Genomic DNA, 72,089 nt, shown 5'->3' with positions numbered 1-72,089 from the left:
TGCTGCGCAAATTGAGTAAGAGCATTCCTGATTGCAGCTGTCTTCGCCATAGGGAAGAATTTAGTAAGAAACTTCTGAGCAAGATCCTCCCAAGTAGTGATAGAACCTGCTGGTAGAGAATGCAACCAACACTTAGCTTTATCCCTCAGAGAGAATGGGAAAAGCCTCAGCTTCACAACATCTTCGGAAACATTGTTGAACTTGAAGGTGTCACAAATCTCGATGAAATTTCTAATGTGCATGTTGGGATCTTCCATTGGAGAACCCCCAAACTGGATTGAATTCTGCACCATTTAAATTGTGCTAAACTTGATTTCAAAAGTATTAGGTGCAATGGCTGGTCTGACAATGCTAGACTGAATGTCATTGATCTTTGGTTGAGAATAATCCATCAAAGCTGAATTTAGTAAGAAACTTCTGAGCAAGATCCTCCCAAGTAGTGATAGAACCTGCTGGTAGAGAATACAACCAGCAATTAGCTTTATCCCTTAAAAAGAATGGGAAAAGCCTTAGCTTCACAACATCTTCAGAAACATTTTTGAACTTGAAGGTGTCGCAGATCTCGATGAAATCTCTAATGTGCATGTTGGGATCTTCCATTGGAGAACCCCCAAACTGGACTGAATTCTTCACCATTTGAATTGTGCTAGACTTGATTTCAAAAGTATTAGGCGCAACGGCTGGTCTGACAATGCTAGACTGAATGTTATTGATCTTTGGTTAAGAATAATCCATCAAAGCTTTCGGATTTGCTGCTGGTTCTCCCATTGCAATAAAAACTTATTCTTCAACTTTTTCCTCTTCTTCAAAAACTTCATTTTCCACTTCTTCAACTTCTCCTAGTATTTTCTTATGAGATTGAGAACGCGTTCGCATACACGCTCTCTAGAGTACCTGAAACACAAACAAAGTAAACAAGTAAAATATCCGAGTCAGTGAACTTTAACGACCACAGATGTCAAGCACATAAACTAAATTTAACACCGATGTCCCCGGCAGCGGCGCCAAAAACTTGTTCGCTGTAATTCAAACACGAAAATACACGCAAGCGTACGTAATCACAATTAGTATAAGATATAAGTCAAGTTCGTTCCCACAGGGACTAGTTTAGGTTAAGTTCAGATTATGCACTTATGCAACAATGTATGGTTATCATTCAATGCTAAGATAAATAACAAATTGAGTTTTTATTTAACTAAAAGATTATACTAAATAACATTGACTAAGAGAATAAATATTGAATTACTTATATGAGAATAAACATGGGATTCTAACTTTATTAAATACTTCATTCAAAGTTTATGACTTTTACCCTAGCATTTTATGGAGATGAAAACTAATCAGATTACACGAAATTAGTATACGCTAACTTTCGTTATACATATACCCTACTATCAAACATCCATAATTAAGATAGAAGTTGAATAGACACCAATTATGCCTAGTCCCTATATGTCTATAAAGATTGAAAACATAATGGTTTAAGAGCAAGTTATCTATCGTGATTACATAGGGTGAATATGATGGTTAAAATTACCCACGAATTATGCATGTCAATTCATACATAAACCTATGCTAGCATAACAAGTTTTAAACCACTATATTCACTGTCGCTTTAATAGAGATTAACAAACAATCTTAGATGTTAGCTACAGATCAAAGATGAATAAGCACAACCAAACTAGGAAATCATAATTCACCACACACTAAAGAATTAGAACAATTAACTATTGAAATCCATAGATAAATCCATTAGAAACCCGTGACAACGATTAGTTCATAACTCAATGTCACCATGGGTTCCAATAAAAACATAATAATAAACAATATAAGGGTACTAGGGTTCAAAGACAAATCGAAAACAAGCATCCAAAGTATCAACTATATTGAAGAATACAAAAGTTTTCTTCTCCGTAGTCGTCTTGTGCTCTAGGTCTTCGTATTGCTCTCTCTTGGCTCCTTGTTATTAAAAATGTCTTTTTATTGATTTATATAAGCTTCTGGATGACCTGGGCTTTCCCGCGTGGGCGCACGCACTCTCTTCCCACCTGGCGCGGCCGCCCCGCCTCTCCGCACGGGCGCGCCGTGCCTCTGCACTTTTCTTCAATTTCTTCTTTTTACTGTAGGTTGAGTTCCGTTCGTCATAATTCGATGATTTAACCATCCACGCGAAGCTATCGAAATTCTGTTCAACTTGAGAATGGTCCTGACTTCAGAATCTGACCTCTTTTCAGCATATTTCCTTGAAAAGCTTCTTTCTTCATCCAACTAATGCATGTAACACAAAAACACATCAAAAATACCACATACTTGAGTACAAAACACCAACTGAAACCTGTAATGAAGTGTTCCAAGTAGATATAAAATCCACTTATCACTGGACAGACCCAATGTGAGATTCTATATGTATGTTGTGTCATAAGTAATTCTCACTGTGATAATGATGTAATGGTCCTTAGACTTGAAAACATTAATTTTTATACGAGAATTAATGTACTTTGATTATATTAAAACTTACCTTTGACCGGGTAATGATAAAAGTATATATCTGGTATATTATGAATCATATGAGAAATATGAATGATCTAGAAAGGATTTAACCCTCCTAATTTTAGGAGTGATATTATTGGCCTCTTGTGTGAGCTATACTATGAAATGCGTGGCCATGCTCAAATGTTGATTTGATATGATAGTCTATGATCAAGGAAACCTGGATTTAAACACTGATGAGGATGACACATTACATGCCTCTAGTTTAATCTATAATATGAGGTTAAAGGGATTATATTACATTGTACATTATTCATGAAAGGTTTAATCGATCACCAATTCAATTATTATTACTTGGGTAGTAATAATGTATTACTAGATGTCGCTCATTGTTTATGATTTTATATTAGATTTAAAATTTGTTGCCAACGTAATAATAATATATAGGATCACACACAAAGAATTCTTGAAGGATTATTTAATATAAATTGGATTTAAATTAAATTAAAGTAGTTCGAATTATTTATAATATTAATTAAGTATGACTTAATTAATTAGATAAATAATAATACGAATTTATTAATATCTATTATGAAATTCAGTTGTTAAATAATTAAGTGTGACTTAATTATTATACAAATAGGAATTTTGAATTAATAATAACCCATAATTAGTTAAGAGTTACAATTCTTTTTCTCTCTATATAATATCTCTTATGTGGCTGATTTTATGTGCAAGACTTTTACTAAAACCCTAGCCATCAAGAGAGAAGATGAAGAGAGCAAGGAGAAACGAGTTTGTGCTAGTACACATCCAATCCTTGAGTTCAAGCATTCGTGTGGATACCGATTGGGTGTAGATTGCGAGAGCGAGATACGTGGTGATTGAACAATCTTTGGGTCTCCACTATTCAACCAATTTGTAAAGCTTATTAACGTAAACAATCTGATCTACAAATTAAATATCTTTTTTTCGCATGGATCTTATGGTGGGTTTCAAAAATTCTGGTTTTTCACGATTTTAATTACTGTTTTCGTTGCGTTTTTGTGCTCGAAACCCTTCAACATTGACCTCACCCTCTTTGTTCTTGGGGATTCTTTAATTTTCACCTCTTCCCTCACCTTTCTTACCACCCTGAACACTCCCCTCAGGGGCTTTAGAGGTTTTTATAACTGGTGTCTTTTGAGAGACACTAGAGGTGTGTTTCTTTGATTTGGATTTGGAAACTTTTGGTTTAGTGGCTTGGGTTGGAATCTGTTTGGTCACTGTCACATGATTCCATAACCACTGTTGAAGGCAAATAAATTTGCGTTTGGGAAGAGATGGAGATAGAGGTGTTTACCTAACTTACTTGAGGTGCCTCAAAGATTGGAAGATAAATGAGAGGCACCTCACTGTTGAGGTTGTTCCTGATAAGGTCTGTAAGCACCCTTTTTCTCTTAAACCCAAAAATCTAATTTGTTGTTTGATTTCTTAATATTCAAATCCTTAGAAATATGGTTAGCCAATATCATGAAAAATCTAGCATAGTACATATTTCTAGGCCTCTTTTAAATATCCCATATTTATACCCTATCTCTAGCATGACATAGTTGCTAAAATCATAGTACTTATCAGACAAAAGCATATAGATCATGTTGATCTTTGCAGAAGTAATAGCATCAAAATTGCTAATTTTACCATAAAATACTTTAATAAAAGCATAACACAAGTAAATCCATTCTTTCCTAAGTGTTAAATATTGAATGTAATACCGGGGGGGGGGGGGTGAATGTGTTTCTTGGGTTTCTAGCCTTTTTAAACTTGTTTGGATTATAGATGAACAAAGCAGTTACGATATTCTGTTTATAGAAATAATCAACAAGTTACAGTATTTTTAAAACTCATTTAATTTATATTAATTAAGTTGGTCTTGATACAAATTCTTCATTCTTAAGAAAATAAGAACTCAGCTTCCATCTTGAGAGAATACAAGAAAATCTAGATCTGTTTGTTACTTGTGAACTAAGGACCCGTGCATGCTTTATAGACTAACAACACAGGTTTACAAGACTTGCACTAAAATGTACTAAACTACTTTCTAAAGCAACCTTTTTTATTTCCATTTCTTGTTTAGCAAATCCTTGCAGAATCTAGCAGGTATGTGACAACCCTTTGTCTAATTAATCTTGGCCCTTGTTCTTGTATTCTTTTAGCTACTTTGTAGACTTTTCAATCTAATAAATAGATCATTTGCTGAATGATAATCTTGAATCTTGAACTTGTTTGCATTCTAAATTTGAGAAGTATGTCGAGATCTCCAATTTGTTCTATAGAGAAGTGACATCTCGATAAGTATAATGACTTATCGAGATCTCTGAGTTCTCTATAGGTATACTTGACCAGTCGAGGTCTGTAGATCCTTGCATGTGAAATGAGTTGTTGATATGTCTGAGATCTCAACATGTAGAAATGACTTGTCGATATCTCTGAGATCTCTATATACGTATTTTGACTTGTCCATATCTCTGAGATCTCTATATGAGGAATTGATTTATCGATATCTCTAATTCTTCACATCTTCATTTGACTTGTCGATATCTCTGAGTTCTTTACATGCATAAATGACTTTTCGATATCTCCAGTTCTCTACGTCTTCATTTGACTTGTCGATATCTCTGAGACTTCTCTATAAGCCATTTTGGACTTCTCGATAAGTCAGTCTGGAATTCTCAAATGACTTCTCGATATAACTTGATCTGTTACTTGTCCATATCATGACTTAGAACATTTTTCATAGAACATTTTTATTCAACTCCAAAATTCTACACTTTTCTTTGAGGCATGATCATGGCTTGATCTTCTTCCAGAGTTTATTTCTTATCTTGAGTGTGTTCACAGAAAAAACCCCCAGTCCAATCTTCTGATCATTTTTACAAACTCAAGAAATACAATACATAATACAAAATAGATTATCAAACAACTTAATCTTAGGGTTGTCAATGTGACTTAGTCTTGTTATTGTAGAGGAATGTCTTACGCAATAATCTTCCCTAATTTATGAGAAGATTGCTTATCATAAATTCATACCTAATAAGAAGACTAACCCCAAAATAAAATCAAATACATAAAAATTGATAGATTGACAAATACAAATTTTTATACATTGAATAGCTACATCAGTTCAAACATTACAGACACTATGTGAAGTTTTCATATTCTGGTTCTTTCCTAATGAGGTCATTTAGATTCACTAGCACTTGGAGATTTTCAATTATTTATGTCCCTCTTAAGGCTTCTACCCGTTTGAGCAATTCATCCAATGAGTAATTGTTGAGGTAACCAATTATGAACCTTGAAAATATGCCAACTTGAATGTTTAGAAAATGTCCATCTTTTGAGATTCTGCTCAACCCCCTTTCCTTGAGTTCATTTGATCTTTGTTCAAACATCTCTATTTCCCTGGCATACTGCCTTTCTCTTTCCTCCTTCTCAGCCTTTATTCTTGCATGTCTTTCATTCCTTTCTCTCAGACTCTCAGACATCACAACCTTCCACATTCGTGTACTTGTATCCTTGTCCTTTATCAAGCTAATCACCCTCTTCAATTCTGTGGTTGAAAATGTTTCCATTACTTCCCTTCTAAGAAAAATAAAGGAGCCATCCACATAGTAGATTCTGACTTCTACCAAAGAGACAACCCAAACTTTGACAATTTCTTCAGATAGTTGTTGGAAATAGTCATTATCTATTATGCTCATGTTTAGAGGTAGAAATTTATCTTAATTAAAGCAGTTCCAGATGACAGCAGCATTAGCTTGCATTTTCTTTCGTTTTCTCCAACAGTCTTGAAGTAAGTCTTGATTGGAGGCTTAAATGAATGTAGGTTTGTGATTTTCTTTAAAATGACATGGCTGGATCTGATTGGTATTTTGAGTATGGAGTTTTCAGTTTATTTAAGTAGGAATTTAGGCTTTTGAGGTTGGATTGGTTGAGAATTTGTTTGGCTTGGCTTGGAGGTTTGAGTAGGTTGAAATTTTGAAAATTTTAATTCCTGGAAATCTTTCTTCTTTATATCCCCTTATCCATCTTTCTTCTTCCTCTTTCCATCATCCTTCTTATCTTCCTTACTCTTTCTCTTCTCATACACCTTGATGCTTGTTGCTTGTTGCTTTAGAAGATTGACTTAGATTTGAGCCATAAGATTTGTGTTCATCCTTCTTCTGCTCATCATCATCCAAATCATCTTTGGTGTTGAATTGAGTTCTAGGCAATAATTTATCACCATTCCTAAAATATCTCCCCAATATCTTTATCATTTCTTCATCTTCTACAGTCTTGAACTTTTTGTGCTTCAAATGACTTTCTATGGTCATTATCAGCCTCAAGTTCCCCATGACACAGTGCTTTGGAATCATGAAATGTTTGCACCTTTTGGTTGATGAACAGATGTAGGTCATACCCTTGCTAGGTTGGAGATATGCTTCTGGAAAAACAGCTATTTGAGCATTTTTGAGTTCATTTAGCAAGAGAGTGTCCTCTAGAATCACCCTGTTGACTTTGTTGATTAGGATGTCCAACTTAGATGCTCTTTTAGATATGCGATAGTTGAGAGATACCTGCATACATCTATCCACACCAGAGTCTTTAATATTTGCAACAATCCCCCTTTCTTGAAAGTTGTCTACTATCACCATTATCACCCTTAGAAAGTTGATATTTCTGTCCAAATCCTTTTTGTAAGTAAAGAAATTGTTGGTTAGAGAAACTCTGAGAGCCATGAGAAATTCATCAAACTTTTTGTCAAAACAGGGTCCCTCAGCTTCTTTTTGTAGTCTTTCTTTCCCAACATGTTAGGAGCAATTGATGATATCAAACAGAAACTATCAGAAGTTCATATCAGAACTTACATCAATGGATGATGATGACATCGACAGATGTTGATAATCGACGGATAAGGATATCAACGGATGATGATGTCAACGGATGATGAAATCAGTATTTATCACATCAGTTGATCTTCGATAAGGAAAAAGAAACAGGAACTCAAGGTGGTGAAGGACTTTATCTCAGAAGCATTTTATAGGTTCCTTGTTGTTAATAGAATATGATTCCTTAAACATTGTGTAGATGTGCTCTATATAAAGCACAAATTAGGTTCATGTTATAAGCATTGCGACATTGTTATATCTTTCGCATAACCTAACAGCTCTCAAGGATATTTGTTCATCCTTTCGAAAGAGTATGTTTGTAATTAGTTTTTATCAGTTAATATAAAAACTGTTGATTTTGTTGAAGCTTTTTCAAATTGATTGTATCAACTGTATTCACCCCCCTCTACAGTTGATTAAGGGCCTAACAATTGGTATCAGAGCTTGTTGTTAACGTACAAACAGTTTAAGATCTGAAAATTAATCAATAATGTTAGAAAAAGAGGAAGAAACACAGGATCCAAAGCCACAACCCCCAGCCACATCACAATTAGCAGAAACATGAGTAGGTATGAAGCAATCAAGGTGCTTATCCTGAAGATACATGAATATCCAATATGGAAAGTCAGGATGACCATGTGCTTGGAAGCATCTATGATTATCCTCATAGACCATGAAGGTAGCTATTTCGCTTGCAGGATAACCAGAGAAGATGATAGACAAAGATAGGAAGGACTAATCTCCTAAATATATCTCATCTATCATGAAGGATGCTAAGGTTAGACACATCTTGCACAACAGTCTTGATAGTGTTATGTCCAATAGAGTCATTGGATGTAAGAAAACAAAAGAGATATGAGATGCTTTAAAAGTAAAGTGTCAAGGTACAACTTCTATCAAGAAGAACAGGAGGACAGTAATTACTCAAAAATATGAGCACTTTGACTCAAGGGACAATGAGTCCTTAACTGAGATCTATGACATATTCCAGAAGTTGTTGAATGACTTATCCCTTGTCAACAAAGAATATGATTTGGAGGACTCAAACCTGAAGTTCCTACTTGCTCTCCCTGAAAAGTGGGACTTTAAAGTCACATCAATAAGGGATAACTATCAACTTGACAACAAACCTTCAGATGAGATCTATGGAGTTCTGAAAACTCAAGAACTAGAGATGGTACAAAGAAGCAAGAGGAAAGGATCAAAAGCTAGAACAGTTACACTCAAGGTTGAAGAGAAGCCAAAGGAGAAAGTTAGGAGGAAAAGCTACTCCAAAAGGATAGCCATTATTGCAAAGTCAGACACTGAATCATTAAATTCTGATGATAACTCAAATACTGATACGGAATTAGATACTGACTGTGATCATAACAACAACGAAGATATGGATCAAATGGCTGCCCTACTGGTTAAAAGCTTCAAGAAGATGGTATACAAGAACTTCGGGAAAGGGAGAAGATTTTCCAGAAAAGGTTCCAGTTCCTCAAACTCTGTTAAGAGGAACAACAGGAGAAATACTGATGGGAAGGAATCCAGATCTGGAAAACTTGACAGGTCAAAAGAGAGATGTTACAACTGTGATGGTATTGGACACTTTGCATCTGACTGTAGAAAACCCAGAGCTGAGAAGAAACAAGCCTTGATCTCAAGGATGAGAAAGTGGGATGATTCATCAGATTCAGATGATGGAGTCAATTATGTCTCATGGAAAAATCTGATGCTGAGGATGACAATGCTGAATTAAAGGTATCTCAGACTACTCTTACTTTTGATACTGATGGTATCTATGATTAAGATTATTTATTAAGTCTCTGCATGTTAGTTTTAGGGATCAAACCTTAGAGAATAATAAAATCAAGAGTGAAAGCTCTGTATGAAAGAAAAGGAATGATCACCTAAAAATTGAGTTGCTTTCCACGCTAGAAATTAAAAAGAAAGAGATAATGTTGTTTATGTTGAGGAAAAATTGTTAGAAAAACATGCTTATCTAGAGAAGGAGCTAGCAAAAGAAAGAGAAGTCATTAAACTTTGGACTAACTCAGGAAAATCAACTCAGGAAATTCTAGAAAATGGTTTTTGGGGATCAGGAATAGGATATTCAGCTAGATCTAATTCTGATAAGAAAAGTGGAAAAGAAACTGGAGAATAGAACCAATAACTGATAGCAAGGTCAAACTGAACAAGGTTCAAATAAAGACCATTAAGTTTAATCCCAGTGCTAATACTGTTAAGTCAATCCATGAGGAAGGTACAATCTCAGCACCCAGATCAAACTTAATTACTGATAAGAGTGAACAAGTTCACATAAATTGAGTAAATATTGGTTTAATGACTCAAAAACAGCTTAAGAAAAAACTGAAGGATCTACACATGAAAGACAAGAGGAAAAGGTCTAGGAAAAATAGGAATGGCAAGGTAAGTGTTAATAAGAATGGAAATTATGTAACTCCACCTAATGCACCTAGAAAGACCTGTTCAAACCGTCGTAGCACTAATCATATTGCTAACTCTTGCAAGAAGAATAAAAAGATAAATGTTGTTTCTTCCAAATTAGAGTTAAGGAATAAAACAGTTAGATATAAACCACAAAGTCCTTGTTTTCATTGTGGAAGTGTTTTGCATTTTATTTATACATGTAAAGAGTATCACAATTTGTATTATGATTATTATAAACTGAAAACCTCTTTAATTAAAGCAAAATCCATTTCTGCATGTATAAATACTGATAGTAAGGATGTTAACATAAACTCTGATAAAAAGTGTAATATCCCATATTTTCAGGTATTATTATTATAATTATTTGGAACTGTTTATGTGATTTTATGTGAATCTTGGTGAATTATATGATAATTGAAATTGATGTTTGGATGTTTATATATGATAAATTTTGAGTATTTTAATTTTATAGGTCCAGAGTAAAGTATAGATAATTATGGTATTTTTCTGCTAATTTTTGGATCGTTATATTATTTTATAATGATTTACAAATTTAATAATTATTTTTCATATAATTATAAAACTATTTCATAAAACCGGGAATCGTCCAACTTCAACTGTTTTTGCGTTTTTACAACCCGAAACTCTTCCTAAAATTCCTTCATAACCTAATCTGGTCATTCCGGACATTTTCCGTGTTTTAACTTTTTCGATCTGGATTACGGTTTGACCCGTACACGTCCCGACGTATAATTTTCGATACGACAATCGTTTTGATAAATCAACAAAACCCGTATTCTCGAGAGACAAGATATTTTATATTATTTTCTCATAAGGTGTTTTATAAGAAGTTCAGTTTTGATAATTATCCAAATTTGGTATTAAATTGTATCGTTTCATAGTTACTTAGCGGCTAAGTAATCTATTTTCGGATCCGATATGATTTGATGGGATACTGGTTATGTGTTTTAAATGAATCGATCCGCAATCTGGATGCGTGTTTATTAGCGTCTTTATCTAGGTACTCGATTTATCTCGTTTTATGTGTTTGAATGTATTTTATGTTTCTGTTAATTTAAGTCTAGTTTCTATTAATTTCGGGAAATTTCGATATAAATTTTATATTTTATCGCTTTTAAAATTATTCCCCCGTAATTAGTATTTTTGGGGCCTAATTATTTTAATTAGGGGATAAAAAATCCTTAATTTATTTTAGGGTATTTATTTTTCAAAAAGTATAAATAGCCTCATTAATTAGTTTATTTCATTTTATTTTTATTAAAAACAAAATCCAAGAAGATTTTTGGGGGTATGATTTTGTTCTTCACAAAGATTTGATGATTGTAAGAAATGCAGGAAACCAAATCAAACGCTATACATACCAAATTGATCCTTATTTCAAGCTCTTTCTAACCATACCAATTTCAGCATCTGAGGTTAGATATTGAAGAAAATCGATTTTTAATCTTTGTGGCTTGAATTTGTTTTTGATTTTTGGGCAATTGTTTGTTGTTTTTGATTATTGATTAATGTTCCTGAGGTCGTAAGGAATGATTTAATGTTTTATTTTGTTGATTTTGGTTAAGAAATGATTAAATTCGAAGTTATTCGTTTAGTAGAATTTTTGAATCGAATTTGGGGATTATTTTTATGTTCTTGATGCGTAGAAGTCACATAAATAGATTACTGGTAGTATAAGCTTTGATTTGGTAGTAATAACGTCGATTTTGGTGTTGAAACGGGCAGAAACGGGGTATGGCCGGAATGGGTTGAGCTCGCCAAAAAAAATGATGAGTTGGTCGGGGAAGAGGTTCGGGAGGTTCTAGGGAGCAGTTATGGTAGGGATTAGTTTCAGGGAGGACAGTAGAGTGATTACATGCCAAAAATGAGTGAGAGTGGCTCTGTTTTGAGCCCGGGATAGCTTCCGAAAGTCGGACGACGGCGGCCAGACGTTTTTCCGGCTGCCTTCCTCGATTTTTCAATGGAGTTCTTGTTTACCCAGTTAATTCCCAAGACCCGACCCGTTTTCTAATATAAAAACCCGACTTTGATTCCCTAAAACTCTAACTCCCAATTACTATTGTGTTTCCAACAATTTTGATTTTAAAATAATTGAAAACTCTTTTTCTTATTTTCAAAAGTCATTTATTTTAATTTTAAAAATCATTTGCTTATTATTTTAAATTCTAAAAAATTATTTATTTAATTATTTTAAATTCCAAAAATTATTTTCTTTTATTATTTTTAAAAATTTGAAAATTTTATTCATTTGAATTGATTAATTATTTTGATAATTAATTAGTTTATTTAGATAATTTTTATTAATTTTATTTTAATACCAAAAATTATGGAAAATTCATTTTTAATTCTGATTTTTCCTAAATATTGATTTAAAAATTATTTTGAGCTTTTAAAATTATATAAAGGTATTAAATATTCAATTAAAATTATTATTAATTTATTTGTTCTTATTTTATTTGTAGAAAATAGACTGTTTGTCCGTTTAATACGAAACAAACGCGTCTAGACTCAGAAAAATATTCTGATTTCATTAAAAATACTTTTGAGTCCCAATTTCTTTTGTATAGAAATGTCATGTGATTTATGAGTCATTCTGAGTCGGTATCTGATCGATAAATACTGTTATTGACCTAATTTCAATTCTAAAAATACCGAGTCGAATGTTTTGATGAGACGAGTCCCGTGTTATATGAATTATGTGATATGTGGATTATGTGTTTATATGTTATGTGAAATACGTGCATACATGGGTCAAGAGTCTTGTTTTTGACTGTCTTCTTTATCTGTAGGCTATCGTATGGGTAGATCATAGGATTTTGATGCGCAGTTCGTTGAGTAATTATCGTTTAGACAATTAAAATTGTATCTTTTAAATATAGATGTGGATCACTCGAGTTGATCATGACAAGATATTGGAAATAATGAGATGGAATGGTATTGGATAACTGGATTCTCGCAATCGCAGGAGCAGCATATCAGTAAAGTGTTGAAATGAAAGACGATGATGCCTTGAGATGCCAGACTAAGATAATTGTGTTATTGCGAGTGTGACTAACTGCTAAGAAAACTCAAAAGCAAGTATCCCTATCATTACTTATTGTTCATGTGATATATATTTTAAATCCTATTATGCAAGTATTGCTTTTCCTATTCTCAGTTCTGAATATATAAATGTTTTACATGTCGCTGAAATAAATGATTCCATTTATGCAAGTACTTATCTGCTATTCTATGTTCAGAATAGCTAACTGATTCTACTCATCAAATTATTGGATTTATAAATATTTTGGATTTTTGAGAAAGATGATGTTGTTTTGGGTTTTCTGCCCAAGTAAATTGGTGAATAAAATTTATAAGGGTGTCGAGTATTATGACCCCTCTCAATAAAATGTTTTAAGATCGGATGATCCCAAATTGCGTAAGAGGCCGTGGCGGCGGTCCCGCGGAGATTTAGGTATTATACAGAATATAATACCTTTTTGCCGATATGTGCCTTGGGTGCCCCATTTGTTTAGTTGGATATGCTTCGGCATACCGGTGTTGCTCCGCGGCTGAACACCGGCAGCAACACACCGTCGTTCGAGAATTCCAATCTAAATTATTATATTACTTTTGATAATCTTATAAGGAATGATTTATTAAGTATTTTGTTTTCGGATAAAAGATGAAATACAGTTTTGATTCAGTTTCTGATTTTGTGGATACTTAGTTTGTTGTTAAATATCAAAGGTGGTATTAGTATAGATGATTGGTGTTGACTTCAGTATGGGATGTTGTGAGCATCAAAGTTCGTAGTGATATCTAATTTGATATGATAACAAATGAGTATTAATATCAAGAGTTCGGTTATGAATAAGTTTGTGATTCATTCCATAATCATTGTTTCATGTTATTATTGTTTACGATAGTTCCGTAAATACTGTTTTACGAGTTTTATTCTCGTCTAGATTCAAAGTATTGTTGAAGCATTTCGCTCGAAAATATCAAAAAGAGTTTTAAATACAGTGAGAGACAATTATCCGATTCTTTAATAAATTTTCTACTTCAGCAATTATGATTTTACAATGTTCTGCGCTATTGCAGATGTCAGTATTATATCAAAACGACCTTATATATACTATAATGAACTTGCTAGGCATTTCTTTCGCTCATACTTGTCTGTTTTTAAATTTAACCTCCAGTGAGGATTAGCTTGCGCTGTTTAGCCGCGTAATTCGAGGAAGCAAATAAGAAGCTATGGGAAGGTGGTTTATGATGCCCTCCAAACCTGGGGTCTAGATTTGGGGGTCACCAGCCAATAAACCATAATAAAATAATCACAGTAGAATAATATAATAAATATGACCCCTTGCATGTAACTGGATCGATCACAAGTTATAGTATGAAACAGACACTAAAATAAACCAACTGTTATCAAACCATAAGTCTAATTAGTTTTATAACTTATTCAAATTTTATTACAAACCTCTAGATTAGCTCAGCGTCCCAACTGTCTACCTGGAAAACACACTAAACTATCTACAAGAACACAACCTCTGGTCAGACCTGGAACTCAAGCTTGCCCTAACTTAGCTGAAAGAATCAGGATATGAAACAAGTATGAGCGAAAGAAATGCTCAGCAAGCAGTATATAGCTTATAATTTAGAAAAACAATATGATGACCAAAACCAAACCACAATACTTGAACAGTATCAAAAACTGATATATATTTGATAATAAACAACATTTGCATATAATTTTATTTTGGGATTGGAATCCTCGAACGACGGTGTGTTGTCGCCGATGATCAACCGCGAAGCAACACAGGTATGCCGAAGAATATCCAACTAAACAAAAGGTACCCAAGGCACATATCGGCCTAACAAGGTGTTATATCCTGTATAAAACATAGCTCACGCTGGACCACCGCCACGACCTCTTACGCAACAATCCAACCCATAAAAAAACAATTTTCCGTCAAAGGAGTCGAATCAAATGACATCCTTAACCACATAACTCCCCATTTCTCATGGTCCTGAGTTATCTCAAAAACCAATGGTGAAATAACCAGAACAATTAGTTATTCGCTAATCTCAATTCAAAGCTTCACTATATAGAGTAAGTTGTAGCAAAATGTAAAAGAGAAATTGAAAGTATAAAATTTGGAGTCAATATCACTTGAATGATAAGTGAAGATATAAATACTTGCATATTATGATTCGAAATAAACGTCACTTGAACGATAAGTGAAGTTAGGGCACTTGCCTGGTATGATCAATAACCTCTCACTATAACTTTGCTTATAGCTGCTGGCTACTATCTCCATCTAAAACTTGATTGTAATCCTTGCTACTTGATTCTATAAACAAAAGAACTATCTTAACTGACAGAACCAAATTCAACCGATGTATCTCTACGTCTTGACATCTACCCGATCGTTTATAACTTAGCATGGCATTTTAAAATAGTAAACTGATAGCATGCATATCACGTAACACGTAATTATGGTATTTATATAACACGGAATCACACATAGGTCAGATCGTTAAAAGATATGTCTCAGTGCATTCATAATTAAAATCAGGTCAATATTAGCGTTTACCGATCAAATACCGACTCAAAAGACTAACAAATCAAATGACATTGCAATACAAAGGAAATTAGGTCTCAAAAGTATTTTTACTGAAAGCGTAATGTTTTTCTGAGTCCGTATGCGGTTGTTTCGTACTAAATAGACGAACGGTTTAATTATAATGAATAAAATAAGAAATAATTTAAAATAAATCAATTAATAATATTATTAATTGATTTTTAAATACCAAAATATAATTTGTAAAAGCTTAAAAATAATTTTTAGGAATTATTTGAATTAATTATAAATAATTTACATTTATTTAACTATTTATAAATAAAATTAATTGATTAAATGAATTAATCAATTAATTAAACTTATAAATAATTAACTAAAATAAATTATACATGATTAAGTCAAATTAAATTTTTCAAAATAATAAAAGAAAATGATTTTAGGAATTTAAAATAAATAAGAAAATAATTTTTAGAATTACAAATAAAAAGTAAATGATTTTTGAAAAGAAAATAAATGATTTTTAGAATTTACAAAATGAATTAAAAATATAAAAGTAAAAAGAAGTTAGTAAAACAGGCTTAAAGAACAGATAAAGAATATTTAAGATTGAACCCGGGTCGGGGACGGAACCCTGCCGGGTCAATAAGAACCCTAATCGGGTCTATATGCAGGTGGACGGAAATTCCCGCCGGTTTCTGGGAATTCCCAGATTCCGGTCGCCGGGGAAATTTCCGGTGAAGCTCCGGTGTTGGCTAAAAACAATCCAAAACATTGCGTTTTTGATGCCAATCGATTCTATATTGCTCCAAAAGTCCAGAAATTAGAACAAAAATAAACGACTAATCTCAGGGACCATTCACCAGCAACAATCGAGCCTAACTCCGGCGAGGTCGACGGAAAGATACGAACTCCAACAATCATTAACCAAACTCAATGATTATAGTACCAAATCGAAGTTAACATCATCCCTAAGCTATTAAGATCATTAACAACGAGCAAGAATATCAATTCAAACTGACAAATCAATTTAAAAAAACGTAAACATCAAGAACTCGGTTTCACCTTTTCCAGACTAAAACATATCAACCAAATACATAAATAGACTCCAAAGATCATCCTAAAGCTACTGGTAACATCAAAATCAATCAAAAATCATCACAAATCAAAAACAATTTCAAGAAGAAAAGCAAAAAAATCAATTTTAATCCTCAGCTCACCTCAAATTGTGATTTTGGTACCAAAAGATTCGTCTCTTAGAGAGGTTTGTATTGATTACAAGAGCGTTGACAGAGTTTTAGTAAATCTCTCAAAATCACAGAATTTGTGTCAAAAACGAAATTGCACCCCCAAAGTTTGTTCTTAGAAATTCTGAATTTTCTGGAATTTTAATAAATAAACTGAATAAAAAAAATCAGTTTCCACTATTTATATTATCTGAAAAATCAATACTTTAAAATCATTTAAGGGTGTTTTTATTCCCTAATTATTATAATTAGGTCCAAAAATAATAATTAAGTGGAATAATTTTAAAAATAATAAAATACAATATTAATGTCAAAATTCCCCAAAAATTGCGAATAATTCAAAAATGCAGAAATACTGGGTATTTGAAATACGAAATTTTTTATAAAAATAAAAACACAGATTTTGTGGGGTTTGACATCCCGGTGGGGTCCCGGTCCATTGATATTTGAAGCACAGAAACGATCCCTAACTTACCAGAAAATCCCTAAACACATAAAATACATTCAAACGCGCATATAATGAAATAAAACAAATATCTCGATAGAGACACAATTAAATACGAGTCCAAATTATAGATCCATTCATATAATGGCAGTTTTAACACATATTAATCAATCGGAAATTTTTTTTGGCTTGCACGGAAACACACATAACAGCTATAACATCTAATATCATGGCAATAATCACTTTGAATTTATAAAACACATAATATTTATTCATTTAACATATAATATTCACAGAATTTTCCCGGATATACATTCTTCCCCCATTAACAGGATTCTGTCCTCAGAATCAGCCTAAGAAAACAAGCGAGGATACTTGGATCACATTTCACTTTCCAACTCCCAAGTCGATTCCTCAACCTTGGGATTCCTCCACAAGACTCGTACTAAAGACACAGACTTATTCCTAAGCACTCTTTCTTTCTTATCTAAAATCTGCACTGGTCGCTCTACAAATGATAAATCTGGCTGAATCTTGATTGGATCGTATTCTATCACATGATTCGAATTAGGCAAATAACGCTTCAACATTAACACATGGAATATGTTGTGAATATGCTGCATGTGAGGTGGTAACGCTAGCTCGTAAGCAACCTTTCCCACACGCTTCAAAATCTCAAAAGGGACAACATAACGTGAACTTAGCTTTCCTTTCTTCCCAAATCTTGATAAACCTTTCCAAGATTAAACCTTCAATAACACTGCTTCACCAACTTTAAATTCCATATCTTTTCTAGAAGGATCAACATATTTGCGTTGACGATCTTGAGCTGCCACTAATCGTTTCCGAATAAGTTCTACTTTCTCTTTCGTCTACTGGATCAATTCTGGACCCAAAATCTTTCTCTCACCAACTTCTTCCCAACATATTGGAGATTTGCATCTTCTCCCGTACAAAGCTTCGTAAGGCGGTATTCCAATACTAGCATGATAGCTGTTGTTGTAGGAGAATTCAACCAATGGCAAATGTTCGTCCCAACTTCCTTCAAAATCTAAAGCACATACCCTTAGCATATCTTCAATAGTCTGAATTGTCCTTTCCTTTTGAGCGTCTGTCTGCGGATAATACGCGGTACTCATGTTCATCTTCGTTCCGAGACAATCTTGAAAACTTCTCCAAAATCTTGAGTTAAATTGAGGATCTCTGTCTGAAACTATGGATACTGGAACTCCATGTCGTGTCATAATTTCCTTCATATATAACCGAACCAATTTATCCATTGAAAATCTCTCGTTGATAGGAAAAAAATGCGCTGACTTCGTCAACCTGTTGATAATAACCTAAATTTCATCATGATTTGCCATGTTCCTCGGTAATCCAACTACAAAATCCATCGTGATATGTTCCCACTTCCATTCTGGAATGTCCAATGGTTATATCAGTCCACTAGGTCTTTGATGTTCCACTTTGACTTGCTGGCAAGTGTAACACTTACTTACCCATTCCGCCATTTCCTTCTTCATATTTGGCCACCAAAAGTTTTCTCTTAAATCTTTGTACATCTTCGTACTTCCGGGATGAATTGAATATCTGGAGTTGTGAGCGTCTCGAAAAATTTCATCTTTCAGCTCAGCTACGTTGGGTATCCATATTCTGGAAGAAAATCTTAATATCCCTTTATCATCCTTTTGACTTCCTATCTCTTCTCCTGTCAAACTGTCTCGTTCATGGCTCATGACTTCTTCTTGACATCTTCTTATCTTCTCTAATAGTTCTGGTTGAAAAGACATTTCACACAACACATCTGTAGACATACTTGGGGTACTGACCTCTATTTCAAGCTTCTCAAATTCCTTGATCAACTCCTCGGATGAAGTGATCAATGTTAACCTTCCTTTTCTGCTCAGCGCGTCAGCCACCATATTCGCTTTACCTGGATGGTAGTTGATAGTACAGTCGTAGTCCTTGATCAATTCTAGCCATCTTTTGTGCCTCATGTTCAATTCCTTCTGGGTGAAGATATACTTCAAACTCTTGTGGTCCGTGTAGATCTCGCACTTTTCCCCATAAAGATAGTGCCTCCATATCTTCAATGCAAATACTATAACTGCCAATTCCAGATCATGAGTTGGATACTTCTCTTCATGTGGTTTCAACTGTCTTGAAGCGTAGGCTATCACCTTGTCGTGTTGCATAAAAACATAATTCAATCCTTAGTACGACGCGTCACTATAGATCACAAAGTTTCCTTGATCATCTGGTAAGACTAGCACTGGTGAAGATACTAATCTATTCTTTAATTCTTGGAAACTCTCCTCACACTTCTCGTTCCATTCAAATTTCAGGTTCTTCTTGGTGAGCTTTATCAATGGCGTAGCTATCTTCACAAAATCTTGCACGAATCTTCTGTAGTAACCTGCCAATCCCATGAAACTTTGTACTTCCGTTGGTGTCTTTGGCCTCTCCCAATTGACTATAGCTTCAATCTTTGACGAATCCACTTCCACGCCTTTATTGCTAATCATGTGCCCTAGAAATCGTACTTCTTTTAACCAAAATTCACACTTGGAAAATTTTGCGTACAATTTCTCCTATCACAGTGTTTCCAACACTATCCTCAAGTGCTCTACATGCTCTTCTTCGGTCTTGAAATAGATTAGAATGTCATCTATGAACACAATCACAAATTTATCCAAGTACTTCTTGAATACTCGATTCATCAGATCCATGAAAGTTGTTGGTGCGTTGGTTAATCCAAATTTCATTAATGGAAACTCATAATGCCCATATCTGGTTCTAAATGCGGTCTTCAGAATGTTTTCTGGCTTGATCTTTAATTGATGATATCCGGATCTTAAATCGATCTTAGAAAAACATACAGCGCCTCTCAGTTGATCAAATAAATCATCGATCCTTGGTAACGGATACTTGTTCTTAAAAGTCAGCTTACTCAATTCTCGATAGCCAATACACAGCCGCATACTTTCGTCTTTCTTCTTGATGAATAGAACTGGTGCGCCCCATGGGGATACACTGGGTCTTATAACTCCTTTTTCCAAAAGATCTTGTAACTGAGTTGCCAACTCCTTCATCTCCACTGGTGCCATCCGGTACGGAGCTTTAGAAACTGCTTCTGTTCCAGGAGCTAAGTCAATTGAAAATTCAATTTCTCTGTCGAGAGGTAATCCTAGTAGATCGTCTGAAAAGATATCTGGAAACTCATTGACGACTGGAATTACTTCTAGTGCTGGAACTTCTTTGCCGGTGTCTATCACATGGGCCAAATACGCCTCGCAATTCTGACGCAATAACTTCTTCGCTTGAGCTATCGTTAAGAACTTCTTTTCTTGCTTACTCCCCCAAAATATTATCTTCTTCTTGCTATTCAAGGTCTGAAGTCTCACTTTCCAATTATTACAATCAATCTGAGCGTTATTCTCTGACAACCAATCCATTCCTAAGATAACATCAAATTCTCCCAACTTAAAAGGTATCAAGTTGGCAAAGAAATGATGTCCTCCTATCTCAATATCACACCTCGGGCACACTCAGTCGACGGAAACCTGATTCTTACTAGCTAATTCTATCATTAATGCTTGTTCTAAAAACTTAACTTTGCAATGCAGCTTATCGACAAAATTTTGAGAAATAAATGACCTTGTAGCTCCAGAATTAATAAAAAATTTAGCATGTACGGAGTTGACTGAAAGCGTACCTGCAACCATGTCAGAACTCTGAACAGTATCCTTCATAGTCATGTTGAATGTCCTAGCCTTTGGCTGATCCTTTGCTGGTGGTCCTTCAATCCTTGCCACATTAGCTGCTGGTTCAGTTATCTGGAAGTCCCTGGCAATATGCCCCATCTTTCCATATTTAAAACACAATGTTCCTAATTTCTGAGCTGTAGTCTGACTTCGACACTCATTAGCATAGTGTCCCTTCTGATTGCACTTGTAATACAACACATTAGCCTTACAAATCCCAAAGTGCCTTCTACCACAAAACTTGCAATCTGACACTGATGGATGATTGGGCCTCTGTTGATTTGAATTCTGGAAACGGTTCCCATTCCCTGGTTGTGGTTTCTTGAATCCCACACTCTTATTATCCTGAAACTCTAGCCTTTTATTGAAACAGCCCTGGAAGTTACCTTGCTGTTGGTCTCCCCCTGAGGTTTCTATCTTCCTTTTCTTCCCATCCTTTCCTTTCTGAGACATGTCACTCTTACTTTCAATCGACATTGCTTTCTGAACCACTTCCACATATGAAGTCAATTCAAACATGGCCACCCTATACTGAATCCAGAATCTCAGTCCCTGTTCAAACCTTCTTGCTTTTTTTATCTGTATCAACCTGATCTGGCACAAACCTTGCCAATTCAGTAAACTCAGCTTCATACTCAGCGACAGTAAGATCTCCCTGAGTTAAGTTCAAGAATTTGATCTCTATTTGATTCTTCATATACCTCAGGAAATACTTCTCCAAAAACAGCTCGATAAACCTTTCCCAAGTTATAAATCACCTCCTTTCAATGCTAGCATGGATTCCACCAATAGTTCGCCTCACCCTTCAAAAAGTAACTTGCAAACTTGGTCTTCTGTTCAGCTCCCACTCCGACTAAGTCAAAAGCCTTTTCAATTTCTTTAAGCCATGCATTAGCTTCCACGGGGTCAACACTTCCCTTAAATTCTGGTGGTTTCACAGCTTGAAACTGCTTAAAAGTCACTGTAGTTGGTGTCGTTGCTTGCTACTGCTGTTGTTGCTACTGCGTAAGATGTAACATCTGTTGCTGCATTAGTCCCAACATCTGGACAATCGCTGGATCCGTACAACTCTCGGTACGATCCTCTCCTGAATTATTCCTTCTCTTTGGTGCCATTATTCTGGTAAGAAACAAGCAACATATATAATAATCTGTCAAGCATTGTGTCAAATATGTAGCAATTCTTTAGCATATCAAAATTCTCAAGCATTATCTCTTCTCAAAATATCATAAACTTTCTACCATATTAACACAAGCGACATGATTATCACATAATCCTTCTTATTATCTCGAGAATAATAACACAAAGAAAATTGATGAAAAATTATCCAAACCTTTTAAACCCTTGATCAAAATCTTAAATAAACCAACAAACAATGGATAGGGTTGCAACACAACCTTCCAACCTCTTTTTCAACACTTCTTACCATCCTCAAAACCAACAAAATAGCAAAGCAATGGCATAAAAGCCAAGAGCTAACCACAAAACAGGGAATCTAAACAACTTTACTATAACCCAGCCCAATAACCTAAATTTAACCCTATAAGAGCTAAACTACACGCGCCTAACTTATGTGATCTTCCTATGACTCACTGATGACACTCCTAAGCCTGTTTCAGTAACCATAACATGTAGCTCTGATACCAACCTGTGACGCCCTCCAAACCCGGGGTCTAGATTTGGGGGTCACTAGCCAATAAACCATAATAAAATAATCACAGCGGAATAATATAATAAATATGACCCCTTGCATGCAACTGGATCGATCACAAATTATAGTATAAAATATACACTAATACAAACCAACTGTTATCAAACCATAAGTCTAATTAGTTTTACAACTTATTCAAATTTTATTACAAACCTCTAGACTAGCTCAACGTCCCAACTGTCTACCTGGAAAACACACTAAACTATCTACAAGCACACAACCTCTGGTCAGACCTAGAACTCAAGCTTTCCCTGGCCTAGCTAAAAGAATCAGGATATGAAACAAGTATGAGCGAAAGAAATGCTCAGCAAGCATTATATAGCTTATAATTTAGAACAACAACAATATATCTAATGACCAAAACCAAACCAAACCACAATACCTGAGCAGTATCAAAAACTGATATATATTTGATAATAAATAACATTTCAATATATATTTTGTTTTGGGATTGGAATCCTCGAACGACAGTGTGTTGTCGCCGATGATCAGCCGCGAAGCAACACCGGTATGCTCAAGCATATCCACCTAAACAAAAGGTACCCAAGGCATATATCGGCCTAGCAAGGTGTTATATCCTGTATAACACATAGCTTACGCTGGACCGCCGCCACGACCTCTTACACAACCATCCAACCCATAAAAAAACAATTTTCCGTCAAAAGAGTCGAATTAAATGACATTCTTAACCACATAACTCCCTATTTCTCATGATCCAGAGTTATCTCAACAACCAATGGCAAAATAACCAGAACAATTAGTTATTCGCTAATCTCAATTCAAAGCTTCACTGTATAGAGTAAGTTGTAGCGAAATGTAAAAACATTTAACTATTCTGAACTTAGAATAGTAGAGAAATTGAAAGAATAAAATTCGGAGTCAATATCACTTGAATGATAAGTGAATATATAAATACTTGCATAATATGATTCAAAATAAATGTCACTTGAACGATAAGTGAAGTTAGGGTACTTGCCTAGTATGCTCAATAACCTCTCACTATAACTCTGCTTATAGCTGCTGGCTATTATCTCCGTCTAACACTTGACTTCAATCCTTGCTACTTGTACCTATAAACAAAAGGACTATCTTAACTGACAGAACCAAACTCAACCGATGTAACTATACGTCTTGACATCTACCCGATCGCTTATAACTAAGCATGGCATTTTAAAACTATAAACAGATAACATGCATATCACGTAACACGTAATCATGGTATTCGTATAACACGTATGAAAGAGATATGTCCTAAGTCCAATCATGTATGAGGATTTAGGAATAACTTTTATGTAATCTGTTTTGATTTCATTGATATTAATAAAAGACTTGTTTTGTTTTTATTGCGGGCTCTATCTATTTAAATGTTTAAATAAGATATACCACAGTTTAGAGTAAAGCTTTTTATGGATTGTGATGAGATAATAATAATGAGACCTAAAAGATGATAACTCTAAACTTAAATAGTTCCTGGTCGTAGGATTATTAACTGGTAATTAATAATCCGCAAAGATCGGTACATACTATGCTTGCTTCATTATGAAGGATGTCTGTTCTCATAGACATTTGTGTGGTGACACTATAGCTAGTATATAGGTGCTTATTATAGAATAAGTTCACTGAACATGACTCACATAGCTGAACAACTGATGGAGTTCACTCACGTGTCAGCAATTGTTCACATAGTGATAGTTGTACAAGTATCCTTAGACTTGAGGTCATCATAGTCATCTTGTGTACACTGAACTATGCTTTGGTTTAGTTCTTAGTCTCCAGGGACAATTATTAGGGCTCTACTGGGTATAGGAATTTGTACACGAAGATAGTGTATGATCAATAAAGGATCTACCCCTTCCAGTGTAGGAAGAGAATGTTCAATGCTGATCCACTTATGTTAGTTCAGGAATCTCTGGCCAGAGTGAATGAAATTATAAAGGAGTTTCTAATTTATATTAAATAGAACTAAGCATAGTGAATGGGAAATCAAGTGATTAAATAAGATAGGCTTGACACAAGTTCCATACCATGTATTTAATCGTGACATTGCAGGGTAGAAGGAATTAATTGTACGGTAACTACTCACTGAATATGTTCTTGGTATTCTTAGCAGTGAATTCGTATTATCCGGATAGTCGCGATATGCTGAGAAGTATCCCTCACGATGTATCCTGGACATTAAGTGTACCTGCCACGACATCAGTATCCTGGATAGCATCCTTCACAGACATATCAAAAACTCTAGCCCTTGGAGTCTCGTTCACTACTGAGGTAGATCCCATAATCTTCAATGCATTACTGACTGGGGTTGGTGTCTTGCAATCCCTTGCTATATATCCTGGCTTCCCACATTTGAAGCATGTAAATCCAATAGCTGGAACCTTAACTGCTGGATTTCGAGTAGGCTGGTCCTTATATGCTGGCTCTTTTGTTGGCTGATTTCGGCACTCCCTTGAATAGTGCCCTTTCTGATTGCACTTGAAACAAACCACATTCAACTTGTTACAAACTCCTCCATGTTTCTTCCCATATACTTGACAATCTGAAAAAGTTAATCTCAACTGATTCGGCTGATTCACATTGGCTGGACGGTTGCCCTGGCTTCCGTCGCCTGCATTTTGTCTTTTGAAATTAAAATTTCTCCCTGGCTGAAACTTGCCCTTCTTAAAGTTTGGAAACTTCCTTGGTTGTGACTGACCTTCATTTCCTTCAAATTTCCTTTTCTTTCTTTCTTTCTCCTTCTGTGACATCTCGCTCTCTGTCTCTGCGATCATTGCCTTCTGTACAACTCCTGCATAGGTATCCAATTCAAAAATGGCTACCTTCCCTCTGATCCATGGCTTCAAACCTTGCTGGAATCTCTTAGCTTTCTTCCTGTCGGTATCCACATATGACGGCACATACCTTGACAATTCTTCAAACATGTTTTCATAATCTGCCACCGACATATTGCCTTGCTTTAACTCTAAAAACTTCAACTCCATCTGGTCTTGAACAAATTGGGGAAATTACTTTCTAAAAACAATTCCTTAAACCTTTCCCAAGTAATAACATCTGTACCTTCCAATGTCTTCACCATCTCCCACCAATAGGTGGCCTCATTCTTCAAATAATAACTTGCAAACTCAACCTTCTATTCTTCCTTTACTTTCACTAAGGCAAATGCCTTCTCTATCTCCTTTAACCAAACATTTTCTTCAATCGACTCTAAGGAACCCTTGAATTCTGGTGGGTTTACTGCCTAAAAAGTTTTGAAAGTTACCTGGGGGTTGGTCTGTCTTTGTTGTTGTTGTGCCATGTGAACTGTTTGTTAGGCCAAGATTTGGAGAATCTGGGCTATTGCTGGATCTATGGGTCCTGGGTTCACATTTTGGTTTGTATCATCTTGGTTGTTATTGTTTTTGTTGTTATTGTTGGTTTCTTCATTCTGGGTGTTGGTGCGGGTATTTCTTCTAAGAGGCATTTTATGTAAAAAATCAAACAACTTATTTAGCTTTTAAATCAAATCTTTGCATAAAAGAAAAGTTTTGTAAAACAGAAATATCTCTTTTTGAAAACAGTTGTAACAGTTGAACTAAGTAAATTGTATGCTTCTTTACAGAATATAAACAGTTAAGGGAATATGGTACATGGTATCACAGGGGTATAACTGATGCAATAAATAAGGTAGAATAAAACAGGTGTAGTAAAGTAAATGACAATGCTGGAAAGGAAAAGGTACTGATATATATAGATCAAAAGTTTTGGGTAGTACAAGCATAAAAACGCTTCGGAAGTAAAAGCAAAAGGGTACTACAACCTACTCACTAGTCAACATATCTAGTCTATAAATACAACTCAAAAGTCTCTGGCTCAACTCCAAGGAAACTCTGGTCCTCCCAGCCTCTCAAAGTCCTCCATCATCTCAATAGCCCATCCCATAAGTGCATCAGGGCCTCGGCCAGGTAGTGTAGCTCCATGTAGCCTAGCCTCAAGAATCCTGTGTGTCACATGGATCTCCTCTCGAAGCTCCCTCACACCACGATCAACATCTGTAGTCCTGATGATATGCTGTAGCTCTCGGATCTGGACCAACAAGGAATCACGTTCCAATAGAAGAGCTTCATACCCGTAATAAGGAACTGGAGGCAATGTCGACTGGAATGGGGCACCTACAACTGAATGACCAGTGGAATCTGAATCAGCTGGTGGGGGTCCTCTGGTAAGTGGCCTCATGCCCGGGGATGGAATAGCCTGCAGTGGTACGGGCTGCAATACAGGTGGAGGTAAAATAGCCAACACTGGGGGAATAACAGGATGTGGATCTGAAGATGGTACTCCAACTGAAGGCTCTGAGTGATCAGCTGGTACGAGGATGAAAGAGTCGGCCATACCTGCTATCTGAAATCATATCGCAGTATAAGAATCTCGAACCACAACGTGAATCATACTAATACCTGTTATACCGTAGCACTCAACCTCTCGATGTTTTATCTTTCTATTCCTTACTTCTAATCCTAACCCTACCCATTCCCGTCAACCTAGGCTTGTGTCAGTGATTTATAACCTGTAGCTTTGATACCAAACCTATGGCACCCTCCAAACTCGGGTCAAAAGTTTGGGGTCCACACACACACACACACACACCTTATTTATATCCTGCTTATAACAATAAAAAAGATAATAGTAATATGCAGTGACCCTACTTACCAACTACCACGGAACGCAATAGGTTAATGTATGCACACAAGCCAAACACACACTTATATTACAAACCATTCAAATCCCAACTATCTAAACTCAGAACTGAGTATTAAACTTTATTACAAACTTTTACAAACTTAAATTACTCCAAAAGGTGCCTACTAGCTTAACTCGATCAACCTGAACCCCTAGCTCTCACGCTGGACTGGGGATCCTCGGTACCAACAGGTTCCTTCTTCACTGGAAAAGAACATAAACAATATCGCACAAATGAGCTAACTAGCTCAGCAAGTCACAATGACAAAACTGAGAATAATGATCATCAAGTGAAAAAGGTTTATGATATTGAGTGAATAATGAATTATGATTTAGAATTGGATATTTTATTTTCATATTAAAAACCAAGGTTAGGCTGCTGATCAGTCACACACTAACCCCGGGCAAAGCACACAGCACTGCTCTAACTACTGGATCCCAGGAAAATATTGGCCTAACTTGACCATATATGGTCTGACCACGAATCTGGTCCACAATTTTATAAAAATAATCCAATTCTAACATAGTAACAGGATAAACAATAATAAGGAATTAACAGAATTATTAACAACATTGGACATTCAATAATGAAATGGTCTCAATCTTTATAAGGATCAATATGGCATTTTCAAAGCTTGGCTGTTAGGTAATGAAAGAATTGGGTAACAAAGGAATCAGTGTTTCAGGGTTACCAGGAATTTGTCTTTCAAATCATAAGCTACAATGGTTTGAGTATATAAGTAATTCGGTTCAGTGTTTGGTATTTAGGTTGTATGTAGTTGTGGAGTAGTATCGTATATTTGTGGTTCGTATTTGGGTCTACAATAATCAATGGTTTAGAAAGAATAAGGTTTACGGCTCAAGATCAATAACTGGAATCAGGGTTTTGGGTTCAGTGCTTCAAAGCACTTACAATATAGAACAGGACTATCAATCCACTACATTATTGCTCGAGAAAGTTCAGAACACTTGCCTGGTTTTAGCTTGCTATATTGCGCTCACTTTCAATCACAACTGTCTTACTCTTCAACTATTTGTTTTCCTTTCCTACGCCTTGCCTCTTATTCTCACATATTATAAGCATCGATCAATATTCAACTCATATGATTCTATGTGACATGTACTTATATCTACCCTTCGTTTTACCCAAATCCGATTAACGGATTGAAAGTTATGCTATAAACAAGTAGATACCGAACATAAAGACCGACAGTTAATCAACTGGTCACATATAGCACATAACATGTCAAATAATCAAGGATATATCATTATAAAGAAGTCTCGGGTCATAAACAGGCTTTCGAGTATTTAAAATGATTTTTAAAACATTTTTCGGAATTAAAACGGGTCGTTCGATCAATTTCGGAGTAATAAACAGGGTTCGGTTGGCCAAATCTGGCTTCAAAACAATTTTATAATCATTATCGAGCCTTGAAAACAATTTAAAATAATATTTTAAAGCTCGAAACTATTTTTCGGAATTTTTAAATCATTTTTAAATTATTAAATCTAATTAAATAATTAATTAAAATCAATTAATAATTAATTAAATCAATTAATCAATTAATTTTCAAATTAATTAACCAATTAATCAATTAATTATTAACTAAAATTTATTAATTAATTAATTCAGATTTATTTTTGAATTAAAAATAATTTTTGGAATTAAAATAATAATTTTTGGAATTTTCAGAAATTTAAAACGAATTTTTATAATTAAAATAAATAGGAAATATGATTTTTAAATGATTTATAAATAGGAATCCTATTTCTACAAGTTTTGGAAAACTGGGGGACTAAACTTCACCATCTTTAGCAGTTTAGTCACCGGGAAAGCGACGGGCTCGCCGGAGAACTCGTCTTCGGCACCGTCACCCGTCCATCTCCTCCAGATCACTTCTACTCATCACCAGGAATCTATTTATACAATCAAAACATTTCAATAACCCCAGACTTGGCCGGAAATCGGCCAAGAACATCGCCGGTTTCCGGCGAAACATCGAAAATTTAAAAACACAACTCCCTTCGATTCACTAATCCTCTGTTAACGAGCTATATACCAATCGATTGCAAATTTCATAAGGAACAAAACTCACTATAAATCAACAGCTAATAACCCCTTAATCAAAAAGCACCAAATTTCAATTGAAAACATTCATACGGGTTATAAACCGTAATTTTAAAATTCGAAGATTAAACTCAATTTTGAACATGTTATTGAACTCCAAATCAGACGTATGACATATGAAAATCATCAGGAAAACAAGCTCTACAACATGCAATCATCAGATCATTCAAACAATCATCCGAACAGAAATTCATAATTTTAATAAAAATAATTTGAAAATAATTAAAAATATAGAAAATAAACCTTGAATTCAGCAGGTATATGGTTCACTGAATCTGAAAGTACTCCTCGAGACCTTCGATTTGGTTGCTCTAACTTTCCCAACCGATTTCAATAACACCTTGAAATTATAGTTTGATTCTCAGAAGGTTTTATGAATTTAGGGTTTTTCTCTGGAAAATTATATATTTAGCTGACTGCAAATGATTTTGATACGGAATAAAATACGGTAAAGGCTATTTATAATTACGGAAAATTAGTATCCCGTTGGATCATTCCGGATATAAAATGGTACGTTTATTTGTAAAACCTAATCCAAATGGTACCGATTTTCGGGATAATTATCCAAATCAGTACAATTTGTACTGCGGTTTTGGTCTCAGCGTCTGGTTACACGTATTACGAGGTGATAATTGTGATAGTTTAATAAAATGATCACGTTTATCGAAAATACGAGTTTTAATGATTTATCGAAACAAATAATATATCAAAAAGGTTGCGCCGGGACCCGCACAGGACAAACCGTACGCCGGATCGAAAAAGTCGAAACATGGAAAATGCTCAGAATATTGCAATTAGGTTAGGAAGGAGTTCTCGGAAGAGTTTCGAGTTATAAGAACGTAAAAACGGGTGACGTCGGTTGGTTCCCAATTATATAAAATAGTTTTTAAATACTCGGAAAAAGATTTTATAAAATCCATATAATTCCTATAAAATCATAAATCAACATAAAAATAATTAGGAAGATATGACAATTATCTATATTTTATTTTGGACATATAAAAATTAAAATACTCAATTAATATTATTTTTAAACATCCAAACACATTTAACACTTAACAAATAATTCACAGAATAGATACTGAACACATATAAAATTATTTATTAGCAAAATAATTACACGGTATATCCCAGATATTACATCCTCCCCCCTTAAAAGGATTCTGTCCTCAGAATCTCCTAAGAAAACAAATGAGGGTACTTTTCTTTCATATCACTTTCTAACTCCCAGGTTGACTCTTCAACCTTAGGGTTTCTCCACAATACTCTTACTAACTTTACCACTTTATTTCTTAATACTTTCTCTCTTTCTTCTAGAATTTCTATCGGACTCTCTACATATGACAAATCTGCCTGAAGCTCTATTGGCTCATATTCTATTACATGCCTGGAGTCTGGATTATACTTCTTAAGCATCGATACGTGAAAAACATTGTGAATGTGCTCCATGTGCGGAGGTAACGCCAACTCGTAAGCTACTTTGCCAATGCGTTTTAGAATCTCAAAAGGTCCGACATATCTTGGGTCCAGCTTTCCTTTTTTTCCAAATCTCGTCAATCCCTTCCATGGTGATACTTTCAGTAATACCAAGCTTCCTTCTTCGAATTCCATATCTTTTCTTGATTGATCTGCATACTTTCTTTGACGGTCTTGTGCTGTTATCAATCTCTTCTGAATAACTTCAACAACTTTCTTTGTCTATTGTACCAATTCAGGTCTAAGTATTTTACGTTCTCCTACTTCGTCCCAATATACTGGAGATCTGCATTTGCATCCATAAACGGCTTCATAGGGTGGCATCCCAATACTGGCGTGATAACTGTTGTTGTAAGCAAATTCTACCAGAGGTAAATGCTCGTCCCAACTCCCTTTGAAATCAATAGCACAAACACGTAACATATCTTCAATCATCTGGATCCTTCTTTCACTCTGGCCGTCCGTCTGTGGGTGGTAAGCCGTACTCATATTCAGTCTTGTTCCCAAACATTCTTGAAAATTTTTCCAAAATCTTGAATTAAATCTTGGATCTCGATCAGTTACGATAGACACAAGAACTCCATGACGAACTACAATTTCCTTCAGGTACATATGAACTAACTTGTCGAGCGAAAATCTTTCATTTATAGGCAGAAAATGAGCTGACTTGGAAAGTCTATCCACTATAACCCAAATGGCATCATGATTAGCCCTTTTCCTTGGTAATCCAACTATGAAATCCATGGCAATATGTTCCCACTTCCACTCTGGAATTTCCAATGGATGTAGCAATCCACTTGGTCTCTGATGCTCTGCTTTAACTCTCTGACATGTATAACATCTACTAACCCATTCCGCAATTTCCCTCTTCATATCTGGCCACCAATAATTTTCTTTTAAATCTCTGTACATCTTGGTACTCCCTGGATGGATTGAATACCTTGAATTATGAGCTTCCTGTAAAATTTCATTCTTCAGCTCCGTCACCGGTGGAATCCAAATTCTAGAAGAAAACCTAAGAATACCCTGATCGTCCTTTTGCGTGCGCAATTCTTCACCTACCAAACGATTTATATCTTGATCCATTACATCCTCCTGACACTTCTTTATCTTTTCTAACAACTCCGGCTGGAAAGTCATACTATACAATTTTGCTTCATCAGGCTTGCAAACTCTAATTTCCAATTCCAATTTCTGAAATTCTTTATATATTTCTTCGGGCACTGATAGCACATTTAACTTTTCCTTCCGACTCAACGCGTCTGCTACAACGTTCGCTTTACTGGGATGATAATTAATCGTGCAGTCGTAATCCTTGATTAATTCTAACCATCTTTTTTGCCTCATATTAAGCTCCTTCGGTGTGAATATGTACTTCAAGCTTCTGTGATCCGTGTAAATCTCGCACTTTTCCCCATACAGATAATTTCTCCAAATCTTCAAAGCGAAAACTAGGGCTGCTAGCTCCAAGTCATGAGTAGGATATTTCTGTTCGTGTGGTTTCAATTGCCTTGACGCATATGCAATCACCTTATCGTGCTGTATCAGAACACATCCGAGTCCTTTATGAGAAGCATCGCTATAAATTACGAAATTACCTTGATCGTCTGGAAGTGACAAAACAGGTGCCGTGATTAATCATTGCTTCAATTCCTGAAAACTTTCTTCGCATTTATCATTCCACATAAACTTTTCATTCTTCCATGTAAGCTTTGTCAATGGTGTTGCAATCCTTGAGAAATTTTGAACGAATCGACGATAATATCCTGCTAATCCCAAGAAACTTCTTACCTCTGTGGGTGTTCTCAGTCTTTCCCAATTTTTAATGGCCTCGATCTTTGATGGGTCCACTTTGATCCCTTCATTACTGACTATATGTCCTAAGAACTGAACTTCCTGTACCCAAAATTCACACTTCGAGAATTTAGCATATAAATTCTTTTTCCTTAAAATCTCCGAAGCTGTTCTTAAATGTTCCGCATGATCCTCTTCCGTCTTTGAATAAATCAAAATATCGTCTATAAACAAAATAACGAACTTGTCCAAGTATTCTTTGAAAATTATGTTCATCAAGTCCATAAACGCTGTCGGGGCATTGGTCAATCCAAAAGACATCACTAAAAATTCATAATGTCCATACCTTGTCCTGAAAGCTGTCTTCGGTATATGTAACACCCCCAAATCCGGGGTCGGGGATCCGAATTTTCACGAGTTCCATTTCCCTTAATAACATCCAATCTTAATACACAATCAACTACTCTGTACTGTGACCCCACAATAAACACACACACCACACATTATAGTCTCAGAGATGAACATCCAAAAAAAAAAATCACAAGTCATTTTATTCCACAATTATATGTCAATACACCTTAAAAAGGTTTCTGAATAAATTTACATTTCTCTGCCATTATTACAACTCATAATATACATAAGTCTGGTACATTATAAGTTGAAAGCCTAGCCTATTGGTAGTTCCTACCTCAGCTACAGCGACATCAAAGCCTATAGGAAACTGCGGAACGTTTCCTAATCGCTTGCGAATTGGGAGCTTGGTCCTGTTCATCTTTTCTATCTGTTGTTGTGTGATGAAAGAAGAAAGCAAGGGTGAGCAGCAAGCCCACCAAAATAATATGTATAATGATTAACAATATATGAGCCTTCTCATAGTACTCATGAAAGTCTTGGTCAAAAGAAATGAACCAAGTCTGATATCTTACTGCGATGAAGTCGCAAAATATTCAGTATATATACATATATACTTTTCAAAATCTTGGAAGCCCTCTTCCATGCATAATATACACAGAGTTCCAGTTTATAACTGTATAAAAATATCGTTGCAAGGTGATCTCATATATCTAACCTTGTCTCAACGTTTTTCTGAAAGTCTTTGATATGCATAAGATAATCATTTACTAGATATAAGTTTAAAAGATGAAGTTACAAGATACTCCAATATACTTATATCCGAATACTAATTGAACTACCACCGTTCAAGTTATAATCAGTTTCAAAAGTTCATCGCACAGATGAGACTACAAGATAGATTCAATCTTTGAACATCATTATAAATAATGAAGTTACGAGATACTTCATTAAGTCCCGATATATATATACACCTATATATATATACATTTCATACACTCCTTGAAAACCTCTATTATGAAAATTATAAACAGAGTTGCAATATCCAATGAATTTGGAAAGGAGAAAACCTTGGCATAAACCTGATATCTTGCTGATCAGGCAAAGATACCAATAAGTAACCTTTTCTACTAGTAGATGGACGAATTCCCCACTGGTCATCACCCTGTTCGCAATAGGACCTTATGCTGGACTGCCACTCAGCCACTTACGCATTTGATGGACTCCCACTGAGCCACTTACACTATCATGGACGCCCACTGAGCCCATGTTGCTTATGCCGACTCGATAGATGGACTTACTTCCCGAACGTTGGGTAAGTAATCAATTCATTTACCAAAACAGCAACCTCGTTGCGAATATAAAATACACCATAGTGCCGAATCCCTCAGGTTTTGAGCGAGTATTTAAATCCCCTTTTTAAAAGGAAGATCTTAAATATAAAAATGAGTTTTGGTATCCGCTCTAACTTTTAAAAATCATTTTGAAGACTCGAAAATACTTTAAAGAGTGTTTGGAGTAATGCTGATTTAATGAAGTAAATCAGTCCCATGTCTGAATATTATTATTTAAATAATATTCCCATAAAGAATAATCTTTATATAAGTAATTGAAGTAGAAGTTGTAAGACTTATACTTGAAATGAGTATTAAATAACCAAAGATATACTTATACGAAAGTACTATCTTTATTTGAATAATCGAAAATAAGTTTGATTATCGAAACATTATTCTTTAATAAAATAAAGAATATTATTAAATAATAAGCGGAGTCATAATACCTCGAATGAATATCATAAATAATATTCATTAAATAAAATAACGGAGTCATACATCCTCAAATGAATATTCAATTAATAATCATTAATAATATAACTCAGTCATAAGCCCTCGAATGAATATTCGAAATAATATTCAATAATAAAATAAAGTTAAAGTTATCGAATAAACTTTATTCGATTAATAGTTTTGAAAACTATAACCATATATATATAAAAATATATATATTATACTTGGGAACATCGACTCCCGGTTTAGAAATATGTTCACCTTTTGATCCCCTATACTAAGGGTAAACTCAATACCGCTTATCTCTAGTATAGGTATTATGCAACTGTAAGCATTTTAACCAACAGATATATAATCCAAGAATATGAAACAGGCATGCATATATACCATATCACATGCTACAATATATCGCAAGAACTTGCTAATAACAAATATGCATTTATCGCAAGATCATGCATATACACATATACATCACAACAACAGTATAACGGGTAGAAAACTTGCCTGAGCGACTGGGGGTGATAAAAGGATCGAGACGAGTCTGGTAACCTATAAACAACAAGTAAGTTGGAATTAAACCAAAGTCACTTGTAAATCTATACTTTAACTAACTTAGACTCTAACGCTTGTTTTGCGCTTACTGATTCTCTTAAGTCACTCGAGTACCCTCGGCTCCACCATTTTTAATAATTTAACCATTATGAGTTTTAAGGCGATTCCTTCGTGGGTGTCTTACCAACTGCCTATTACACTTTACATAAATGTTTCATACTTCAATTAGTCTTTTAAGGTCTTTAACCTATGTTTCAAAGTAAGGCGAGGGGAAATGTTTCGTTCGCGAAACGCCGTTACTTAAAACGGTCGTTTCTCCTAAACCGTACATCGGAATCAAACGAACCACATATCAAAACGAAGCTCGTAACATGTACTTTCTAATCATGGTAATGGTCAAAACCTAGAAGGGGGTTTTCGGGTCCTAATGTTATGAACAAAAGCAGTCTAAAGTAACTCGGACATTATGACGGCTATGTTTACGCGATTTCCCAATTTTATACCCTTCCAATTCAACCCATAATCAAGCCACAATCACATCCCAATCCAAACTCCATCCATAACACATCCTAACAGCCCCAATCAATTCAATATTAACATTTATACTTATGCTTAAGCTTGAATTTAACTATACTTAAGTTCTTTTAACCAAAACAACAAGATTCACCATCCATTTCACTACCACTCCAACCCAAATTCTAAACCAACAAGCATTAAGCTACTATATCACCATAACAACTAGAATAATCCTATTTAACAAAGTAAAGCTAGGGTTTGGAGATAATATACCTTCCTTGAAGTGGTGTGAGTAGCTAGGAAGCCTTAAGAAGTCTTGAGATGACTTAGGGATGCTTGGATCTTAAAGGAAAAACAAGAAAATCAAGTTAAAATTCTTGAAGTCACTATTCATTGTCTTCTTCATTGATTTCTTGAAGAAGACTGTGAATGATTTGGAGGCTTAAACTCATAGAATAGCCATAACTATGCATAAGGAATACTAGGGAATTATCTTACCAATTTAGGAAGCCTTGAACTTGAATTTTGAAAATTGTTTTCTTTGAAAATGGCAAAAGCCGAGAGCAAAGGGAGGATGAAGGAGAATTTTGTGTTTTTGTTTTGATGAAAATGAATATTTGCTTGGTTGGTTGAATTAGTTTTGTTTTGTTTTAGGTCAATTACCCATTTACCCTTGATTTTGTATGGTTAATATTCCACCACATTTCCTTCCCTCTTATGTCATGCTTGCATCACTTTGTGATGTCATCACCCCTCCTTTGTCCTCTTTCTATTGGTTGGATGACACCATCCTCTCTTATCCCTTTGATTAACTTCCTAATTGTTTGCCTAATGACCGCTGATCTGTTATACAGTTCGCTTAACTTTCGTTTTCGTTTATCGTTTGAGGGATCATACCCGGGATCTTATTACTTAGGTTCCCTTAACCTTTCTCAATATATTATATTCCTTTTATGATCCTCTCTTATAATACTTTAATTTAAATTCTTTTTATCCTGTTACCTTTTACTCAATTCTTTCCGTATCTAGTGGATTTCCGGGAAAAGTCAAAGTGTTCGGAATTGGATTCTGACGATCTTTACATACACTTATATACCATATAGAGTACTAATAAAATCTCAGAATATCCATAACAGAACCCCTACATAGTGTGGCATGAAAAGTTTTCTCATTCAGCTAAAACACTATTCATAAGGGTTACAAAAAGTTCAAAATTTTGGGGTTATTACAGTCTCCCCTCCTTAAAAGGATTCCGTCCCAGAATCAGAAATGAATAGGGATACTCTCTTAGCATTGCATTTTCTAACTCTCGAGTAAATTTTCCCACATTGTGGTCCTACCACCAAACTCTGCCTAGTTTAATAACCCTTCTCCTAAGCATTTGTTCCTTTTCACTCTATAACCCTTTCTGGTTGCTCCATATAGTTACGTCGGGTTACATGTCTATGCGCTCATATGCCCCTATTTATCTGGCATCCGAATTACACTTTCTTAACATTGCTACGTGAAACACGTTATGAACTTGCTACAGGTTCGGGGGTAGGGCTAGCTCGTATGCTATCTTCCCAATATGTTTTAGTATATCCAAGGGTCCGACACATTGTGGACTTAGCTTTCCTTTCTTTCCGAATCTCATCAATCCTTTCCAAGGGAATACCTATAACATCACTAGGTCCCCTACTTCCTATTCCTTGTCCTTTCGTGTCAAATCAACATATGTATCATGTCTATCTTGGGCTACTACCAGCCGTCCTCTGATTAGATCTATCATATCCTTGGTCCTTTGGACTACTGCGGGTCCGAGCATCTTGCGCTCTACAACTTCATCCTAATATAAGGGAGATCGACATTGTCTTTCCTCAAGGATCTCATAAGGCAACATCTCGATAATGACATATGATCTATTGTCGTAATATAACTTAATCCGCGTTAAGTGATCATTCTAAATTCTTTCAAGTCTATTGCACCGGCTCCCGAATACTACCACAACTTTATTACTCCTTTTTCAGCTGTTTCTATTTCCCAAAGTTTGATCAATCATATAGAAGTAAAGGAATTTGTTGAGAGATCACTGTGATCATGAACACTTGTTATATCGCATAGTTAGTACAGAAGGTGGCCATCCTTTAGTACTTGACAAGCAATTAAACAATAGATGGTATCATACTAAGCTTCTATCACACAGATAGATAGTCATTTGGCAATACCTCCCCTTCTGGAAGGGTTGTTCTTCTCAGCTTACATGAAATGAAAAGAAGAGAAAAAAATGAACTGAAGAGAATTGTGTATTCGTAAAAATTTTATTGCCATAAAATATCTGGCTCGGAATCTACCTCTGAACTATAGAGGTTTGTCATAGGAGAACAAAACATATATGTATTTATATCAACATCAAGTGTTATAGCATCGTATTTCACATGCCTAAATATTTTCGCTATTCCGTCCATCATTCTATGGACCCAGGCTCTTCCTCGAGCTTATACACAATCACCTCTGAAACTCCCTCGATATCGAAAATCGAATCTGGGATCTCATTCTAGACATCATCGTTACTTGAATTCTATGCTTGCACCGCAACCTTCCTCGTATAATAATACGACTCTCTATTGATAAGAAAGAATAAATATTCGATAGGTAGATAATCTACTTAATTAGTCTATCAATGATAACTTATACACCACCACGACCCGTTTAGTGGTACTCAATCTCAACATTCATTCCAATACAACTCTCATGGTTGTAATCGACTCATTACTCGTAGAATCATTGCTGCATTACTATGGTCCACCACTGACCTACTGTCGTCATTCATTTTCCATGAAATCTTAATATCTAACCATACGGAGTCCATATATGCCGTATCAAATCCTTCTAAGGAGGTAACATAATCACCATTCCTGATTCATGAAGAACACTCCTGATCCTGACATACATACATGACATGAAGTAGATAAAATTGTAGAAGAGTTTCAATCAAAGCAACGATAGCAGGTGAATACCATTCTTAATCGTATGCCTTAAATAGAAGACTTAACTCAAGGTTCGTTTAGTCCTTTTTGAAATATGGTCCTGGATTATTCTCAAGATAGTACCTTCTGAGATAGATAGCCCGCTCATGGCGATTACACGAATTAAACCTTTACCAACCACTATTACGGTTGGGTATTGCACAGTCATCAGAAGGAATGTCAATCTTCCAAACCATAATACAACCTGCATAGCTTTAACCATCATCACTGTATTCCTTTGGCACAAGCGCCTATAATTATCCTCTTACCTTTAAAGTGTCGACCACCTCTTTGGCCTTTCCTGATAGTAAAATATCCTTACAGTAAATGTCATTTTAACCACCTCTAAATAAATTTTCTACCTTATTTCAATCACAGCTTATGTGAAGATGTTTTCCTTAAAATCTGATGAGTAAAAAAAAATTACCATTTTTCCATAAGTTATTGCCTCAGTCTTTAGAGGTTAATCACTGTCATGACTGACTCTCAATCATAATTAGAACATCTTTTATCTTAAATCCTAATTGCCCTGAACAATTTCGACCATTACTGGTTTGATCCATACCTTCTCGTGGTTTAATACGTGCCTCACTTGGCATCAATATAATTACGTCATATTTCCTTTATCAACATTTCTATTCTTGAAAATTTTGAATTTTACCTTTCTCCTTGTAAAACCTCTAAGGTTATCCTTGAATCGTTCCTCCTGTATTCCCTAGATACAGGGCATATCAAAATACCATTTACTAATACTAAAACCATTGTCTATATACTTCTGAAAAATTTCTCCACTGATTCTTAAAGGTTGTTGTTACCTTAACCCTTTCCAAATCATACTGTCAAAACTCATACTGTCCCTATTAAGGGTGAAATGCCAACCTTTATGCATTCCCCCAGGATTCATTTTAAGTTACCGATGTTTTATCCTTAATTCCACCTTTAAAAGGTACCTGCATCCTTCCATGGATAAATCAAGTCATATAACCCTGATAAGGGTGTCTTATTCAATCATTTCCACCTCGATAGTATATGCCTAATTTCATAATAACATCTGTATTCAAAATTAGGTCAATCAATATGGCCTCCAAAAGATAACAACGGTTATCCGCTTTTCTTGCCTAATCTGGTAACGATAACAAGGATGTTCTGGAAGATATTGGTCGTGTTCAACGCGAACTTCTTCTTAATAATTCCTTATTTACTTTTGTTGTTTATCTCAACAGTCACCTCAATGTTGGGATATCTTTCATACATGGCGTCTCCCTTTCTGGGTATCAAGCCACCGGTCTTACACTTCACATTCTTGAAGGTCACTTCCTTCATCCAATTTTTCCTAATTTCTTACTTTCTTGTCTCCTCAGTCTATCCGTGTCTCAATATTTATCCTTCGAACTATCTCAAGGTTTCCTCAAATCCTCCCAACTTACAGGGGATAAAATATATGTATCTCTTATTCCTTCAACCATCAATTTAAATCATGGTGAATCACCCTCATCCTGACGATTACATACTTTTCTATTTCTATTGCTACGAGTCTTTAGGGTTTCCTCATACCCAACTTCCTTATCATTCCTCAAACTCTATTGCCTTTATATTCCTTTCCACTTCAGTTTCTTTTTTTTTTATTTTCCTTTCTCTTATCATTATTTCATGAACCAACCCAACATAAGCATCAATTTCAAACATCCCGTCATTCTAGATTCGTGTCCTCAGAACGAATCTTGACAACTTTTACAACTTAGATTCATAATTCATCATACTTGTCTGCCTTTGTTCTGGCTCTAAAGCTTTTACACTATCCCCATAACCTTGGGAAGTACTTTCCTGAAAATAATTGACTGAACTTAAATCAGTTTATTATAATCTCTTGCTCCGTGCCTTCCTTGGTCTTTCCCCAGCGGGTGGTCTCCCTCTTAGGAGGGTAAGTGACAAAAACAGTCTTTTGTGGTTCGTCAATCATTTAGAATCTCAAATGATTCCTATATTTCCTTTAGCCAGGCTCTGGCCTCAACTGGGTCAACGTGTTCCTTGGAACACTGAGAGCTTAGCGATTTAAAGGTCCTGAAAGAATTTCCCACTACATTGTTTCCCTCAAGGTGGTGGTTGGGAAATAAAGTATAAGTTCTGTTTAGACAGGTCCTTGAATTTCCGTATAGGAGTACCGTCTCGGGTCCTCTTACCTCGCTCGACTTCTGTTTTCTTAGTCTAAATATTTCTTCCTAATCCCCATAATTGAGGTCATCTTTTAATTTGAAATCCTCATTTTTCCCCTTTATTATATTCTGGGTTCCTTATATCTTAATTGCGACCTCCCTGATTAACACATTCAAGGTTTGACCCTAATCTTATTCCTTGTGGGGGCATATTACTTGGAAAAATTTTGAGAATCTCTGGATATTTGTCTTACTTACTTTGCTTAAGTCTTTCCCTCGTTTAGTCCTTGCACGATTGCAAATTATGAATTCTTAAGTTCGATAAACTTCATGACACTCTCTTAAGTGTTAATAGAGCAATTAACAATGTGATCTTATCACAACAACTCATCTGAACTGAATTTAATGAATATATACATAACCATTTGTTCGAGGGTACAACAACTGAACATATTAAAGAGAATTACATCATTTGATCTGATCGCTTATAACCCAAAAGTACTACCATAGATAATCATCTAGTCATTAAAACTAATCATCCATAACTTAGGCTAATCCTCCAAAAGCGGTGCTGCATGAAATTCTTGTCTGATTGCTCTGGCTCTGCACACTACCATGGATCAAGAAATGCGAGCACGCACGACATCCCTAACCTGCTCCATCACAGAAGTGATGGGGTCTAAGATTGTTGCAAGTAGAGCCGGATCAATCTGACCCTCGAGATGGCCTCTAGCTGTAACACGGGTGGTAGCCTCAATCCTTTCCATGCTATGAGCTAATCCTGCCGGAAGTACCCCACCCTCAATCCTCGGTGCAGTAAGTCGATCCAACAGATCACTCCTAACATTACGGGCCTCGGACAGGCCACCCAAAGTCATATGATAATTGGCGATAAGAGAAGCCTGAGTGGTAGCATTTAGCAGTCCATGGGGTGCAGGTGGTGCAGACCCAGGAGATCCAAATAGATAACCAAGCACGGTATCAGGTGACAATGGTGCAGGAGATAAAGGTGGCATTTCCTCAGTAGGTGCTGGGCTCTGTACCGGGGATGGAATAGGAATTGGTGGAACCTCATGGATGTCTACAGGAACCTCTGGAAGAGGGTCTGATACTGGTATAATTGGGGTCGTGGAAGGCCCCACTCCTTCTGTCCTCATTAACCTTTATGCCCTTGGTAACTCTTCATCCTCTAGTGCCACCCTCGCGGCCATTCTTGCTCTGGTAGTCTCCCTGACTACGGTCATCAATTCCTCAGCGGTCCTCTCTTCATTCTCATCAGGATCCTCCATGAGATCCTCCTCAGCCACAATCCTTTCCGGAATAACATCCTCAACCGCAACATTCTCAATATGAATCTCATCTGGTCCCTCATTAGGGTACTCCATCGGATTCACAATTTGATCTCCAACTTGTAATAAAACATCCTCATGCTGATGCTCCTGAACCTCAGGGTTCGGTGCCCCGCTGCCCTATACGAGAACGAACTATGTTACTATCACGATATTTATAAGGGTTCCCGTAAGGGTTTTAACTATCAGTACTACGTTAGGTAGCCCGACTATGAACTTGGCAAGAGTTCTTATTATCTTAGTTATTATCTTAACGTCACATCATCTCTGAGGTTTATAGCGCTTAGCTCTGATACCACTTCTATAACACCCCCAAATCCGGGGTCGGGGATCCGGGTTGTCACGAGTTCCATTTCCCTTAATAACACCCAATCTTAATACACAATCAACTACTCTGTACTGTGACCCCACAATAAACACACACACCACACGTTATAGTCTCAGAGATGAACATCCAAAAAAAAATAATCACAAGTCGTTTTATTCCACAATTATATGTCAATACACCTTAAAACGGTTTCTGAATAAATTTACACTTCTCTGCCATTATTACAACTCATAATATAAATAAGTCTGGTACATCATAAGTTGAAAGCCTAGCCTATTGGTAGTTCCTACCTCAGCTACAGCGACATCAACGCCTATAGGAAACTGTGGAACGTTTCCTAATCGCTTGCGAATCGGGAGCTTGGTCCTGTTCATCTTTTCTATCTGTTGTTGTGTGATGAAAGAAGAAAGCAAGGGTGAGCAGCAAGCCCACCAAAATAATATGTATAATGATTAACAATATATGAGCCTTCTCATAGTACTCATGAAAGTCTTGGTCAAAAAAAATGAACCAAGTCTGATATCTTAATGAGATGAAGTCGCAAAATATTCAGTATATATACATATATACTTTTCAAAATCTTGGAAGTCCTCTTCCATGCATAATATACACAGAGTTCCAGTTTATAACTGTATAAAAATATCGTTGCAATGTGATCTCATATATCTAACCTTGTTTCAACATTTTTCTGAAAGTCTTTGATATGCATAAGATAATCATTTACTAGATATAAGTTTAAAAGATGAAATTACAAGATACTTCAATATACTTATATCCGAATACTACTTGAACTACCACCGTTCAAGTTATAATCAGTTTCAAAAGTTCATCGCCCAGATGAGACTACAAGATAAGACTTGAATAGATTCAATCTCTGAACATCATTATAAATAATGAAGTTACGAGATACTTCATTAAGTCCCGATATATATATACACCTATATATATATACATTTCATACACTCCTTGAAAACCTCTGTTATGAAAATTATAAACAGAGTTGCAATATCCAATGAATTTGGAAAGGAGAAAACCTTGGCATAAACCTGATATCTTGCTGATCAGGCAAAGATACCAATAAGTAACCTTTTCTACTAGTAGATGGATGAATTCCCCACTGGTCATCACCCTGGTCGTAATATGACCTTATGCTGGACTGCCACTCAGCCACTTACGCATTTGATGGACTCCCACTGAGCCACTTACACTATCATGGACGCCCACTGAGCCCATGTTGCTTATGCCAACTCGATAGATGGACTTACTTCCCGAACGTTGGGTAAGTAATCAATTCATTTACCAAAACAGCAACCTCGTTGCGAATATAAAATACACCATAGAGCCGGATCCCTCAGGTTTTGAGCGAGTATTTAAATCCCCTTTTTAAAAGGAAGATCTTAAATATAAAAATGAGTTTTGGGATCCGCTCTAACTTTTAAAAATCATTTTGAAGACTCGAAAACACTTTAAAGAGTGTTTGGAGTAATGCTGATTTAATGAAGTAAATCAGTCCCAATATATTTAGAAAATGTCTGAATATTATTATTTAAATAATATTCCCATAAAGAATAATCTTTATACAAATAATTGAAGTAGAAGTTGTAAGACTTATACTTGAAATGAGTATTAAATAACCAAAGATATACTTATACGAAAGTACTATCTTTATTTGAATAATCGAAAATAAGTTTGATTATCGAAACATTATTCTTTAATAAAATAAAGAATATTATTAAATAATAAGCGGAGTCATAATACCTCGAATGAATATTATAAATAATATTCATTAAATAAAATAACGGAGTCATACATCCTCAAATGAATATTCAATTAATAATCATTAATAATATAACTGAGTCATAAGCCCTCGAATGAATATTCGAAATAATATTCAATAATAAAATAAAGTTAAAGTTATCGAATAAACCTTAATCGATTAATAGTTTTGAAAACTATAACCATATATATATAAATATATATATATTATACTCGGGAACATCGACTCCCGGTTTAGAAATATGTTCACCTTTTGATCCCCTATACTAAGGGTAAACTCAATATCGCTTATCTCTAGCATAGGTATTATGCAACTGTAAGCATTTTAACCAACAGATATATAATCCAAGAATATGAAATATGCATGCATATATACCATATCACATGCTACAATATATCGCAAGAACTTGCTAATAACAAATATGCATTTATCGCAAGATCATGCATATACACATATACATCACAACAACAGTATAACGGGTAGAAAACTTGCCTGAGCTACTGGGGGTGATAAAAGGCTCGGGACGAGTCTGGTAACCTATAAACAACAAGTAAGTTGGAATTAAACCAAAGTCACTTGTAAATCTATACTTTAACTAACTTAGACTCTAACGCTTGTTTTGCGCTTACTGATTCTCTTAAGTCACTCGAGTACCCTCGGCTCCACCATTTTTAATAATTTAACCATTACGAGTTTTAAGGCGATTCCTTCGCGGTGTCTTACCAACTGCCTATTACACCTTACATAAATGTTTCATACTTCAATTAGTCCTTTAAGGTCTTTAACCTATGTTTCAAATTAAGGCGAGGGGAAATGTTTCGTTCGCGAAACGCCGTTACTTAAAATGGTCTTTTCTCCTAAACCGTACATCGGAATCAAACGAACCACATATCAAAACGAAGCTCGTAACATGTAATTTCTAATCATGGCAATGGTCGAAACCTAGCAGGGGGTTCTCGGGTCCTAATGTTATGAAAAAAAGAAGTCTAAAGTAAATCGGACATTATGACGGCTATGTTTACGCGATTTCCCAATTTTATACCCTTCCAATTCAACCCATAATCAAGCCACAATCACATCCCAATCCAAACTCCATCCATACCACATCTTAACAGCCCCAATCAATTCAATATTAACATTTATACTTATGCTTAAGCTTGAATTTAACTATACTTAAGTTCTTTTAACCAAAACAACAAGATTCACCATCCATTTCACTACCACTCCAACCCAAATTCTAAACCAACAAGCATTAAGCTACTATATCACCATAACAACTAGAATCATCCTATTTAACAAAGTAAAGCTAGGGTTTGGAGATGATATACCTTCCTTGAAGTGGTGTGAGTAGCTAGGAAGCCTTAAGAAGTCTTGAGATGACTTAGGGATGCTTGGATCTTAAAGGAAAAACAAGAAAATCAAGTTAAAATTCTTGAAGTCACTATTCATTGTCTTCTTCATTGATTTCTTGAAGAAGATTGTGAATGATTTGGAGGCTTAAACTCATAGAATAACCATAACTATGCATAAGGAATACTAGGGAATTATCTTACCAATTTAGGAAGCCTTGAACTTGAATTTTGAAAATTGTTTTCTTTGAAAATGGCAAAAGCCGAGAGCAAAGGGAGGATGAAGGAGAATTTTATGTTTTTGTTTTGATGAAAATGAATATTTGCTTGGTTGGTTGAATTAGTTTTGTTTTGTTTTAGGTCAATTACCCATTTACCCTTGATTTTGTGTGGTTAATATTCCACCACATTTCCTTCCCTCTTATGTCATGCTTGCATCACTTTGTGATGTCATCACCCCTCCTTTGTCCTCTTTCTATTGGTTGGATGACACTATCCTCTCTTATCCCTTTGATTAACTTCCTAATTGTTTGCCTAATGACCGCTGATCTGTTATACGGTTCGCTTAACTTTCGTTTTCGTTTATCGTTTGAGGGATCATACCCGGGATCTTATTACTTAGGTTCCCTTAACCTTTCTCAATATATTATATTCCTTTTATGATCCTCTCTTATAATCCTTTAATTTAAATTATTTTTATCCTATTACCTTTTACTCAATTCTTTCCGTATCTAGTGGATTTCCGGGAAAAGTCAAAGTGTTCGGAATTGGATTCTGACGATCTTTACATACACTTATATACTATATAGAGTACTAATAAAATCTCAGAATATCCATAACAGAACCCCTACATAGTGTGGCATGAAAAGTTTTCTCATTCAGCTAAAACACTATTCATAAGGGTTACAAAAAGTTCAAAATTTTGGGGTTATTATAGTATATCCTCTGGCTTAATCTTTAGTTGATGATATCCCGATCTTAAGTCAATCTTGGAGAAGTACTTGGCTCCCTTCAATTTGTCAAATAGATCGTCAATTCTGGGTAACAGATACTTGTTCTTGATTGTAAGCTTATTGAGCTCCCTATAGTCGATGCACAGTCTCATGCTTCCGTCTTTCTTCTTAACAAATAATATCGGTGCACCCCACGGGGATACACTGGGTCTGATTACTCCTTTCTCTAATAACTCTTGCAATTGCTTCGCTAGCTCCTTCATTTCAACGGGCGCCATTCTGTACGGGGCCTTGGATACTGGTTCCGTTCCAGGTGCTAAGTCGATTGCAAACTCAATTTCTCTGTCTAGAGGAAGTCCTGGTAACTCATCGAGAAACACGTCTGGAAATTCATTGACGACTGGAATATCTTCAAGTTTTGCTGGCTCCTGACTTCTGTCAATCACATATGCCACGAAATGCTCGCATCCTTGTCGTAGTATCTTCTTGGCTTGAATAATTGTTAAGAACATCTTTACTCGCTTCTGGCCCTTGAACGTTACTATCCTTTCATCTGGCATCTTCACCATTACCTTCTTATTTCGACAATCTATCTGGGCATCGTGCTTAGATAACCAATCCATTCCTAGGATAAAGTCAAATTCTCCCAACTTAAATGGTATCAAATCTACACAAAACCTACTACCAGAAATCTCAATCTCATAATTCTCACAAACTTGATTAACAGATACAAGTTCTTGATTTGCTAATTCCACAATCATTATTTTATTTAAACACTCAACTGGACAATTTAACTTACTAACAAAATATTGTGAAACAAATGATCGAGTTGCTCCCGAATCTATTAACACTTTGGCACATAAAGAATTCACATTAAGCGTACCTGCCACGACATCAGTATCCTGGATAGCGTCCTTCACAGACATATCAAAAACTCTAGCCCTTGGAGTCTCGTTCACTGCTGAGGTAGATCCCATAATCCTCAATGCATTACTGACTGGGGCTGGTGTCTTGCAATCCCTTGCTATATGTCCTGGCTTCCCACATTTGAAACATGTAAATCCAATAGCTGGAACCTTAACAGCTGGATTTCGAGTAGGCTAATCCTTATTTGCTGGCTCTTTTGTTGGCTGATTTTGGCACTCCCTTGAATAGTGCCCTTTCTGATTGCACTTGAAACAAACCGCATTCAACTTGTTACAAACTCCTCCATGTTTCTTCCCATATACCTGACAATCTGAAAAAGTTGATCTCAACTAATTGGGCTGATTCACATTGGCTGGACGGTTGCCCTGGCTTCCGTCGCCTGCATTTTGTCTTTTGAAATTAAAATTTCTCCCTGGCCGAAACTTGCCCTTCTTAAAGTTTGGAAACTTCCCTGGTTGTGACTGACCTTCATTTCCTTCAAATTTCCTTTTCTTGCTTTCTTTCTCCTTCTATGACATCTCGCTCTCTATCTCTGCGATCATGGCCTTCTGTACAACTCCTGTATAGGTATCCAATTCAAAAATGGCTACCTTCCCTCTGATCCATGGCTTCAAAGCTTGCTGGAATCTCTTAGCTTTCTTCTTGTCTGTATCCACATATGACGGCACATATCTTGACAATTCTTCAAACTTGCTTTCATAATCTGCCACCGGCATATTTCGTTGCTAACTCTAAAAACTTCAACTCCATCTGGTCCTGAACAAATTGGGGAAAATACTTTCTAAAAACAATTCCTTAAACCTTTCCCAAGTAATAACATATGTACCTTCCAATGTCTTCACCATCTCCCACCAATAGGTGGCCTCATTCTGCAAATAATAACTTGGAAACTCAACATTATGTTCTTCCTTTACTTTCACAAAGTCAAATGCCTTCTCTATCTCCTTTAACCAAACATTTGCTTCAATCGGCTCTAAGGAACCCTTGAATTCTGGTGGGTTTACTGCTTGAAAATTTTTGAAAGTTACCTGGGGGTTGGTCTGTCTTTGCTGTTGTTGTGCCAGGTGAACTATTTGTTGGGCCAAGATTTGGAGAATCTGGGCTATTGCTGGATCTATGGGTCCTGGGTTCACATTCAGGTTTGTATCATCTTGGTTGTTATTGTTTTTGTTGTTATTGTTGGTTTCTTCATTCTTTGTGTTGGTGTGGGTATTTCTTCTGGGAGGTATTTTCTGTAAAGAATCAAACAACTTATTTAGCTTTTAAATCAAATCTTTGCATAAAAGAAAAGTTTTGTAAAACAGAAATATCTCTTTTTGAAAACAGTTGTAACAGTTGAACTAAGTAAATTGTATGCTTCTTTACAGAATATAAACAGTTAAGGGAATATGGTACATGGTATCACAGGGGTATAACTGATGCAATAAATAAGGTAGAATAAAACAGGTGCAGTAAAGTAAATAACAATGCTGGAAAGGAAAAGGTACTGATATATATAGATCAAAAGTTTTGTGTAGTACAAGCGTAAAAACGCTTCGGAAGTAAAAGCAAAAGGGTACAAAAACCTACTCACTAATCAGCATATCTAGTCTATAAATACAACTCAAAAGTCTACTGATATACACTACAAACTATTGTACATACTACAGAACCATAACAACTCCGATCAGCATCTCTATCTCTGGGTCTCTAGCTCAACTCCAAGGAAACTCTGGTCCTCCCAGCCTCTCAAAGTCCTCCATCACCTAAGTAGCCCATCGCAGAAGTGCATCAGGGCCTCGGCCAGGTAGTGTAGCTCCATGTAGCCTAGCCTCAAGAATCCTGTGTATCACATGGATCTCCTCTCAAAGCTCCCTCACACCACGATCAACATCTGTAGTCCTGATGATATGCTGTAGCTCTCGGATCTGGGCCAACAAGGAATCACGTTCCAATAGAAGAGCTTCATACCGGTAATAAGGAACTGGGGGCAATGTAGACTGGAATGGGGCACCTACAACTGAATGACCAGTGGAATCTGAATCAGCTGGTGGGGGTCCTCTGATAGGTGGCCTCATGCCTGGGGATGGAATAGCCTGCAGTGGTACGGGCTGCAACACAGGTGGAGGTAAAATAGCCAACACTGGGGGAACAACAGGTGGTGGATCTGAAGATAGTATTCCAACTGAAGGCTCTGAATGATCAGCTGGTACGGGGATGAAAGAGTCGGCCATCCCTGCTATCTGAAATCATATCGCAGTATAAGAATCTCGAACCACAACATGAATCATACTAATACTTGTTATACCGTAGCACTCAACCTCTCGACGTTCTATAGTCTATTCCTTACTTCTAATCCTAACCCTCTACCCATTCCCGTCAACCTAGGCTTGTGTCAGTGACTTATAACCTGTAGCTTTGATATCAAACCTGTGGCGCCCTCCAAACCCGGGTCAGAAGTTTGGGGTCCACACACACACACACACCTTATTTATATCCTGCTTATAATAATAAAAAAGATAATAGTAATATGCAGTGACCCTACCTACCAACTACCACGGATCGCAACAGGTTAAAGTATGCACACAAGCCAAACACACACTTATATTACAAACCATTCAAATCTCAACTATCTAAACTCAGAACTGAGTATTAAACTTTATTACAAACTTAAATTACTCCAAAAGGTGCCTACTAGCTTAACTCGATCAACCTGAACCCCTAGCTCTCGCGCTGGACTGGGGATCCTCCGTACCAACAGGTTCCTTCTTCACTGGAAAAGAACATAAACAACATCGCACAAATGAGCTAACTAGCTCAGCAAGTCACAATGACAAAACTGAGAATAATGATCATCAAGTGAAAAAGGTTTATGATATTGAGTGACCAATGAATTATGATTTAGAATTGGATATTTTATTTTCATATTAAAAACCAAGGTTAGGCTGCTGGTCAGTCACGCACTAACCCCGGGCAAAGCACACAGCACTGCTCTAACTACTGGATCCCAGGCAAACATTGGCCTAACTTGACCATATATGGTCTGACCACGAATCTGGTCCACAATTTTATAAAAATAATCCAATTCTAACATAGTAACAGGATAAACAATAATAAGCAATTAACAGAATTATTAACAAAATTGGACATTCAATAATGAAATGGTCTCAATCTTTATAAGGATCAATATGGCATTTTCAAAGTTTGGCTGTTAGGTAATGAAAGAATTGGGTAACAAAGGAATCAATGTTTCAGGGTTACCAGGAATTGGCCTTTCAAATCATAAGGTACAATGGTTTGAGTATATAAGTAATTCAGTTCAGTGTTTGGTATTTAGTTTGTATGTATTTGTGGAGTAGTATCGTATATTTGTGGTTCGTATTTGGGTGTACAACAATCAATTGTTTAGAAAGAATAAGGTTTACGGCTTAAGTTCAATAACTGGAATCAGGGTTTTGGGTTCAGTGCTTTAAAGCACTTGTAATATAGAACAGGACTATCAATCCACTACATTATATCTCGAGAAAGTTCAGAACACTTGCCTGGTTTTAGCTTGCTATACTGCGCTCACTTTCAATCACAACTGTCTTACTCCTCAACTATCTATTTCCCTTTCCTACGCCTTGCCTCTTATGCTCATATATTATAAGCACAGCATCGATCAATATTCAACTCATATGATTCTATGTGACATGTACTTCTATCTACCCTTCGTTTTACCCAAATCCGATTAACGAATTAAAAGTTATGCTATAAACAAGTAGATACCAAACATATAGACCGACAGTTAATCAACATGTCACATATAGAACATAACACGTCAAATAATCAAGGATATATCATTTATAAAGAAGTCTCGGGTCATAAACATGCTTTCGGGTATTTAAAATAATTTTTAAAACATTTTTCGGAATTAAAACGGGTTGTTGGATCAATTTTGGAGTAATAAACAGGGCTCGGTTGGCAAAATTTGGCTTCAAAACAATTTTATAATCATTATTGAGCCTTGAAAACAATTTAAAATAATATTTTAAAGCTCGAAACTATTTTTCAGAATTTTTAAATCATTTTTAAATAATTAAATCTAATTAAATAATTAATTAAAATCAATTAATAATTAATTAAATCAATTAATCAATTAATTTTCGAATTAATTGACCAATTAATCAATTAATTATTAACTAAAATTAATTAACTAATTAATCCAGATTTATTTTTGAATTAAAAATAATTTTTGGAATTAAAATAATAATTTTTTGAATTTTCAGAAATTAAAAACGGATTTTTATAATTAAAATAAATAGGAAATATGATTTTTAAATGATTTATAAACATGAATCCTATTTCTACAAGTTTTGGAAACCTGGGGGACTAAACTTCAGCATCTTTAATAGTTCAGGGACTACTTAGTCGCCGGGAAAACGACGGGCTCGCCGGAGAACTCGTCTCCGGCACCGTCACCCCTCCATCTCCTCCAGATCACTTCTACTCATCACCAGGAATCTATTTATGCAATCAAAACATTTCAATTACCCCAGACTTGGCCGAAAATTGGCCAAGAACATCGCCGGTTTCCTGCGAAACATCAAAAATTTAAAAATACAACTCCCTTCGATTCACTAATCCTCTGTTAACGAGTTATATACCAATCGATTGCAAATTTCATAAGGAACAAAACTCACTATAAATCAACAGCTAATAACCCCTAAATCAAAAAGCCCCAAATTTCAATTGAAAACATTCATACGGGTTATAAACCGTAATTTTAAAATTCGAAGATTAAACTCAATTTTGAACATGTTATTGAACTCCAAATCAGACGTATGACATATGAAAATCATCGGGAAAACAAGCTCTACAACATGCAATCATCAGATCAATCAAACAATCATCCGAACAGAAATTCATAATTTTAATAAAAATAATTCAAAAATAATTAAAAATATAGAAAATAAACCTTGATTTCTGCAAGTATATGGTTCACAGAATCTGAAAGTACTCCTCGAGACCTTCGATTTGGTTACTCCAACTTTCCCAACAGATTTCAATAACACCTTGAAATTATAGTTTGATTCTCAGAAGGTTTAATGAATTTAGGGTTTTTCTCTGAAAAATTATATATTTAGCTGACTGTAAATGATTTTGATACGGAATAAAATACGGTAAAGGCTATTTATAATTACGGAAAATTAGTATCCCGTTGGATCATTCCGGATATAAAATGGTACGTTTATTTGTAAAAATTGATCCAAATGGTACCGGTTTTCGGGATAATTATCCAAATTAGTACAATTTGTACTGCGGTCTTGGTCTCAGCGCCTGGTTACATGTATTACGAGGTGATAATTGTGATAGTTTAATAAAAAGATCTCGATTATCAAAAATACGAGTTTTATCGATTTACCGAAACAAATAATGTATCGAAAATGTTGCGCCGGGACCCGCGCAGGACAAACCGTACGCCGGATCGAAAAACTCGAAACATGGAAAATGCTCGGAATATTGCAATTAGGTTAGGAAGGAATTCTCGGAAGAGTTTTGGGTTATAAAAACATAAAAACGGGTGACGTTTGTTGGTTCCCGATTGTATAAAATACTTTTTAAATACTCGGAAAAAGATTTTATAAAATCCATATAATTCCTATAAAATCATAAATCAACATAAAAATAATTAGAAAGATATGACAATTATCTATATTTTATTTTGGACATATTAAAATTAAAATACTCAATTAATATTATTTTTAAACATCCAAACACATTTAACACTTAACAAGTAATTCACAGAATAGATACTGAACACATATAATAATTATTTATTAGCAAAATAATTACACGGTATATCCCAGATATTACATTGGTTGTAGTGGCCGTAGGAGTGGATGCAGTTGAACAGTCTTGCATTTCAAATTTCTTGAGTAAATTTCTGGTGTACTTGGATTGATTTATAAAAGTACCTTCTTCATTTTGCTTGACTTAAAGTCCCATAAAATAGCTAAGTTCTCCTATCATACTCATTTGATATCTTGACTGCATTAGCTTTGCAAACCTTTCACAGAGTTTGGCATTTGTAGAACCAAAGATGATATCATCAACATATATTTGTACCAAAAGTAAGTACTTTCCATGGTTGAGGTAGAACAGAGTTTTATCAATTGTGCCTCTGGTAAATCCACTTTCCAGAAAAAATTGAGCTAAAGTCTCATACCATGCTCTTGGAGCTTTAAGGCCATAGAGTGTTTTATCAAGTCTGTAAACATGTTTAGGAAATTTTGGATCTACAAATCCTGGAGGTTGTTCAACATATACCTCTTCTTCCAATTCTCCATTGAGAAAAGCACTTTTCACATCCATTTGAAAGAATTTAAACTTCTTGTGAGCAACATAAGCCAAAAAGATTCTTATTGCTTCCAATCTAGCAACTGGAGCAAATGTTTCATCATAGTCAATACCCTCCTGTTGAGAGTAACCTTTAGCAACCAACCTTTCTTTTTTTCTTGTAATTATGCCATCACTGTTAGTTTTGTTTCTCAACACCCATTTTGTGCCAACAATTGATCTATTCTTTGGTCTTGGCACTAGGGTCCAGACTTTATTTCTTTCAAATTCATTTAACTCTTCCTGCATTGCTTGCACTCAATCAGCATCTTAAAGAGCTTCTTTCACTTTCTTTGGTTCATACTGAGATAGAAAGGAATGATAGAGACATTCATTTAATGTTTTTTTTTCTAGTTTTGACACCTGCTTCAGAATCTCCAATTATTAAGTCAGGTGTGTGTGATTTGGTATACTTCCTTGCAGATGGAAGTTGATCTCTAGAACTGGATCCTCCCCCATGATCCATGCTGTCTCCATCAGCATTTTATGATGCTCTCCCTGAAGTTATGCTCTCAGAAATTTCAGAATTTGAGTTGGATCCTTCAGGAATTGAAGAATCAGAGTTTCTAGAATTATCAGAATTTGGCTCATCAAAACTTGATAAATCAGAACTTGAAGAGCCAGTGACAGGTTCTGATGCTTCTTGAGAGTCTTGAGATGTGGTAGGATCATTAACTTGCTCCCCCTGAACAGGTGCATTTTCCTTTGGTGTAGTTACCACAGTTTCAATGATATCAGAATTTAACCCGTCAATCAGGACTTAGGTTATTAGAATTTACAGTATTAGAATTTATATCTTCATTTTCAAATCTCAGCTGATCATGATCATTGAAATCTTCAAGTCCAGTTGTATTTTTATCATCAAAAGGTACAGGAAATGGAACAAATTATGTGTTGACGTAAACTTAAGAGAAGACGATGTATGTGTAATTTCACATACATCTGAAACACATAGGTTCACCATTTGTATCATCCCAAAGGAGGATAGAATTGAAACTCATAAAAAAGGTAAATTCCCTAATTAATTATACTTGTTCGGTGCTCTACATTAGTATTATGTCTTCATACGATCCCACATATTGGTGCAGTACATGCAAGTGGAAAGTCACAGAGAAAATGCTTCAAAATGCTTAGCCATGACATGTGGGAAACTGGAATTGTGGTAATTTACATGTCTCACAAATAATTGAATGTAATACACAAAATGTTCAAGATTTGTTTTAATATACAAAATTCTTTTATGTAGGACCTACCAACCAAATTCGTACAATATTATGGTTCATCGCTACGTCCAAAAGTAAACTTATTCACGGAAGACGGTACCAATTACCAAGCTCAATTCTCTAGCCTAAATAACTGTTTGTTTGGTTTGGAGGATCTCTTCAATAAGTATTCTATGAGGGAGAGTTTCTGGGTTTTCTTTAACTATGTCGGTCCTTCAACATTGTACTTAACTGTTTTTGGCACAAACAACCTGGACATCTTCAATTCACTACCTAAAAAGCTGGGACTGAAAGACCTTAGCAAGGCTATATGTTTCTATGAATCAGACAGTTCAAGTACCACTGCATATTCGTCTGGTATAATTACTTAAGACAACATTTTTACTTCTCTTCTACAACTGTTTTCATAAGGCACTTATTATGATCTCTATAAGTCCTATTTATTTGCAAATGTTCAATATACCTAACTACTTCATTATTTATTCCGTAGATGTGGAGTCAGACAATATACAAACACACATGACAGCTGCTCTTTCAATTCTTTGGATTCAATTTTAGTAGTTTCAATTCACTACTTAAACAACCATATTAGAATATCTACATTATATTTGGGGTTTTTTTAATTCTGCATAATGTCATTTTGTCAGATAACTCTACTTTAGCTCCAGATGTTCCTGAAAATAACGTTCCAAATATAGTGGAAGGTACAATAAAATTAATGTTTATTTCGTTTAACAACTTTATAAATTCTGTGTCTTAAATTACAAAACATATGTAGATGACATCCAACCAAATGTTCATGTGGCTCAAATTCCAGTGCAAGGTAAATCACTTTTTCAATGTTTCATTTGTTTAATTCTTCAAGGTACGACTGAGTTACTTACTTTTTATTCGTTCTGTAGCTAACATAGACCAAAATGTGGAAATAGACCTCATGGAGGAGGGAAATGTCAATTCTTTTACAGTCACTTTGCTGCCTTCACATGTCGATCAAAGAGGACACGACGTGGTATTAACAACTATACACTACGTTGTAAATAGTTTTTTACTTTTTTTTTAATATGTACTAATTACTTTTTCTCTGCAGTTGACAGTACTTTCCACGACACATGCTGAATATATATCGACCATGGAAAAACGGCATTCTTATGAAGCTCCTATATGAAAACAGGACGTGGTACGTTGCTCTGCTCCACAAGAAAAAAACATGTCGCTTTGGATTGTGCTGGAATGATTTCACCTATGACAACAATTTCGTAGAAGGCCAAACACTGTGCTTCATCTATCAAAACAACTTAACTTTCAAAGTTGTTTCTCTAAATTAGATAATTTACCTCTGCATGCTCTATTCTGTGAAACTTATCTCAATATGTACTTTCAGTTGTAATGGTTCTTCAAGATTATGTACTTTTCAATATTTATAACTATGAACAGCCTATTAGTTTTTCCCATTTCTTTAATTTCAGCATTTTAGTAAATACCTAAGTTGTTCAACATGCCTGAACCTATATTTCTTTTAAGGTCAATGTACCAAACTAATAGAAAGGGAAGGTAACATAAAAACACAAATACAATAACACTGATGAAAAACATATATATAAGACTTTATGTTATTGGACATATTTGATCATCCCCAATAACTTGAAAATTTTATACAACTAAAGTTGAACTTAGAATTTCCATTACTATACCATATAATAAAAGGCTAATACAACAAAATTTTCAAACCATTACACAACTAACTGTGTGGTAAAGAATAAAATACCTCTTTGTACACCATATTCTGGGTAACATTTGTAGCTACGCCAGATTCATCATCCACAAAAATAGTCAGCCCGCTCGGGGATGTAACCCGACTAACAGCTACATAGTATTGGCCATGAGTGAAAACTGACTTAGGCAGGTACAATCCAACTTTTTTAAGGGATTGACCTTGGGATTTGTTAATTGTCATTGCGTAGCATAATTGTAAAGGCATCTGCTTCCTTACGAGTTTGAACGACATCTTCATATCTGTCGGAGACAACTCCATCCGTGGAATGAAATGCTTGGTGCCTGCAAATGTCCCACATATCACCTCATACTCTACACAAAATTTCAAACACTTGGTAATTATCATCCTGGTTCCATTACATAAACCTAATATTTGGTTCAAATTTCACATAAGCATAACAACAACACCAACCTTCAACTTCAAATCATGATATGGCAATCCTGTAACAATTAAAGAGTTCAAATACTCCATTGGGAATACTTGATTCAGGTCTTCATCCTTCCCACCAAATTCCTCAGCCGAATCTACACTGAGGTAACACACAGATTCACCTGGAAGCATGTCCACAATAACTGAATTTACTTGGCCAACTGTTTTGTTAGTTGGAGTCAGAATAGCTCTCTCACTTAAATATTGTGAACTGGTGCCATTATGAGAGAATTCAGGAAACGTGCTTGATATCATATTCTCAACAGTATTTTCAGTCGCCAAATCACAGAATCTTGAAGGAATTAAAATTTGATTCTCAATCAGAGGATTCGAATCAGGAGGTGGAGGTACTTGACCATTACCACTGTCAAGTACCCATTGAGCAAACAGTTTCAAATCCTCAGTGTCAGGATCAGATTGACCTTGTCTTACATGTATATTCTATGTCAACAGGAAAATATGACATATTAACCAAACCTTGGACCTAGTGATGCATGCTGCTACTATGTCTGCACGATCACCATATGTTATCACAGGTAAAATTTGGCAGAAATCACCGCCGACTACAACAGTTATGCCTCCAAAGGGCATTTCATAGTGTGCTGGATCAATAGCTTTCATAATATCCTTTAATGATCGGTCTAAACACTCAAAAGCATATCTATGTTGCATAGGCGCCTCGTCCCAGATAGTAAGGTTTGTTTGCTTGATAAGTTGAGCAATGTCTGAATCATGAGAAATATTACAGGTTAAAAATTCAACCAGAACTATTGGAATTTTGAAATGTGAGTGCGCGGTCCGACCACCGGACATCAAGGTAGCAGCTATGCCATTACCTTGGGAACGTAACTTACATATAAGAGTTCGCCACAAAAAATTCTTCCCACAGCCTCCGCTCCCATAAACAAAAAATAAACCACCTACACCACTTTCAACAGATTCCAAGACTGCATCATACACTTTCCTCTGCTCTTCAGTACAATCACACATTAATTTGCGATGTTCAGAGTCCATCTCGCTAATGCCATAACTTGTTTCTTCGACAATCAAGTTATTGGCTCCATTGTTCAAATAGTTGCTGGGAAGTTACGGCAACTGGTCATATTTCTTCAAAGACTTCCCAATTGACCTAAGCAAGTCATCTATTTCTGCAATAAAGCATACATTAAATTTTTTCAGGAACTTATATTCCTACTTGATCTGACCAAGATTTCATAAAAATTAGTAAACCTTCTAAAAACCCTAAAATATAATTCTCATTATTTTATCATACCTGCCAGAGCATAGAATTGCAATTGCGTGTCATTAAGGGTTAATTTGCTATTCCCAGACACATGGCGTCACTTCAATAAAATGTCTTCAACCATGCTTCTCCAGTGGGATAACCACAAACTCTTCAAATTCGTTACTTTGCAATTAACAATGATATGGATAAAGAGTTGACGAATTTGGGGAGGTAAGCCACTGGTACATGCTTGAGACAATACTTTATGCCATTCTTTATCATCATCCAACAAAACATACTCTTTACAGGCTTCACGAAAAGAACTGTGTATTACACCATTAACAGTCCTTAAAGACTGAAAGGAGGTGGCACCACGTACCTTGGTCAGCAACAACCGAAGAAACCAAGGTTCCCCACTACTATGATGTGCGTAACACAGCCTCCCAATTTGCAAACCACATTTCCTAGGAGTCCATCTCCTCAGACCATCATTCCACACATAAAATCTTGGGATTTCATCATATGTGTACTTGTGTGCATTGATATCAATGGAGTTCAGGAAAAAAAGCTTCAAGTTTGCTTAGCTTATCCTTCTCTCGGGCAGCAACCTTTCCCAAAACCTCAGTAGAACGGAAAGTGCAATTCTTAGCACCTGGTAAGTGAAATGGAAGCCTTTCAACTGACAGACTTCTATAATGGATAGGAAATCCAAAAATCCTATATGCTGCTTCAGCACCACATAAGTATCTTCCATTAAAATATGCATTTATCTCATCAATGCCTTGATCATCATTGTCATTTTTGCTTTGTTTTTTTCTTATTGATATATACGGTGGCACGGTCATGGCCTTTGAGATAATATTTGAATAAATATTTGACACTCCGCGCATGACAACATATCTCCACATTGATATGGCATTGATACTTAACCAATAAATCACGGTTGTATGGCACAACCCATTGGTTGTCCAAGTCAGTCTTCCGCACCTCAACTATAATGTCTTGCCTGCGTCGCATGTCAATCGGGAATCTACTATCATCAAAAGTAGTTCTCGCATAGTACCTAAATCATTTCACTGTAATTAGGTAATTACATTAATTATGTATTCATAGGTATATTGAACATATAGAAAAAAAATAGGCTCACTTCTTTGGTAAATGACATATACATTAAAACCTTTCATGCATGGAGATTTCAGGTTTTGCAAACCACATGGACCATGGATCATAAATTCCTTCACTGCTGCATAACCAACCGAATCTAATAACGGGTCTGGTATTTCCGCTGAGACATATTTATCCATATTTTGCTTTAGATTTTTCTTTGAATCTGCGTCAAGCCATATTAACATGTGGACATGGGGGAGTCCTCGTTTTTGAAACTTAACTACATACATCACTGCATATCCAAATTAGTTTAGTTGATAATAGTGTTGAACATCAATTGACATTGGTTAGTAGATAATTTAAGTAGACACATTTATGAATGTAGTATCGTTACCTCCATTACAAACACCAAAATATTTTTTGGTCTTAATATCTGCCAACAGTTGATCAAGCTTCAATCTAAAAACACGGGAAATTATGTCAGGATAATTAGGAGCAATACAACCTAGAAGATACTCCATCATCTTCTGTATCTCATCCCATAATTGATTACACGTCATTGTCAGAAATATGTCCGGGTGGCCAATGAAACGACATACAGCTAAGGCGTCTTAAAAATTTTGTTACATGTACCGTTTTGAACCAACAAACCCAGCAGGAAATATGATACCTTTACCGGTATTGGAGGTATCAACATAACCTCTACTTAATGAATCACATATGTTGCTATATAATTCATTCCATAAGGTAGTTTGATGAGTACGGAACCACCATAGCCGTGTCTGCTCAATAGAAGAAAATGCATCTACCAAGTACCGTTGGAACAGTCTTCCACCAAGCCTCGGAGTCAAACCTATGGGGAGGGGGAATTTAAATAAATATACAAAAGATCAAATGTTAAGGAACTTTCAATAAGATATGCAATTTTAATACAACATGATCTGCTGGTAATATTAAAAATGGTTTACCATCAGTGTCTCTGACTTGGAAAGAATACGTGTAGTAGTCCTTCATTAACAAAAATCCACGAGCTTTACCTTTACTTTCTTCATTCTTCTGGAATTTGATTTTAGGGTGAAATCCATCTTCTCCTCGAGGGAAAAGTAAAGGATACTGTAAAGCCATCATCTTTGGATGCACATAAGAGACACGTACCAAACCTTTGATTTTATCGTGAACAACAATGTCACGTTCCCCGCACGTATCTTCAATGTCGCCAACCATAATCCCAGAAACTTCATCGGTGTTGGATATGTGACAATCTCTACCGCTTTCAGATCTAATTACTTCCAATATAATCTCAAGATCAACAATTTCTTTGCTTTCATACAGATCACGCTACTGCCTAAATTCATCCACCAACTGATTTGTTTCATCCAACATAGTTATAAGACCTTGCACAACCTCTCTGTCAATAATATGCCTATATTGTACATTCACCCAATGAAGACGGTTATCAACCTCATTAATAGTGTCATATATATAAAGCTGGCAAAATTTTGGGTTTTCCCTGTCATTCGGTATTAAAGATCCAAAAACATGATGATTTTGACCGTTTAATCTGTACACATAAGGTGCTCTGCCATTGTTTATGGAGTGATATATGTTACCATCGGTAGACGTGAAGGCAAACATGGCCTTGTATAGACGACTCAATCTATGAAAATTTGGACCTTTTATACGATCATTATACAAACCTAGCAAGTAAGGAGGAGTAGGAGGGATTGGAGGCAACTTCATTGCACCTTTGAGACAACAAATAGAAAATATTGGTGTGCCTTTAGTGACATTTTTATTAACCCTTTCCTCTTTCTACATCCGAGCATTGCATTTTGAACATATGGCAGTAGGCCCACCCAGCGACTGATACTTTTCTGGAACCACACGTCTACGGACACGTGGGTTTGTTCGCTGAAGAGGAAACAGAGGGTCGTCAATATCACGGTCTTCATCAACAACATGACCATACATACTCCCACTGTTACTTTCATCTGTAACATAAAAATATGACATTTAAGAAAATTGATTTTCACAAACTATGTTCCCTCCAAGTTCACATTACTACTTATATTTGTAGAACTAATCACTACATCCAGAACCGTTATTTTCATAATCAGAACCATCAGAATCATCAGACCACAAAGGTTGAGAAACAACATTAGGACATTCATTGAAATCATTAATTAGTTCTTTATCATCGCTAACAATCTCTTCTTCAAATAATTTTTGACCAAACACAGGATTCACCTCCTTGGATTTTCTTGGCAGAGGTTTGTGTCGGTTTAAGGACACAACTTTCTTCTTTGCAGTCATATTTCCTCGTCCAGTTAAGTCAACAAACTGAGTACTACAACCTGATTCATTCATACAGTCACATAGAAAGTAACAAAAGAAAATTCATAACATAAAACGAATCATGAGCACTGTGCTCACCTCCCTCTTCCCTCTGATTTGCGACATAATGTGAAGAGCTATCAAAATTTGCAACATTAGATAAAGAACTGCCAGGCACAGAACTACCAAAGGTGCTCCTAGTATCGAATCCAGGCCTAAACACAGGAATAGTATTTCCTGTCAATGTATATTACACTTTCAAAACTCAGTACGTAACACTTGAAATTTTTTAAATAAAATGACAAATGTTAGAGATAAGAACATCACATTTAGGTGTTTTTCTAATGTTCGTCATGCTGGTTGGGGTACATATATTCGTTATCGTTGAGAGGGGTGATCGGTACTTATTCTGGGAAGAATGAACAGAACTTGGCCTAGAATCAGACAAACCACCTGCTACAGAAAAATACACATACAAAACAATATGAGTACGAAATTAAGCTGTTTGTTATGTATAAAAATGTTTTATAGTAAGTAATAAGAATATTACCATAACTCGTATTAATGGCAGACATAGAAGACAATCTATGACAATCAACAACATTCCTATTTACATTAACATTCTCTTGATTTTTTGTGCAGATTTTCTTTCTCTTCTACTTCCTGCCATAATCTGCCATGAGATCTTCATTAGAAAAAGATGGCCAGGCCTTTCATCAGCCATTACCTTCTTCTTCTTCAATTAGTAAAAAACCCTCAACTAAACAACCTGTAATGAACCACTAATACTTTCAAAGCCTAATCAGAAAAATGTTGTATTGGGATTTGGGATTACTTTGTATGCAATTTGAATATACAATTTAAAATTAATTCATTTAACTTCTCTTAGAAGCTTCAACTCAATTACAGGTTCTACCACACATGTCATAGCACTCGCACGAAAACCCAAATCCACGTAAACTAAGCTGCTGTAAATAGATTAGTGGCAGTGGCATTCTTGTAATATTAGAAAACTTAGAGTTTTATTTATTTTTCTTAGCCAAAGTCACTGTGCAATTTAGGCAGTAGGAACTATACTTTAATTGATATCTTTCAAAGTTAAGGTCAGTCTTGTTGCTTCAATATCAAAGTCTGAATAGTCACTCATTTCTTCCTCTCTACCAAAACAAAATCCAATTACAACAGTATTCTTTGTTTTTGATATAGATTTAGTAAGAACGAATACCCGTTCATTAGCATATCCACACTATAGTGGTCGGGGTTTATAAAACATCTTATTGCTGGATAGTTGGTTAGATGTGGTTTTCCTAAGTACAGAGTGAAGAATGTGAAATTAGTAGTACCTTTTAGCATTATCATTGAAAATAACGGATGTAAAGAAAATTCGAAATTGAACTAACCTTCGTAATGGATAACTTTAGCACAAGACAGTATTACTATGACATTTTCATCTTCATATCCTTCCAAAGCCCTGTCCATCAAAATGCCAAACTCATCAAATAAAGTAACGGGCACTGAATTTCTGCTTTCAAAAATGAATCTGATGAACCGATTAAATACATAAATATCATAAGATCAGGCTTGTTGAAAGGTACACACCTGCCATCCACCAAATCAAATTTGTGCCTTTATTTCTCTTCATTTTTTTTCTTGGTCATAATCAGTGGTTTCCGGTTCCTCAATTAACCAACCATATCTACATGGTCATAAAGTTTAGTTGAAATACAACTAAACTTTAAAAAAATTAAATTAAACTGGTCTTACCAACTAAGAACCGGTTGTCAGATGCCAATTTTTCGATTTCGGTCATATGGAACAGATCAAAAGCATATTTCTCAATAACCAATCCTGGATCATTTTCTTTCACCACTTTCATTTCTTTTGTGAAGAATATATGTTTTTTATTTCTGACTGGTCGATAGGTCTCGTCTCCTAGGAAATCTTTCACTTTAAAGTTCTCTATTATGTAGATTCGACCTTCTTCTAACTCACAGTTTAAATCAGCGCACAAATTTGCATTTGCATAAGCATGCTTGCGATGGTTCTACACATGTTATAAATTAAAATCTGTCAGAACGGAAAAAAGAAGTTAAAGTTTTCATAATTTATTACTTCTATCAACCGTATCATCAATCAGAAGCATATTTAAACCCCAAAATTCCTGGGTGGTTCGATTCATCCCTTTCCACACGGACTGGGCTCTAACTCTACATTTCCAGTCGTAGGAGGAGCTGTTGACATCGATTAAATTGTCAAACTTGTGCAGTTCCATTTTGATACCAACTTCTACAGATTTCACGATTATGCAGGTATCAATAAATGTTAGCCATTAATGAAGCGAAGGCATATTAAAATAAATGAAATAGTAGTTAGGAACCTTTACCTGAAGTGGGTGCTTTCTTCTTCAATTGTGTCTCACCTAACTTTGGTAGTTGGATCTTATCTTAAAGTTAAGTACAGAGATTGAGTTGGCTGTTATTCACTAAAGTAGGATCTACTTTGTATACCATGTAACCGCTTAAATTGCAATATTTATACAGGAAACATGACATCTATGGTTTACTTTATAAAGGAAATAAAACTAAGAAAAAAATAAGGTTTTGCTCGTGGGTATAATTTTTAACTTTTTTTGGTTTCCAAATTATTGTTTTTTTTTTGTAATTTATAAGAAGTACAACAAATACATACACTGACTATTTCTCAGCTTGAAATTTATGTACCTTCATTGTGGAAATGTAACAAAGTTTTTTATAAAAGCTTTTTCAAGGATAGTGAGCTATTTTTTCAAATAATTTATGTATGTCCTTAAAAAATGAGAATGTTAGTCGTATCTTACTCGTATCATTACACGACAACTAAGTGTATTTATTAAGGTTTTTTATGAATAAAGTTTTCAGGCCAATAAACTACTTTTTCGAAATAATTATGTAGGTCATTAAAAAAAGAAGGTTAGTTGGATTTTAGTCATATCATTACGCAACAAATAAGTTTACTTATTTAGGTGTTTTTTCCCAACATGGTGGATTTATTTTTCAAATTAAAGAAGTAGGTAAATTTAATTTATTTCATATTTTCACCATCAAAATTAAAGTCACATAAATCTTCAAATTCAAGTCACTATATTCTTGAAATGGATGATTTTCTTCTATATATAAATATATTGAAGATAATAACTTACAATTTTGAAAATATTTACGTATGTACTTCCAAAAATAGATTGATAGTTATATTTCCATACAATACCGACTATATATATATGATTTTACGAAAATATTGATAACATTTTATTACTTATTTACTTCGAAAGTATTTCGTTTAACAATATCATATTTTTAATATTTATTAACATAGGGTGAGGAAAATAAAATATAATATTCAAATCATACATGTTAATAGCATCATATTCCCACTTCATAAAAATTATTTTGGGAAACCGTTCTGAGTTTATCTTTTTTACTTTTTCTTGTTCCCAAATTATTGATTTGTTTGTAAATTATTAAAAGTACGAAAAATACATACATTTACCGTTTCTCCAATTGAAAAATATGTAGCTTAACTTATGAAATGGAACAAATGTTTTTATAAATAAATTTTTCAGGCCAGTAAACTACTTTTTCGAAATAATTTATGTAGGTCCTTAAAAAAAGAAGGTTAGTTGGATCTTAGTTGTATCATTACACAATAAATAAATTTATTTATTGAGGTGTTTTTTCCAAACATGGTGAATTCATTTGTCAAATAAAATAAGTAGGTAAATTTAATATATTTCATTTTTTCACCAGCAAAATTAAAGTCACATAAATCTTCAAATTCAAGTTACTATATATAATTAAGATAGTAACTTACAGTTTTGAAATTATTTACGTACGTACTTCCAAAAATAGATTGATAGTTATATTTCCATAAAATATCGACTATATATATATATATTTGATTTTAGGAAAATGCTGATAAGATTTTATACTTATTTACTTCGAAAGTATTTCAGTTAACAATACCGTATTTTTAATATTTATTAAAATAGGGTGATGGAAAATAAAATATAATATTCAAATCATACATGTTAATAGCATCATATTCCCACTTTATAAACATTATTTTGGGAAACCGTTCTGAGTTTATCTTTTTTACTTTTTTTGTTCCCAAATTATTGATTTGTTTGTAAATTATTAAAAGTACAAAAAATACATACATTTATCGTTTCTCCAATTGAAAATTATGTAGCTTAATTCATGAAATGGAACAAATGTTTTTATAAATAAATTTTTCAGGCCAGTAAACTACTTTTTTGAAATGATTTATGTAGGTCCTTAAAAAAAGGTTAGTAGGTTAGTTGGATCTTAGTCGTATCATTACACAACAAATAAGTTTATTTATTTAGGTGTTTTTCCCAACATGGTGGATTCATTTGTCAAATAAAAAAAGATGATAAATTGAATATATTTCATTTTTCACCAGCAAAATTAAGGTCACATAACTCTTGAAATTAAAGTCACTAAATTCTTGAAATTGACGATTTCCTTTTACACATAAATATATTTAAGATACTAACTTTCAGTTTTGAAATTATTTACGTACGTACTTCCCAAAATAGATTGTTAGTCATATTTTCATATAATATCGATTATATATATTTGATTTTAGGAAAATGTTGATAAGATTATATTACTTATTTACTTCGAAACTATTTCGGTTAACAATATCGTATTTCAATATTTATTAACATAGGGTGACCGAAAATTAAATATATTTTTCATACTATAAAGGTTAAGAGCATCATATTTCCATGTTACAAACATTTTTTATGGTATCCGTTATGGTTATATTTTGTTAGTATTTTTGTTCCCAAATTATTGATTTGTGTATCAATTAAAATAAGTACGACTAATACATAATTTTACTGTTTCTCCAATTGAAAATTATGTTGTTTAAATCTTTAAATTGATAGTAAACTAATTTTTTAAAATTATTTATGTAGGTATTCAAAAAAATAAAATGTTATTCGTATGTTGTACAATATAAATTATATATATTACTTTTTATAGTGGTCCATTAACTTGTTAATAACCTCTCAAATTTTAAGATATATTTATATTCTTTAATTACTTCAACCACTTCTTTTATTAGCCTATGACAGTTACATTTGAAGTCTTTATCAATTGATTCTTCCAAGTTCAATTTGAAGTCTTCATTTGCATCTCACCGAGCCGCTGATGTATACTCTATAAAAGGTACTTTTCCTTACTGTACACCTTCAATTCAAATTATATACCCTGTACATCATATAGTGCGGTAGCCATTGTTGTTGTTTTCTTGCCCTCTTTTGGTGAATACTAATTCATAGGTTTCTTCATTTGGGAATATTAATTCATAGGTTTCTTTATTGACGTAAAACATGAAAGGATTCAAATGTGTTTCCCCTTTTTTTGTTGAATCATTTAACAAAGGAGAATTGGTAAGATGTTGGTTTTCTTTGGTACTAAAATTCCCCTTTTATAAATTTACATGACCTAATTTTATTTTTTTCCTTAATCAGCCATTGCCAGATGAATTTGTGGGTGAATTTGGAAAAGGACTAGCCCAGACTTTGTATCTTCGAGTTAAAAATTGTGATACTTGGCGTTGCTATTATGATGCGGATAATGCATGCATAACAAATGTAGGTTCAATGATGAATTTCTATGAGGTCCAACCCTATAGTGTATGTATCCTGGAGTGTAGAGAACATGGGTTTTTCAATGTACAGATATTTGATGAAAACACTGTGGAAATTGATTACCCACTGAGACCTGTTAACTATCATAGAAATGTTATTGACCAACAAAATAGAGTTGTTTTCAGTCCTATGGATTTAGAGAAAATGGCGGCCAAGTTCTTGTACAATGCAATGGGTATCTCTCAATATAGTCACACTCTTCATATAAATAAGCAGTTACTCGAGGAAGCTACTAAAACACTGGTAATCTATCTTCTTATCTAAAATTTATGTTAGCCTATGTTGTTAAAGAAAATTACTAACAGTAGAAGCCTACATTTCTTTATACCATTATGTCACCTCTCTACTTTAGGTGTTCTCGGAAGACAGTATTCGGCAGTTAGGCTTACGTAAAGAAATGACATGGATTCAATTTTCCATGAACAAATATAAGTGGGTTCTAAACTTGAAGTGGGAAGATGGATTTCTGTTCTTTAACAGGGAATGGAACAAATTATGTGTTGACGTAAACTTAAGAGAAGACGTTGTATGTGTAATTCCACGTACATCTGAAACACAGAGGTTCACCATTTGTATCATCCCAAAGGAGGATAGAATTGAAACTCAGAAAGAAGGTAAATTCCCTAATTGATTATACTTGTTCGGTGCTCTACATTAGTACTATGTCTTCATACGATCCCACATATTGGTGCAGTACATGCAAGTGGAAAGTCACAGAAAAAATGCTTCAAAATGCTTAGCCATGACATGTTGGAAACTGGAATTGTGTTAATTTACATGTGTCACAAATAATTGAATGTAATACACAAAATGTTCAAGATTTGTTTTAATATACAAAATTCTTTTGTGTAGGACCTACCAACCAAATTCGTACAATATTATGGTTCATCGCTACGTCCAAAAGTAAACTTATTCATGGAAGACGGTACCAATTACCAAGCTCAATTCTCTAGCCTACATAAGTGTTTGTTTGGTTTGGAAGGTCTGACGCATTAGAAAAAGCCTTATTGGGAGATTTTAACAGTGAAGATGATGAAGGCAATGAGCAGTTACAATATCTAAATACTTCTCCTTGGAAACGGAAGCTAGACATGCCATTTGAATCTCTTAGAAATACTGATCTCAAGAATGGTGAGGGAAAGCTCAAACCAACTACTAAGGAAGCACCTACTTTGGAGCTTAAACCATTGCTTCAACACTTGAGGTATGCTTTTTTAGGTAATGAGGACAAGCTCTTGAGGATTCTGAGAGAATTCAAATCGGCCATTGGATGGACAATAGTAGATATAAAAGGGATCAGCCCTTCGTACTGCATGCATAAAATTCTGCTAGAGGAAGGTAGCAAGCCGACTGTTGAGCAACAACGAAAGCTTAATCCTATCATGAAAGAAGTGGTGAAGAAAGAAAATCTAGAATGGCTGGATGCAGGAATCATATATCTTATTTCTGATAGTTCTTGGGTGAGCCCCATGCAATGTGTACCTAAGAAAGGAGGTATTACTGTGGTAGCAAATGAGAAGAATGAGCTCATCCCCACTTGAACAGTCACATGATGGAGGGTATGCATGGACTACAGGAAGTTGAATAAAGCAACGAGGAAGGATCACTTCCCTCTTCCATTCATTGATCAGATGCTTGACAGGTTGGCTGGTCATGAGTATTATTGTCTTCTGGATGGCTATTCGGGCTACAATCAGATTTGTATTGCACCAGAAGATCAAGAGAATACTACTTTCACTTGTCCATTTGGCACATTTGCTTTTCGCAGAGTTTCTTTTGGCTTATGTGGTGCACCTGCCACTTTTCAGAGATGTATGATGGCTATATTCTCTGATATGATTGGAAATAATGTCAAAGTGTTCATGGACGACTTCTCTGTCTTTGGACATTCGTATGATGAATGCTTGAATAATCTCCATTTAGTGCTCAAAAGGTGTGTTGAGACCAATCTGGTGCTCAATAGGGAAAAATGTCACTTCATGGGCTAACAAAGCATCATTCTTTGGCATAAGGTCTCTAGTAAAGGTCTTGAGGTGGATAAAGCCAAGGTGGGCGTTATTGAAAATCTTCCACCACCTATTTCTGTGAAAGGAATCCGTAGCTTTCTTGGTCATGCGGGTTTTTATCGACGTTTCATCAAGGACTTCTCTGAGATATCTAAGCCGTTGTGTAATTTGCTCGAGAAAGACGTGCCTTTCAAATTTGATGATGAATGTATGGCAGCATTTGAGACTCTCAAGAAGAGTTTAATCACAACACCAGTTATTACGACACCTGATTGGAGAGAACCTTTGAGATGATGTGTGATGCAAGTGATTATGCAGTGGGAGCAGTTCTTGGGCAGCGAAAGACTAATATCTTTCATGTGGTCTACTATGCTAGTAAGATGCTAAATGGAGCCCAACTGAACTACACCACTACTGAGAAGGAGCTCCTGGCTATAGTTTATGGTTTCGAAAAATTTCTATTTTATCTACTTGGGAAAAAGGTGACAGTATTCACTGATCACGCTGCAATCCATTATCTGGTCTCAAAGAAGGATTCAAAGCCTAGATTTATTCGTTGGATTCTCTTACTACAGGAATTCGAGTTAGAGATCAAGGATCGAAAAGGTACTAAAAATCAAGTAGCTGACCATCTCTCTAGATTGGAGAATCCCAATTCTACTTCACATGATAAGACATTGATCAACGAACCTTTTCCGGAGTAAGAGCCATGGTTCGCAGACATTATGAACTATCTTGTTAGCAATATAATGCCTCCTAATATGAATGCGGCTCAAAAGAAGAAGTTTCTGCATGAGGTGAAGTGGTACATGTGGGATGAACCATATTTTTTTAGACAGAGAGCTGACCAGATCATCAGTAGATGTATCCCATTCTGTGAGATGGAGGGGATATTACGAGACGTTCATTCCACAGTTTATGGTGGACATTATGGTGGTGAAAAGACAGCAGCTCGTATTCTTCAAGCAGGTTTTTTCGGGCCTACGTTGTTTAAGGATTCACATCAGTTCGTTTTAAGGTGTGATCACTGCCAAAGAGTTGGGAATCTTTCCAGAAAGGATGAGATTCCTTTAAATGTGCTACTTGAAGTTAAGGTCTTCGATGTTTAGGGAATCGATTTCATGGGACCATTTATCTCATCCTGCAATAATCAGTACATCTTGCTGAAAGTCGATTATGTCTCGAAATGGGTAGAAGTCAAAGCTCTACCGACTAATGATGCAAAGGTAGTGTTGAGTTTTCTTCATAAACAGATATTCACAAGGTTTGGAACGCCACGAGTTATCATAAGTGACGAAGGGTCGCATTTCTGCAATCGTAAGGGATGTCATTTACCTGCGGAGCTTGAGCATACAAGACTCCACTTGGGATATCCCCGTTTCAACTTGTTTATGGTAAGGGATGTCATTTACCTGCGGAGCTTGAGCATAAGGCTTATTGGGCATTGTAGAAGTTAAAGCTTGATCTAGATGCAGCTGGGAAGAAGCGAATGCTTCAGTTAAATGAACTTGATGAATATCAACTTCAAGCGTACGGAAACAACAAAATGTATAAGGAAAAGGTAAAAAGGTGGCATGACAGGAAGCTATTGCCTAAGTCATTCGTGTCAGGGCAACAAGTTCTTCTATTCAACTCTCGTATCCGACTTTTTCCTGGAAAGTTGAAATCAAGGTGCTCTGGACCATTTATCATCAAAACTGTGTTTCCACATGGAGCGGTAGAGATTTTTGAGAACGATCCGGGCCAAGCATTCAAAGTAAATGGTCAGAGATTGAAGCACTATGATGGGGATACGGCAAACCGTGAAGTGGTTAGTGCCATTTTATTATCAACTTGATCGCATAACTCCACGTCAAGCTAATGATGTAAAAGAAGCGCTTCTTGGGAGGCAACCCAAGATATTAGACCATAGGACACCTTAGAATATACTACTTTATCCAAAAACCCAAAAAAATTAGAAAAAATTTGGAGAATTTTTTTTTTCCAGTAGCCTAGCATGCGCGCGACCGCGTGCCAGCTGGTGCCATGTGACCGCGTGCGACCCTGACTTTTGAACAATCATTTTTCAGCCTAAAAAAACAAAACAAAAAAAACAAAACAAAAAAATTCACAAAAAAATATAACCCATTAACCCACGATTTCCCCCATACCTTGCCACAATCC

The 72,089-nt window shown here is 35.3% G+C and overlaps 3 protein-coding genes and 1 non-coding gene across 8 annotated transcripts in view; 1 reads left to right on the top strand and 3 right to left on the bottom strand.

Moving 5' to 3' along the window:
* Positions 1-35, top strand: part of LOC141681197 (small nucleolar RNA R71) — a 107-nt gene extending 72 nt beyond the window's left edge. Inside the window, exon 1 of the small nucleolar RNA XR_012558644.1 lies at positions 1-35. This exon is cut by the window's left edge and continues 72 nt beyond it. This is a non-coding gene — a small nucleolar RNA (small nucleolar RNA R71).
* A 56,805-nt stretch (positions 36-56,840) lies between these two features.
* On the bottom strand, positions 56,841-57,454 carry LOC141665163 (uncharacterized). Its single transcript, XM_074471165.1, has 2 exons — positions 57,101-57,454; positions 56,841-56,870 (listed from the first exon to the last, which is right to left on the bottom strand). The coding sequence occupies exons 1-2, from the start codon at positions 57,452-57,454 to the stop codon at positions 56,841-56,843; spliced, it is 384 nt and encodes a 127-aa protein (XP_074327266.1).
* Positions 57,455-57,493: 39 nt separating this feature from the next.
* LOC141665096 (uncharacterized) lies at positions 57,494-58,552 on the bottom strand. Its single transcript, XM_074471103.1, has 3 exons — positions 58,375-58,552; positions 58,043-58,263; positions 57,494-57,979 (listed from the first exon to the last, which is right to left on the bottom strand). The coding sequence occupies exons 1-3, from the start codon at positions 58,550-58,552 to the stop codon at positions 57,494-57,496; spliced, it is 885 nt and encodes a 294-aa protein (XP_074327204.1).
* Positions 58,553-61,069: 2,517 nt separating this feature from the next.
* On the bottom strand, positions 61,070-64,696 carry LOC141719715 (uncharacterized). 5 transcript variants are annotated; one of them, XR_012574155.1, is made up of 9 exons: positions 64,588-64,696; positions 63,969-64,490; positions 63,804-63,900; positions 63,605-63,675; positions 62,755-62,973; positions 62,532-62,657; positions 62,304-62,441; positions 62,118-62,224; positions 61,070-61,861 (listed from the first exon to the last, which is right to left on the bottom strand). XR_012574155.1 is itself a non-coding variant. In XM_074522091.1 (8 exons), coding segments are annotated over exons 5-8 (480 nt in total). In that variant the 5' UTR covers positions 62,534-62,657; positions 62,755-62,973; positions 63,605-63,675; positions 63,804-64,490; positions 64,588-64,696; the 3' UTR covers positions 61,070-61,606. The 5 variants fall into 5 exon arrangements, 2 of the variants coding, with proteins under 2 accessions (XP_074378192.1, XP_074378198.1); XR_012574153.1 differs by having other exon boundaries at positions 62,304-62,419; positions 62,532-62,660; positions 63,804-64,490; XR_012574154.1 differs by having other exon boundaries at positions 63,804-64,490.
* Positions 64,697-72,089: the final 7,393 nt, after the last annotated feature.

This window comes from Apium graveolens, chromosome 1 (assembly GCF_009905375.1).
Source record: "Apium graveolens cultivar Ventura chromosome 1, ASM990537v1, whole genome shotgun sequence".
NCBI lineage: Eukaryota > Viridiplantae > Streptophyta > Magnoliopsida > Apiales > Apiaceae > Apium > Apium graveolens.
Note: the sequence above shows the minus strand (reverse complement) of the source record. Positions and strands in the feature narration are given on the sequence as shown.

Excerpts from the sequence above, each read along its gene's own strand:
- LOC141665163 (XM_074471165.1), bottom strand. The coding sequence starts at position 57,454 with ATGATAATTACCAAGTGTTTGAAATTTTGTGTAGAGTATGAGGTGATA. Across the intron at positions 56,871-57,100 it reads AGAATATGGTGTACAAAGAG|TTTGGTACATTGACCTTAAA; the intron begins GTATTTTATTCT and ends CCTTTCTATTAG.
- LOC141665096 (XM_074471103.1), bottom strand. The coding sequence starts at position 58,552 with ATGGACTCTGAACATCGCAAATTAATGTGTGATTGTACTGAAGAGCAG. Across the intron at positions 58,264-58,374 it reads ATGTAAGTTACGTTCCCAAG|ACATTGCTCAACTTATCAAG; the intron begins GTAATGGCATAG and ends CTCATGATTCAG. Across the intron at positions 57,980-58,042 it reads ATGGTGATCGTGCAGACATA|AATATACATGTAAGACAAGG; the intron begins GTAGCAGCATGC and ends CTGTTGACATAG.
- LOC141719715 (XM_074522091.1), bottom strand. Across the intron at positions 62,225-62,303 it reads AAATCAGAGGGAAGAGGGAG|GTTGTAGTACTCAGTTTGTT; the intron begins GTGAGCACAGTG and ends TGAATGAATCAG. Across the intron at positions 61,862-62,117 it reads TGCCAAGAAAATCCAAGGAG|ATGAAAGTAACAGTGGGAGT; the intron begins GTGAATCCTGTG and ends TTTATGTTACAG.